At 38.6% G+C, this 66516-nt stretch overlaps 1 protein-coding gene and 1 long non-coding RNA gene across 2 annotated transcripts; one reads left to right on the forward strand and one right to left on the reverse strand.

The window, feature by feature from the left end:
• Window positions 1-8062: 8062 nt before the first annotated feature.
• Window positions 8063-46433, reverse strand: TSNAX (translin-associated factor X). The gene is made up of 6 exons (XM_011933298.1): window positions 46159-46433; window positions 45622-45726; window positions 38043-38157; window positions 32800-32930; window positions 13201-13328; window positions 8063-10045 (listed from the first exon to the last, which is right to left on the reverse strand). Exons 1-6 carry the CDS (start codon window positions 46172-46174, stop codon window positions 9668-9670), a joined length of 873 nt encoding a protein of 290 aa, XP_011788688.1. The 5' UTR covers window positions 46175-46433; the 3' UTR covers window positions 8063-9667.
• On the forward strand, window positions 46425-53889 carry LOC105505465. Its single transcript, XR_001000751.1, has 3 exons — window positions 46425-46556; window positions 48723-48800; window positions 53734-53889. It is a non-coding gene; the product is annotated as an uncharacterized LOC105505465 (long non-coding RNA).
• Window positions 53890-66516: the final 12627 nt, after the last annotated feature.

Here is a 66516-nt window from a genome sequence, read left to right on the forward strand (position 1 = left end):
CAGGAAGTGATTCCAGCAGCTATTCTCACTGTTTACTAAAGATAAAGTTTCTGGGCTGGGCGGGGTGGCTCTCGCCTATAATCCCAGCACTTTGGGAGGCCAAGGGGGTGGCTCACAAAGTCAGGAGATAGAGACCATCCTGGCTAACACGGTGAAACCTCATCTCTACTAAAAATATAAAAAATTGGCCAGGCGTGGTGACATGCACCTGAAGTCCCAGCTACTTGGGAGGCTGAGACAGGAGAATTGCTTGAACCTGGGAGGCAGAGGTTGCAGTGAGCAGAGATCCCGCCACTGCACTCCAGCGACACAGCAAGACTCCATCTAAAAAAAAAAAAAGACAAAGTTTCTGGCTTCTCTGGTCTACCTTCCACAAACCTACATCTTTTTACATCTCAAATCCTCCTCAGAAAAGATTGAAACAAGATGAATAATAATACCAATATTATCTTTGGTTTTAAGCTCTTTACATCAGAGAAAACCTAACAAATGTGCCACCTCTATTTTCAGGCTTGCTCACTGCTTCCCGTTTGAAAGAAAGGGACCCAACAAACACTATTGTCAATTTGTATGGATTTTTCTAGAGATATTCTGTGTGTTTTAACAACATACATATTTTTAATTTTTTTCACACAGTTGTGACGTACAAAATTTGATTTTTTTAGTTAAAATAGCTTGATATCTTTTCATAACCATACATGTAGAGCTGTCTCTTTTTTTTTTCTGAGATGGAGTTTTGCATTTGTTGCCCAGGCTCAAGTGTAATGGCGTGATCTCGGCTCACTGCAACCTCCACCTCCCAGGTTCAAGCGACTCTCCTGCCTCAACCACCCGAGAAGCTGGGATTACAGGCCCATGCCACCGCACCCTGCTGATTTTTATATTTTTAGTAGAGATGGGGTTTCACTATGTTGGCCAGGCTGGTCTCGAAGTCCTGACCTCAGGTGATCCACCCACCTCGGTCTCCCAAAGTGCTGGGATTACAGGCGTGAGCCACCGTGCCCGGCCTGTCTCATTCTTTTTAAAGGCTTTACAGTATTTAATTTATAGTTATGCCATAAATTATCTAACTTGTTCTCCATGGAAGGACATTTATATTTCAAACTTTCTGATACTTGAAACAATGCTGTAATGAGTATTTTTTGAATATGTAAATTCACAGATGTATGAATACACTTGGTAGATATTGCCAAAATCCCTCCATATAGGGATCAACATTGGTTTCCACTTTTCACAGCAGCGTATGAGTGGCCATTTCTCCCAGGTCAACAGAGTGTTCTTGAACTTCAAACTGTACCCCATCTGATAAAAGTGGTAAAATAGTTTAAATCTGTAATTATGAGAGAGATCAGCCATCTTTTCCTATGCTTAAGAACCCTTTGTATTTTATATCTGAAAACTCTCTCTCAGTCAGCCTTCAGTCAGGAAAACAGAAGGCACTCAAGTATTACACTCAGGAAAGGATTGAACCCAGGTGCTTCCAAAACACTGGAAGGGCTGGAGGAAGGGAAGGTCAGGGAAAGCTGCCAGTGAGTGCAGGAAATCAAGAAGTCGCAGGAATGGCAGGAAATCGCAGCTGATGATCTCAGCTGCCTGCAGCACTGAGGCAGGTGATTAACAAAATGCAGAAGGTCCTGCAGAACCTCACGTATGCGTCCGAACAAGCCTATATACGCCTGCCCGCTGGCTGAAGGCATAAAGGCTTGTTTCTCTTTTGCCTTCCAAATAGTACACGTGCCTCTCATTAGCAGAATGAAAAGAAACCCTCTTAGCAAGAACATCAAGGAAGTGTGGTTTCCAGGCTTCCAGCTCCTACAATAGAGTTTGGAAAGCAAGTCTGAAGTTGAGTATCAACGGGCAACGCCCACCACATTGGTTACTTGGTAACTTTTTGGTTACTTGGGATTCATACACATCCTGCTAGCAAGGTTTAAACTTCCAAACATCACCTAATGTGATGCAATCAGGGCATGATAACCTTTTTGCTAAAGGAGACAAAGTCCTGTCAGTTCCTATCTCCATCTCTGATATTCATTCCTTTTAATGCAATACAACTTGCCTTTGCCATATTATAACTTGAAGGCTAAATTAAAAGGTTAACCAACACTAAACACCCTATATAAAAATAACAGAGTAAAAGGGAGGGACGAAAAGACACAAATGGCCTATATATATATCAAAGCAAGGAGAAAATAAGCATTGTGACTAATGTCCTTGTTGCTGCATCTAGTCCTGAGGTGATAGTTGATATTTATGATTTCCTTCTACTACCCATCCTATGTTCCCTTTCTCTGTATTCAGAACTTCAGTTAATTGAGGGGTTTTTTTGTTTTTTTTTTTTTGTTTTTTTTTGAGACGGAGTCTCGCTCTGTCGCCCGGGCTGGAGTGCAGTGGCCGGATCTCAGCTCACTGCAAGCCCTGCCTCCCGGGTTCAGGCCATTCTCCTGCCTCAGTCTCCCGAGTAGCTGGGACTACAGGCGCCCGGCACCTCGCCCGGCTAGCTTTTTGTATTTTTTAGTAGAGACGGGGTTTCACTGTGTTAGCCAGGATGGTCTCGAACTCCTGACCTCGTGATCCGCCCGTCTCGGCCTCCCAAAGTGCTGGGATTACAGGCTTGAGCCACCGCGCCCGGCCTGTTTTTTTTTTTTTTTTTTACCTGGTGGGTGACCCAAATCTTCATTCCTGAAGAGGCAGTGCCATTAGGATTCTGCCTGTTTGGTGTTGCTAGTCTTTTACCCATTTTACCTCCATACATGGAAGTACTAAGAAGTGTCCCAGAGAAACTCCTGTGTGTGTGCATGTATGTGTGAGTTATCAGGTAGACAAAGGCAGCTTTAGAGGCTTTTGTGGGCATTATAGATATGGAAAAAAGTTTTGTATTTTGAGTTCTGTGTTTTTATGTCACCCAGATACTGTTCTGTCATGTTTCATAAAGCAACATTTAGGATTTGGAAAATGCAACTGCTTATATTATTCAAAAGATCATTGACAATGGTTACAAACAAGACCTTCCCAGAAAAAAAAGTAGACCAGTAAGGATGACTTTTATCTTAAAATCTGAAGACACAACTAAAAATTAACTATAGATATTCCTTTTATTCTGCAAAGGCAAAAAAATTTTTTTTTCTTGAGACACACAAATTATATATACATAGAAAACAATCAGAATCGGTAATCTCTGAATTAAAATCAGTGTGTCTCTACAAAAGGAGAACTTTAGTGGAACAGGGTGCACAACTATGGAACACTCATTCAAGAGAACTTCATTTAGTGTCTGCCGAGATGGGCGGATCACAAGGTCAGGAGATCGAGACCATCCTGGCTAACACGGTGAAACCCTGTCTCTACTAAAAAATACAAAAATCTAGCTGGGTGAGGTGGCGGGCGCCTGTAGCCCCAGCTACTCGGGAGGCTGAGGCAGGAGAATGGGGTAACCCAGGAGGAGGAGCTTGCAGTGAGCTATGATCTGGCCACTACACTCCAGCCTGGACGACAGAGCGAGACTCCGTCTCAAAAAAAAAAAAAACATACAAAAGAAAATCCAAATGCTACATAAATCCTGAGAACTGCTTCATCTAGTTAAAATCCTAATAGATTTGGAAAGCCTTTGATGGTGCATGGGACCTTAAGAAAACATCTATGTGATGGCTAACACTAAATGTCAACTTGATTGGATCAAAAGTTACAAAGTATTGATCTTGGGTGTGTCTGTGAGGGTGTTGCCAAAGGAGAGTAACATTTGAGTCAGTGGGTTGGGAAAGGCAGATCCACCCTTAATCCGGATGGGCACAATCTAATTAGCTGCCAGCTTGGCTAGAATATAAGCAGGCAGAAAAATGTGAAAAGAGAGACTGGCCTAGCCTCCCAGCCTACATCTTTCTGCCATACTGGATACTTCCCACCCTCAAACATTGGACTTCAAGTTATTCAGTTTTGGAACTCGGATTGGCTCTCCTTGCTCCTCAGCCTGCAGACGGTCTATTGTGCGACCTTGTGATCATGTGAATTAATACTTAATAAACTCCTCTCTCTCTCTCTCTCTCTCTCTCTCTCTCTATATATATATATATATATATATATATTCCATTAGTTCTGTCCCTCTAGAGAATCCTAATACAATCCATACCAGGTGATTCTTAGTTTTAGGTCAAAAATCCATTTGAGAAAGATATGAAAGCCATGAATGTTTCTCTCTAGAGAAACACTCTTTAATGCCAGGCATGGTTGCTCACGCCTGTAATCCCAGCACTTTGGGAGGCCGAGGTGGGTGGATCACCTGAGGTCAGGAGTTCGAGACCAGCCTGCACAACATGGTGAAACCCCACATCTACTAAAAATATAAAATTAGCTGGGCGTGGTGGTATATGCCTGCAATCCCAGCTACTTGGGAAGCTGAGGCACGAGAACGGCGTGAACCCGGGAGGCAGAGATTGCAGTGAGCTGAGACAGCGTCATTGCACTCCAGCCTGGGCGACAAGAACGAAACTCCGTCTTAAAAAAAGAAAAAAAAAAAGTAAAAAACACTAACATAATATCAGAATTTCACTCACATAATTTATATAACACAATTGAGTTCTATCCCTTCCAAATATCACCATGGAGGTGTCATGATTATCCAAGGGTACAACATGAAACATTTTTGTATTCCTCTTATGACAAGGGTTCTTAATCTGGGTTTCAGCAACATAGTTTTAGAGCATCCATAGATGAATTGCAGAGGATCTATGACTCTCCTTACATTATATGCAAAATATAATTACATATGATTATGCATTTTATATAATTGTGGATATAGTCTATCAAATGAGGTATATTCCTGGGAGGCTGAGGCAAGAGGATAACTTGAGCTTGGGGGTTTGAGACCAGCCTGGGCAAAATAGTGAGACCTTGTCTCTACAAAAAAGAAAAGAAGGCTGGGTGTGGTGGCTTATACCTGTTACCCCACCACTTTGGAAGGCCAAGACAGATGGATCAAGTGAGGTCAGGAGCTCAAGACTAGCCTGACCAATATGGTGAAAGCCCGTCTCTACTAAAAATACAAAAATTAGCAGGGTGTACTAGTGTGTGCCTGTAGTCCCAGCTACTCGGGAGGCTGAGACAGAAGAATTGCTTGAACCCAGGAGGCGGAGGTTGCAGTGAGCCCAGATCGCACCACTGCACTTTTTACTTCTGTATGGTTGGTAGTAACATTCCCTCGTTCACTCCTGATTTTAGTAATCTCAGTCTTTTTTTCTTGATCAGTTTAGCCAAAGGTTAATTTTGTTGATCTTTATGAAAAACCAACTTTTGGTTTTGTTGCTATTCTCAATTATTTATTATTATTTTTGGATGGAGTCTCGCTCTGTCACCCAGGTTGGAGTGCAGTGGTTCACTGCAACCTCTGCCTCCTGGGTTCAAGAGATTCTCCTGCCTCAGCCTCCCAAGTAGCTAGGAATACAGGCACGTGCCACCACACCCAGCTAACTTTTGTATTTTATAGTAGAGACAGGGTTTCGCTATGTTGGCCAGACTGGTCTCGAACTCCTGACCTCAGATGATCCACCTGCCTCAGCCGCCTAAAGTGCTGGGATTACAGGTGTGAGCCGCCACGCCCAGCCCTCAATTGTTTTTCTCTTCTGTATTTCACGTTTCTGCTAAAATCTTTATTACCTTTCTTCTGCTTGTTTTGTGGTTTAGTTTGCTCTTTTCTGATTTCTTAAGGTTGAAGTTTAGGTTATTAATTTGAAACCTTCTTTAAATGCAGGCATTTAAAGCTATAAAGTTCCATCTGAGCACAGCTCCACTGCATCCCATATGCTATTGTGTATCAACTTTTTCTTTCCATTCACCTCAAAGTATTTTCTAATTTCCCTGTGACTTCATCTTTGATCCACTGGTTACTTAGGAGTACACTGCTGAACTTCCACCTATTAGCAAATTATACCACTTTCCTTCTATTGATTTATAGTTTCATTCCATTGTGGTAAAAGAACACGTTTTGTATGATTTTAGTATTTTTAAATCGATTGAGACATGTTTTGTGGTCTGAAATTTTGCAAAGAATGTTTCATGTGCACTTGAGAAAAATATGTATTCTGCTGTTTGGTGGTGCATTCTGTATATATGTCTGTTCAATCCAACTGGTCTACGGAGTGGTTCAAGTTCCTTACTGATCTGTCACGGTGTCCTAGCCATTGGAAGTGGGGTACTGAAGTCTAGAATGATTACTGTTGAATTGTCTATTTCTCTCCACTTAAATTTTGCTTTATGTATTCTGGGGCTCTGTTAGAAATGTGTGTACATGTATACACACACATATATAATTGTTACGTATTCTTGATGGGTTGAGTCTTTTATTATATGTTGTTTCTAGCAAAAAAAAATTTTCTTGAAGTCTATTTTGTTGGATATTTTTCATATAGCCACGCTAGCTCTCTTGGTTATTGTTTGCATGGAATATCTTTTTCCATCCTTTTACTTTCAATCTACTTGTGTGTCTGAATCTAAAGTAAGTCTTATGTAGACAATAAAGGGATGGGATTAAATTTTAAAATCTGTTCTGCCAATCTAATTGAAATATCATCTTTCTTTGAGGCACCTTCAGAAAGCCCCAGGGCTCTCATTGTGTACTTTAAAAATCACTGATGGAGGCTGTGCACGGTGGCTCACACCTGGAATCCCAGCACTCTGGGAGGCTGAAGTGGGAGGATCACTTGAGGTCAGGTGTTTGAGAACAACCTGGCCAACATGATGAAAACCCCATCTTACTAAAAACAGAAAATTAGCCAGGCATGGTGGCACGTGCTTGTAATCCCAGCTACTCAGGAGGCTGAGGAAGGAAAATCGCTTGAATCCAGGAAGTAAGTGGAGGTTGCAGTGAGTTGAGATCACGTCACTACACTCCAGCCTGGGCAATAGAGAGCGACTCAGTCTTAAAAAAAAAAAAAAAAAAAAAAAAAATTCACTGATGTAATACGTGCCAGAAATTATTTATGAAAGAAATAACCCAATATTCTTTCAGAATTTTGTCAGCAACTTACCATATAACCTAGAACCAGTTTTTCTATTAAAGGTGAAAAATATTACCACACGATGCCATCATAGAAAGCATTTTAAAAGTGAGACACTCACAGTTGGCGTAACACCCACAGTATTAGTGTGATGGGAACTGTGGAGATGTATCAGTAGCAACGGTACCAACTCACCTGCAGTGAGCTGACTGCCTACTCAAAGTCCCCTTCTCCTCTAATAGCAAAGCCCTGAATCAGTTTATCACGTTTGCCTTTCTCCCCTAGGAAAAATCCACTGGTGTATTATTATTATATACTCTTTTTCCAAGGACTGGTTTAGAGCAATGTAAATGTTATCCAATCCGGTCAATGAAATGTGAAGAGATGTCTTCCCTGAGAGCTTTTGGAAAAGATTTTCTCTCTCTTAAAAGCACAAGAAGTCTCTACCCTCTTATGTTAAACAGTGTCAAGTCTTCATGATGCCTGGAAATGCAGCAACTATCCTGCAATCAATAATGGAGTTCATTTGAGAGCATAATGACAGAGGGCAGGAAGAAAGAATTCTGGGTCCCTGATGACGTCACTGAGCAACTGAGTCAACCCGGTTAGAAACCGTTCAAGAAAGAATCCCCAATATTCAGCTATTCTACATTAGGTTTCTTGTTTTAACCAAAAATTCTACAACAGTTTTATTAAGTATTTCTCAATATCATCAAACAATAAGCTTAATTGCTATATTGTAATATTTTATTCAAAAGACTTCCATTTTAACCACCTGTAAAACATTTAGCCATCCATTATTATTGGACTTTTAACATTATAAATTTCACTTCAAGTGGTAGAAGGAACAAAAAATATGTGATGGGACTTTCGGCAGTATATCTTAGAATAGATATTCTAATAAATATTTGTATTAAAGATGAAAAACATTACCGCACACAATGCCATCATAGTAAGCATTTTAAAGCGAGACACTTGGAGTATGTTTAGATTGTCTCCCATCCTGTAGTGAGTTGACTACAGGTGAGTTGGGAAACCAAAAAAGCCACCATCACTAACACAAACAAACAGAATTTACTAGGCATGTCTATATTTTATTTTCTTTAGGTGTTTTTCTGGAAAATTACATTTTCAAGGAATCAGCCCTTACAAACAGAGCTAATCTTTCAAAAAATAAAACCCAGTATCTAGATTCTCAAAACTTACAAAACCAACTGAAAATGTCTGGTTGTCATGCTCAAGTCAATTTCACATCACAAGTAATCATCTACAACTAATTTCAGTAGGCAAATTCCAATTCTAAATATTACTAATGATTACCATTGTTATTCTCAACTGTGTTGACAATTGTCTTATTGCTGAATTGTTCATAATACATTTTCTTTGGCAACTTTATTAACACCACGGGACAACTAAAGGTCTGGATTAACTTAGTATTTCAAAACTTCATTATAATTATTTAAATGTAAATGCTAGACTAAGATTATTTAAATTTAAATGCTAGATTTAAATTATTTAATTTTAATAAAATTTAAATTTAAATGCTAGAATAGGAAAGCCTCCAAACATGCCTAATATAACAAAAACAAAAATTGCTAAATAATCACTACTAAAAGCATTTCCATTGTATGTACAAGCATATAATTCAACTTAACTTTACCAACAAAAATATTATAATTCAGCTCCAATTCTCTATCAGACCTTCTGTGATAAAAAACAAAAAAATAAATGGAGAAAGTAACACCTGGGCACCTGTCAAATTTTTATGGAAGGTTGTTTTGTATAAATTTTAAATGGCCTAAAATCAGACAGAATGTGAATTTTTCACTATAATACTTTATAAACTTGTACTTTCTTTTTTTTGGATGGAGTCTTGCTCTGTTGCCCAGGTTGGAGTGCAGTGGCACGATTTCGGCTCACTGCAACCTCTGCCTCCCGGGTTCAAGTGATTCTCCTGCCTCAGCCTGCCAAGTAGCTGGGATTACAGGCACATGCCACCACGCCCAGCTAATTTTTGTATTTTTAGTAGAGACGGGGTTTTGCCATGTTGGTCAGGCTGGTCGTGAAATCCTGACCTCATGATCTGCCTGCCTTGGCCTCCCAAAGTGCTGGGATTATAGGCGTGAGCCACCACGCCCAGCCTAAACTTGTATTTAAATTATATATTGATAGCTTATTCATTTTTAATTCTTGTTCCATGGAATAAGCCTATTTTTGAGGCTTGGCACAATATTAACAAGAAATTTAAACAGGAAGCTCAAGACCAGAAGTTTAACTAAAAAATCTTTTCTATATATAATAAAATCACCAACTTAAATTACAAATTGCTTCCACTAAAAATTATCACTCCAAACTTCAGAAAAAGTAAATTAAGATAGGTTATGGCAAAAAGTGCACTGTGAAGCATGTTCACATTACAAAGATAAATGATAAAGGTTAACCAGCAAAAATTCAAAAAGGCATATATGCAAACATCTGTACGCAAACTTTCATGAATAAGATATAAGAAATGATTCATTTGGCTAATTTTATGTACAGCTTGTATACAATTTAAAACAAGTACAACTGGATATGTTTCTATGTAAAAGCCACAATAAAGTTAAATGAAATACTAAATAAGTCTTACAAATTGGTCTCTTGGGAGTTCTCAAAAGAATTAGTAACTGAATAATGTTATTCTAAGAAATACCCTCTTCTTGATCTATCATTTCTGTTTTAACTGAAAACACATCTGCCAACATATGTTTTGGAATTTCTGACCCTCTGACTTTCAAGGCATAACAAGCATTCTCCACTTTGGCCAAACTTTGTTTCAAGGTATACAGCTTCTTAGAGACCTCGTAAGGTCCAGTGTTGCCAATGAATGAAAACCCATCATAAACTTGACGTAAAAACTGGCTCACTTCAAAAGGGGTATCAATGTCCCCATTCCCCACACTGTTAATACACATCCGCATCAATTCTCCAGTTAAGTCAGCCACTCCCAGAAGGTAATCGACAGGTGTGACTCTCAGTCTCCAAGTACCAAGCTGCTCATCCTGTGTATCAGAGGAAGGCTGGTTTAAAAAAAAAAAAACAAGACTGTGAAAAAGAGTGAATACAACATGTATCACATTTATTATAGAAGTACAAAATCAATAGCAAATCAGTCATACTAATTTTTTCTAAATAAAATAAATCTATTTTGCTTAATAACCATTTGGGATGTTACAGGAGGAATCTGTGCCCTGGGTAGTGAATTGAACCATACGACTTCAAGATGCTTTTGAAATGTATCATTATGAAACCAACTATTTCCAACTCCACTTGACGTACAAAATAAAAATATTCTTAAATAAGGCTTAATAACTTTACTGCAGGACAATTACTTACTTAAATGGAAAATCATACGGCCCTCCAAGTGTGTGATCCATTAATGTTTTCCTAAGTTGCCCAGTCTTTTTCTGGCCTCTTATCTTTCCCTACTCAGCACTGACCATCACAATTTATTATTCTCTCACTGCATCCTCAATTCCCTTAGACTGCTGTATTTTCTACTGCACCTACCCAGCAAAAACAGAATCCTCAATCAACACTAAAATCTACTCATTAGTCCTTTATTCAGGTGGCTGAGTACCACTCACCGAGTTAAAAAATGGTAATCACAACTGCAGAGTTTGTACTGCTACAAATTACTCTCCAATCCGTTTACTTATCATTAGATGGTTCTCTCTCCACCCTCTTCAAACACGATTTCAAACCTTTCACCCTCAGTGCTCTACTCAAATCCCAAACCTCTTCACTTTCAGTAGACAAGCTTGCCCAACTTCACTGACCTGGTCTCATTTGCCAGCTTACCTAGCACAATTTCTCACAACTGCCTTTATCCCTACCAAAAAAAAAAAAATTTATATCCACACCCATCTTTACCTTCTATCCTCCAGTCTCAGATGATGGTTGTCCCTCCTCTTGTTTGAGGTTAACTCTTCCAAATGACCTTGACCCATCTCCTCCCACCTCTTCCAGGACCTTGCTTCATAAGGTGTATGCCCTTGGGCAAGTTATTTCATCTCTCTAAACCTCAGTTTCCTCATCTGTAAAATGGGATAACAGTACCTACCTCAGAGGTTTATTTAAGGATTAAATGAGATAACATTTACCAAGTTCTTGGCATAATGCCCAACACAAAGTAAATATTCAACAAATGCTAGCTGCTATCATGATTACTATCATCTCGCCACATCAATTTCCCTCCATTGAATTCTTTCTGGTAGAGACAATGCCTAAATTGCTATTAAAAGACTGTGTATAAAAGGGTAGTTGAAGTTGCAGTTACATCAAAGGACATTTTAGGTAGTGGGAACTACAAAGGTGTGCAGGTAAGATTTGTGCATTTGAGGAACTAATAATTCTTTTGATTAGAGTTTAAAGGAAGTTACATAAATGTAAGCTGAGAAGAGGGAGACAGCTTTATTAAGATCACACTCTTTGCTATGTATCTAATATATGACTCCTAACACTGAACTCTGCAGAGACCATCTGGTGCAACGTCCTCATCGTTTAGCATAAGAAATCAGGCCAGAGAAACATCACAGGTAATATGATGTTGAGCTATGGGAATATGATGTTGAGCTATGGGAATATGATAGCTAGTTAGTGGCACTATTGTTTCCGATCTATTTTTCTGCACATTTGAAATTTTTCACAAAAAGTTTTTTAAATAAAAATTAAATAGTTTTGACAACATTCTCAACAGGCAAGTCAGAGCAAAATACCTTTCCCAATCAAATTCCCAGAATTTTCAGCACCACGCATCTTTAGCACTAAAACTTATTTATGAACATAGTCTTAATTTGTAACGTGTGTATGAATATCATAGCCCCGTAATCTTAAACTAATCCAGTACCTAAGTCCTGAAAACAGTACTCTGACTCTCAATTTTCTGGCCTTTTCCCCAATATTTTCATTTTGATACAGAGAGAACTTTAAAGGAAAGTGTGGCAACTTCCCTAATATTATGTGAGAAGCAGGGTCAAATAGGCCTATTTTATTTACTTCTTTGTATAATTCAGTCTACACTATACGAATAAAAAATATGAAGAAATTTTACTTCTCAAAATGAATTTCCTCCTTAATACACTTTGTATAATTTAAAAAGTTAATACATGGCTTCCTTAAAGTAAGTTATACCTGTCATGCCAAATTAGTCTCATTTGTTTTAATATTTTAGCTGATATTCAAGAAAATATTATTTCTACAGTGTCTTCCATCTCCTGCCTACCTATCCTGAATATATGGTGTTTTTAAAAGTAATTTTAAAAAGACAAAAAAAAGAAGAAAATTTGAAAATTTTATTTAATTTGATCTTTAAGTGTACTGGTGGTATCTCTGAAAGTATCAAATAGTCAATACAGCTTACCTTATTGCCTGAATGTTATATCTTGAAACTCAGAAGGAAAAAAATAGTATTTGTTTAAAAGTCAAACTGCAAAGTTTTTTTTCTTAATTCAGAAAAACTACATAAATCTCAGATACGAGCATTATTGAGTAAATGATTAACAGCTCTCACTATATAAAAACTACTTTATAACAGGAAACTACTGAGCACTCCCGTGTCAGGTGCTATATACAATGTATATTACGTGTCAGGTGCTGCTGTATATTGCTTAATTAATAACCTTTAAGTCAAATCCTTTAAAACAACCCTTTGAGGTAGGTACCTGATGCAAGGGATCCCTGTAGCACACTGTGAGAGGTGCTGGGAGAGCAGACAAGGGCACAGGCTTGGATTCAAAACCTAACTTCAAATCTTAGCTCTGCTACACTTTTCAGTTGTGTGGCTTCTGGTAAGTTACTTAACCTCTCTAAAAGCCTGTTTCTTTCTGTGTAAAATTAGAGTAATAATGCTTACCACATACAGTTAATACAAGGATTAAATAAGATAGTGCTAAAGGGCAGGTGAAAAATAGTAAAACCAAAAGAGGACTTAGAGTAAGCACTCCATAATGCTTTAGGTAAAGAGCATTGCTTTCCCAATATGCCCAGAGTTGTTCTTGTTCTATCCACTAACTGAAATATTTAAAAAGACCATTTCCTAGTTGAGACTCTACAAAACCACACTTTAGAAAGAACATTCCCATCTCAGTCTTAGCATAAGCCAATAAATCTACTAGAATCATCATACTGTTACACAAATTATATCATAAATGTGAAATAAACTTTAAATTCTCACAGTTTTATTTTCTTTCCCATTGTCGTCAGTCGTAAATATCAATTGTTTATTAATTTCATCCATACTAATTAATGATCGTGTTTTGATGAAGTGTTGAAAAGAGACAGCTTCCACATATTCCTGTAGTCCTGAAAACACGACAAAGAAAATTAACTAAGAATAAGCACTTAATTAGTAAGAATGTAATAATAAAAAACTTCAAATTGATCATCACCTAGCTCAAAAAAAAAGCTTAATGGATGCCTACTATAATGCCAGTACTAGACTAGATACTTGGAATAGAAAGAATGGCATGGAGGCCGGGCGCGGTGGCTCACGTCCGTAATCCCAGCACTTTGAAAGGCCAAGGTGGGTGGATCACTTCAGGTCAGGAGTTCGAGACCAACCTGACCAACATAGCAAAACCCCATCTCTACTAAAAATACAAAAATTAGCTAGGTGTGGTGGCGGGCACCTGTAATCTCAGTACTAGGGAGGCTGAGGCAGGAGAATCACTTGAACCTGGGAGGCGAAGGCTGCAGGCTGCAGTGAGTGAGCTGAGATCATGCCACTGCACTCCAGTCTGGGCAATGAGAGCAAAACTCCATCTCAAAAAAAAAAAAAAAAGAATGGCACAGATGGTGGGAACTGGCACTGAACAGAGCAAACATTCCTGTGGACAGCTCATATATAAATGTATTCAGTTTCTTCTTTCTACATCATAAGTCATTAGTCTTAAAATTCTACTTTTTCCTACAGAGAGAAATATCAAAGATTTTTAGGTTTGTTTGTTTTTTTTTTTTTTGGAGACAGAGTTTTGCTCTTGTTGCCCAGGCTGGCACGATCTTGGCTGACTGCAATCTCCGCCTCCCAGGTTCAAGCAATTCTCCTGCTTCAGCCTCCGGAGAGTAGCTGGGATTACAGGTGTCCACCCCTACGCTTGGCTAATTTTTGTATTTTTCGTAGAAACAAGGTTTCACGATGTAGGCCAGGCTAGTCTTGAACTCCTGACCTCAGGTGATTCGCCCACCTCAGGCCTCCCAAAGTGCTGGGATTACAGGCATGAGCCACTGTGCCCAGCCAGAAAAAAAAATTTTTTAAGAGTTTAAGTAATAAGGATTTAAGAAAAGTCTATTCTTGCTGGGCGCGATTGGCTCACGCCTATAATTCCAGAACTTTGGGAGGCCGAGGTGGGTGGATCACCTGAGGTCAGGAGTTCGAGACCATCCTGGCCAACATGGCAAAACCTCGTCTGTAATAAAAACACACAAAAAATTAGCCAGGTGTGGTGGCAGGAGTCTGTAATCCCAGCTACAGCTACTCGGGAGGCTGAGGCAGGAGAATCGCTTGAACCTGGGAGCTGGAGCTTGCAGTGAGCCGAGATCGTGCCACTGCACTCCAGCCTGGGGTACAAGAGTGAGACTTCGTCTCAAAAAAAAAAAAAAAAAAGGCCTATTCCATAAATTTTGATAGACTTTAATAAAAATTATACAAATTAATTTTTGTTGCATTTTGCTGGTTAATGAAGCAATGATTCAAACAAATAAGACACAAAATTAAGAATCATTTGGGCCGGGCACGATGGCTCATGCCTATAATCCCAGCACTTTGGGAGACTGAGGTGGATGGATCACAAGGTCAGGAGATCGAGACCATCCTAGCTAAAACGGTGAAACCCCCGTCGCTACTAAAAATACAAAAAAATTAGCCGGGCATGGTGGCAGGCACCTGTAGTCCCAGCTATTCGGGAGGCTGAGGCAGGAGAATGGCGTGAACCCGGGAGGCGGAGCTTACAGTGAGCCAAGATAGTGCCACTGCACTCCAGCCTGGGCAACAGAGTGAGACTCTGTCTCAAAAATAAATAAATAAATAAATAAAAATTTAAAAAAAAAACAATCATTTGGATCTTTCTTAAAGTTTTAATAGGCAAAATCACTTTAAGTAATGTAGGTAAAAGTGTCAAAATACTGTTTATCTCTTAATAGTTCAAAATGGATCTAAGACTAGGTAATTCCTTTCTGCTTTGGTAGTTTAAACAAAAAAGAGCTATGCAATACAGTTTTGTACAAGATAGAAACAACTCTTGAAAAGTAAATTTTGGTAAAGATCAAAATGTAACTATAGTTTTAAAATTTTTTATATAAATGTAAAAGCCACACGTGCAATTTTGTTACATGTCTACAGTACTATACTTTTCCAAGTGTTTTAAGACAACTACATTCTATAGCCACAATTTGCAATATTATTTTATTATGTCTTAATCTGAAAGGTGATACAGGGAAAAAGCATTTCTTAATTATAATTATTGTTAGGTTAAGAAACTATGTCTTTTTAGGGGTTTGTTGTAAAAACAGCAAGAGAATACATTTCTGATTATGCAAAGAAAACTCAGAACTTAACAGGTCATAATAAAGTTCTCTAACATTTTTTATGACAGAGTCCTGCTACTTACAAATCTCCCCCATCTGACACTACACTTCTGGTCTGCCGGCAACAGTGTTGGGGAGGCTAATAGCTGTAGTATCATCACACCAAACGCCAGGCAAAGGTCAAGGATACCAGGGAAAATGGGTGGCCCTGGTTTTGGTAGCACTAAGAGGAAACTTAACTAAATGAAAATATCCTGACTCATTCTGAGCTGCAAATGATGCCCAAATATAGGTCAGAAGGGATAATTTGTTTAACAAACCATAATGTTCTGAGCAATTAAACATTAACAAGATTAAGTTTAACAAAAGAGATGATGTCATTTATATTTATAATTTAAAATATTTTTAATTAAATGTTTAATTTTTTGAATTATTAGTTTTATGAATAGGTGACACCATCCAGTTCCCCCCTCAAAGAAAATCGCTCTCATTTCCTTCTAAAGATAATTCATGCACAAAAAAGCAAACAGCAAAACGTAAAGATCAATAATCACATCTCTATGCTCTAATGTGGCTAGCCTCTTATGAGCTAAACAAGAAGACATGCACAAAGATTTACATACAAGGATGTTTGTCATTGCGACAAAAAAATTTTTTAAAGTTAGAAGACCAGTAATAGGTGTATCACTTGTCAATTTTTGTCTCTTAGTTCCATTATTTCAGAAAAAAGAGGTGGATGCTTAAAGCACGTCTCCTATGCCAGCTGGCAATATATTAAGCTTTGTTGGTACAGGGTGCTAGGTGCTCAAAGAACTGTAAAGGAAAGAGCTCTCTGCCTGGTTCTGCTGTGCCCCTCTTCACAGCCCTCTGAGTGTGGGGCAGCCAGCATTCCAAGGTGGCCAGCAGCAGGTAGTACCTGCCTGGGGACAGCTTCTTTTGTACTCCAGAGAATGCCTTTCCAATAAACTGCCTCCTTGGGCAGGGAATTCCTTTCCATGGCACTTCCCATGGACAGCTTCCCAGAGGTTCATCAGCACAACAGCCCAGCAAACGTCTCTGCCATCTGATGGGCCATGCCCACACTCTCCAGCATGGTCTGGACCTCATCCTGTGAAGGGTGAGGGTGGGGTTCTGCCAAATTTACTTCCTTGGGTGCTCTGCCTCCACCCTAGGGGTAGAGGCTGCTCACTCTATCTGAGATTCCAGTACTCTTTAGAGTTCTCTTTTATAATCCCCTATACAGTTAATAAGTCTGTATGTTGTATTTAACTTTCCCTGTTCATATTACTAATTTCTGTTTCCTGTGTGGACCCTGATGAATACAATAGGGAATTAGGAAAATAAATAATGGTATTACTTCTTCAGCCCTATTACCTATAGAAGGTGTTCCATTTTCTGTGGCCAGTCACTGTATTAGGCTCAGGATCAAGATTCAGTACCAGCTGGGAGCCTCAGATGAATTTTCCCTTTAACATACTAGGTGTTCCCACTTTATGTTCTATACTGAATGCTTATAGAAATACTGAAACATACTCAGATCTGTCCTATCCATAGACCCTATCTTTCCTCTCAACTATTGCTCCATCTCTCTCCTCCTCCTCAGAGCTAAGTTTCTTGAAGTAGCTGGCTATATCATTTCCTCAATAACTTCATCTCACACTTCTCAACCTACTTCAGTCTAGCTTGGGTACACCTCTAAACCAAAATAGTTCTTGCTAAGATGACCATAATAAATAAGACTAATGGATATTTTTTTCCATCTTAATCTCAGGAGCATTCAGCATTTTGGGCCACTTCCCCTCTTTAAACAAGTTTTCCTTTGATTCCTTTGACAGCATCATCTCCTGATTTCCCACTTTTCTATCTCTCTAGCCATGTCTTCTTAAGTCTCTGCCTCTAGTAGTCCTAGGCTCCCTCCAGTTCATCTACACTTGGTTTCAAGTAACCTTGCTGTCCTTAAACTTCACATCTCTGGCCTACAGGCACACATACCCAAATTAATATCTGACACCCTTATCAAAGATACCTCAAAATCAACACTTCCAGCAATGAACTCACTATCTTCCTTCCAAAGCTGGTTCTCTCAGTTTTGCCAATTCTAAGCATGTCCTGGTCTCTCCCCATCTATTCTTGACCTCTTCTCATCCATTCTCACACTGCAGACTGTTTGCCTTTTTAATACGTAATGATGACCACATCATTCCCCAGTTTAAAGCCCAAATAGCTTCCCATGGCGCCCAGAATACAGGGCAAAACCATTAAAGTAGCTTATAAGACCCTGCTTAATTTCACCCCCACTTACATTATCAGCCTCAATTCACGCTATAGTTAAGTCATAACTCACAAAGGCTTACATTTCCAAGATGGGTACATAAACATATGTCTGTATGCATGTTGAGCAAAAAATAGCACTGCTTTGAAAGTCAGAAACAAACACAACTGGCAAGGTGCTTGTCTCATACATGGCAATAGGTAGAGAGGGAAACAGTATAAAAACTAAGACGGTGTCCGTTGAAGGCAGTACACACATATTTTCCTGAGCCTTGAATAATATTAAATTCAACAAACGGGATAAACAGCATTACATGGGAAGGGGGCTGTCATTCTCCCCACCCTGCCCAATGTAACACTGTTTATCCTATTTGTTAAATTTAGTATTATTTCATATGTAGCTGTTGATAAGACCGCAAACACTTTAGCAACAACATACCACCAATATTCTGTATCATTCAGCAGTGCCTTGTTACAGAAGCAAGTAGCATTTCTGTTTGGCTGCCATATAGTTTTATTTCATTAAAGTACTTTTTTTTTTTTTTTTCATATTTCACTGGAAGAATAGTTCAAAATATTCCAAATTTTAAAAGTACCATAGAGATCATGGCATCTAGTACTTTTACAACTGAGGCCCAGGCCTGGAATTTAGTTGTACCTAGCTGATTTTACTAATTACAAATTATTTTTAAAAATAAATTCACTAAAACCATTTTCCATGCTTTGAATTGACTCATGGACAAAACAACTTTTTACAGCTAATGAAGGTGAATAAACTTTTTTTTCCATTGACAAATGCGTATTTTACCATATAATTGTCTCCATAATTGTCATCTTTGTTCAATAACATTCATTCAGAAGCAGCAGTTTTAAAAATACTACTTTGCTTTTTGATTGCCCATTGTTTTTCTTTCCCCTCTTCCCTTGTGGAACTACGAAATTTAAAATTATTCATCTTTTCTTATCCAAGGCTCTGTGGTTCCTCCCTTCAACTAAGCTCCATTTCTACTCTTGCATGTCCAAAAACTCCTTAAGGACTGTATTCAACAAACGGTCATCTACCGTGGGACAGTATCCTTAATTACCACAGAGAACCTAGGAAAACAGGGATTTCCGTCTTTCCTTGAGCAGGAGCAAACTCTAAGACATGCTTTTACTCCAATCATCTCTGTAAGCCAAATACTGCAATACAGCAAGCAATATTTGTTCCCAAGAAAATGAATTATGGCATCTTGCTTAAAGAGCTGAAGTGGTTAGAATTCGTTTGATTTTTTTTAAAAATAGCAGTTTCATTTTATTTTTTCTCTGGTTTTTTATTGTGGTAAAATAAACATAACATTTACTAGCTTAGCCATTTTTAAGTGTACAGTGTAGTGGTATTAAATACGTTCATAATGTACAACCATTATTACCATTCGTCTCCAGAATTCTTTTATTAATCTTTCCAAAATGAAACTCTGGACCGAGCATTTCTTAATCTAACTCCCCATCCCTCCTCCCCTCAGCTCCTGCCAACCACCATTCTACTTTCTGGTCTCTATGATTTTGACTAGTCTAGGTACCTCATGCAAGTAACAAATATGGTATTTGCCCTTTTGTGATTGGCTTATTTCACTTTGCATAATGTCTTCAAGCTTCATCCACGTTGTAACATATGTCAGAATTTCCTTCCTGTTTAAGGCTGAATTTTCTACTGTATGCATATATCACAATTTGTTTATTCACTCATCTATAGATAGACTACTGAGTCACTTCCACCTTTTGGCTTTTGTGAGTAATGCTGCTGTAAACATGACTATTCATACCTGTTCAAGTTCCCGCTTTCAATTATTTACAGGTATCACCCAGAAGCCCTCAACAAAACTTTTTAAAAATAAAACAATAATTTACTAAGTCTTGAATGTCTACTACATGTAAGAGTATGGATCTGGAACTTTACATCCATCTATTTAATGCTCACTAATGCTCACTATTGTGTGACTGTATTACTATCCTTAATGAACAAATTGGCGTACAGAGAAGTTAAGAAATTCAGCCAAGTCACACAGTAAATAGTGAGTTTCTAGAATTCAAAAGCTCACACCCTTCCCACCTTACCTACTTCTTTACAGTCATCTCCATATAAAATATACCCATTTTTCTCAACATTTTTCCCCACTAAATTCCTGGTTCAGCTTTTCTCCATGTTTTGCTTAACCTTATTCTGTAGTCTTCCAAACACACTATATACTTTCATGATTCCATGTCATTCTGTGACTATGAAGCCTTCTCTCACATCTTTCTCTACCTACAACAATAGTTTAAATGTTTTAATACACCCTAATCAAGGCGGTACTTGTCTCTTCATTCTCACAATATAAAACTTATACTTCAATTAAATGTTTCAGTCAGTTTTAGATTACAAACAGCTGTCTGATCACCTATTTTGCACCCTAGAACTCTGACGGTGGGGACAAGGCCCAGATGACTTTGCTCCTTGGCCCTCTCCCAAAGATAGCAACTCATATGTACAAGAGACTCAACTGTTTTCCGTAAATTCCTTCTAATAATCTGTTTCTCCTCACCAAAGTCTATGAAACTGTAAGTGCCTCAACAAACAAAACTATTTTAAAATTAGGTATTCAATTATTCAGTTGTACTTAATTTATAATACTTACTAACAAGATCAGAGTTCAAACTGATGAAGAGCAGAATCTGAGGTCTTGATTTATTTTTTAATAGGGAAAAGAGAATATGGAATAAGAGTCCTCAAACTTTATCTTTGGTGTCAATCTCTATTAAATGTGGGTAGGTGTCAGATATTTAATTTTCAAGTATATCTAGTCATTATTTCAAGTATATCTAGTCATTATATAAGTTGTTCTTGAAATGTGTTAACAAAAGTTACTTCAGAGATGAGGTGGCCATTTTTGCTCCAGAGAAATTAGGTTTCATGGGCCGGGTGCGGTGGCTCACACCTGTAATCCCAGCACTTTGGGAGGCCAAGGCAGGTGGATCACCTGAGGTCGGGAGTTTGAGACCAGCCTGACCAACATAGAGAAACCCCGTCTCTACTAAAAATACAAAATTAGCCGGGCGCTGTGGTGCGTGCCTGTAAATCCCAGCTACTTGGGAGACTGAGGCAGGAGAATCGCTTGAAACAGGGAGGCGGAGGTTGTGGTGAACTCTCGCCATTGCACTCCAGCCTGGGCAACAAGAGCAAAACTCCGTCTCAAAAAATAAAAAATAAAAAAGAAAGAAATTAGGTTTCATGCTATAACGTTGAGAAAGTTCAAGGACATCTGGCCCAAAACACTGAAAAGCATTTTTGGTCACATGTAGGTAAGAGGATGTTTAAACAAGTTATGTTTCAACCTGATAAAAAGGACATCCGCTATTTTCAGTGAATAATCCCCAAGGTGAAAATTTTCAACGTACTGCTCTATTCCATCAAACAATGCCTTCCCCTTCTGTCTTTGCCTTGGATAAAATCCAATTAGAATTATTTACAGAATCAGCTGCCAGTAAGAGAGAAGTCTGTACGTCGCTTTTAGGTAAATTGTTATTTTTTTCCTTGTTCTATTAGAATATGTAACGGGGAAATCCAGTTAAAGGCTTCTGATTATTTTTACATATTCCTTTAACATCTAAACAATATGCATCCAGTCCCACTCTCCACCAAAAACTATATATAAAGGCAAACAGATATGACACAGGTTTCACTATAAATTTGAACCTCACATGTCTCAACTTTGTTTCTTGGTTTTTAATGCTTTTTCAGAAATTGTTTAACATATGATTTGTCAATTCTGTTCCTAGGTATATACACCCAAAGGAGCTAAAAGCACGTATTCACACAAAGACTTGTAGGCAAATACTAAGAGCAGTTATTATTCACAAAGGCCAAAAAGTGGAAACAACCCAAAAGTCCACCAACTGATGACAGATTAACCAAATATAGTATATCCATAAAACAGACTAAAACTCAGTTATTAAAAAGGAATGAAATAGAGATACATGCTCTGACATAGATGAACTCGGAAAACATGCTCAAAGAAACCAGACACAAGAGGCCATATATGGTTTGATTCAATTTATATGAGATATCCAGAATAGACAAATCCATAGAGACAGAAAGTAGATTAGTGGTGACCCGGGGCTAACCCTGGTATTAGAAGGGGGAATGGGGAATGACTGCTAATAGGTAAGAGGTTTCTTTTGAGTGTGATGAAAATGTTCTGGTATTAGACAGTGATAAGTACATAACCTTGTGAAAATAGTAAAAACAACTAAATTATTCAATTTAAAAGGGTTAATTATGTGGTATGTAATGTCTCAATTTTTAAAAATTGCACTTGGAACTATTTCTCTGGGTACCACATGAATTTTTAAAACAAGTTAGCATCACCAAAGCAATCACTGAAATGTTAAAATGAAATCAGATTTATAATGGATTCACAGGCCACTCTGCTAAAAATCTACTTTCAAATACATGAACTGTACATTGAAAATAAATATATCTATATGCCTCAGCTTTGTAAAGTATGTGTGCTTATACTACCAACAGTAAACTCTAAATAGAATTCCACTAATTTGAATTTTGTCTGAGTAGGGTTTGTTTTGTTTTGTTTGAGACAATCTGGCTCTGTTGCCCAGGCTGGAGTGCAGTGGCACGACCTCGGCTCATTGCAACCTCCGCCACCTGGGTTCAAGCGATTCTTCTGCCTCAGCCTCCTGAGAAGCTGGGATTACAAGTGCCTGTTGCTGCACCCAGATAATCTTTGTAGACAGTTTCACCATGTTGTCTACACTTGTCTCGAACTCATGACCTCAGGTGATTCGCCCACCTCGGCCTCCCAAAGTGCTGGGATTACAGGCCTGGGCCACTGTGCTCAGAATGGGTCTTTTTTAAAAAAGAGACATGGTCTTGCTCTGTCACACAGGCTGCAGTGCAGTGACACAATTGTGGCTCACTGCAGCTTCAAACTCCTTGGCTCAAGCGATCCTCATGCCTTAGCCTCCCCAGTAACTAGGACTGCAGAGCAAGCAACCATGCCTAGCTAGGCTGCTTTTTGTTTTTTTTTGTTTTGTTTTTTTTTTTTACTTTTTTGTAGTGACAGGATTTTGCCAAGTTGCACAGACTGGTCGCAAGTGATCCTCCCATCATGACCTCCCAAAGTGCTGGGATTACAGGTATGAGCTACCACTTCCAGCCCTAAGCAGGGTTTTTACATTAGCGCTGAAGAACGGGTATTGAGCAAATTGGTGCCACTGAGTTTTTATCCAAAATGAAAATAAATGTTAAAATTTAGTACAATATTACAGATTAATTTTGCTAAATTCAAGAAGGGTTAGGAACAAATATTTGTTAATGGTTATATGTCAAACAAAGTAAGAAATGCTTTCCATAAATGTATTTTATTAAATTTCCAAAAAATCCAGGAGGTAGCTATTAATGTTCTCATGCTAAAGAAAGAAAGCTGAAATTCAAATAGGTTGTATACTTTGTTCCAAGATTACAGAGCTATGGAATATTAAAACATAAAAGCCCAGGTCTGTCTGATGGCAATGTCTATCTCTTTCTACTTCACCTCACTGAGCAAGTCTTATCTCTTATAAGGAGACCTCACAGACTAGAAAAGTTAATACCAATCTGAGGATCTTCTAAAATTGACTTTACTAATACCAAAGGACCACATTCTCTTCCTATCTTGCTTAATTCTTATAATAATCATTTAAATAACTCATCTGCACTTTCAACTACTTTGTCCCTTGGAGTCATATTCCAGGTATTTTAATAGGAATATAAAGTGCTATATAAATAAATATAAACCCCAAACTTTAAATATATTTTTATTTTCTTAATACACTAAACTATATTTATTATAGAACTGCTTACCAATTATTCCTCAAATCATTGATAATTCTCAAATCATTTCTTAATTTTTAGATGCTGTTGGAAAGGGCTTTTGATTTGACTTCCCTTTTCTGAGCCATGATTTGATATGGAGAGTGTCATCAAACTCGTCCTACGACCTCCTCCATCAAAATGACGGTTATCAGGTAACTAGGTTCCTGCCAATGGAGGGGATTCACACAGGCCTGCCCCCATTCTCAGCTTCTAATTCCCCTGACCATTCCTTTAGTCTCTGTTCCTCTCTCATCACACTCTCTCCCCCAACCAATGGGGGATGAAGGGAGTAGAAGAGGAAAACGAAGGAAGGAAGAAGAAAACAAAGAAAAGCTGTGCTCTCACTTGCTGGGATGCCTGCAGTCCTGTGATGGTTATCAATAAGGCTCCCTTCCCCCAGACTTTTTCCCTTCTGTGCAGAGACAGCCACTTCTCTTTCCACCAGGGGGCCATGCCTCAAATAAAGCAATGCTTCTGAACCCACCTGAGATTATAAATGCAGCCTGAGAGAATATGGTCTGCATGAAATATCTGTTTATATCCCTGGCTCCCAGAAGAGTTGTCAGACACTATTTGCTTTTCCCGTTAAGGCACCTCTTCTTGGGGGTTTACAAAAGAAGTCTACAGCTCAAATGCACAACACAAAACCACCCACCCCTGGCCTTAAAAGCAACTCCCCGGTCCCTCCACTCCAAAGTAACATTTGTAGCTCATCCTCTAGCTGCAGTGCACAAACCAAAAAGTATCCGTTATGGACTGAACTGAGCTGCCCCAAATATGCAGAGCATATGTTGAAGCCCTAACCTCTAGTACCTGAGAATGTGAGTGTATTTAGAGACAGGGTCTTTAAAGGGGTGATTAAGTTAAAATGAGGCCGCTGAGGTGCACCTTAATCGAACATGACTGGAGATGTAAGGAAAGATTAGGACACACAGAGACAACAGAGATGTGTGTGCATGTGTGCACAAGGCCATGTGAAGACCCAGGGAAAAGACGGCCATCTGCATGTCACGGAAAGAGGCCTCAGGGGAAATCAAACTTGCCAACACCTTGATCTCAGACTTTAGGCCTCCAGAACTGCAAGACAATAAATTTCTATTTAAGCCACCAGTCTGTGGTATTTTATTACGGCAGGCCTAGTAAACTAATATAGTATCTTGGATTCAGTGCACCTTTGGCTTCTGAGATAAACCACATGCGCTGAAATTTGTATTAATTTTACTACTCATAACAGTTGACAATATACTACTTACCAACAAGCACAGAAGTATGTATTTCTATTTTAACAACAAACATGGCCACAATAATGCATTAGGCTGCTTATCTTTTCCTACTTCTCCCACTGTCATCCTGCTGCCAAATAATGAGCACAACCCAAACCATGAATTAATCTAACTTTCTGCCTCATTCATTCCTATTGCTATACAGAAAGGATTATATTTACTGCTCAGGTAAATTTTCAAAAATGATTAACAATAACTATTAAATATTCCTGGTTAAGTACCCATCCCCATTACACTCAGAGTCATTCTTTTTTTTTTTTTTTTTTTTGGCTGGGGGCGGGGACGGAGTCTTGCTCTGTCTCCCAGGCTGGAGTGCAGTGGCGCAATCTCGGCTCACTGCAACTTCCGCCTCCTGGGTTCAAGTGATTCTCCTGCCTCAGATGCGTGCCACCATGCCCAGCTAATTTTTGTATTTTTAGTAGACACGGGGTTTCACCACGTTGGTCAGGCTGGTCTCGAACTCCTGACCTCGTGATCCGCCTGCCTCAGCCTCCCAAAGTGCTGGGATTACAGGCGTGAGCCATCAGAGTCATTCTTAAATCTCCAGTCTCCCATCAATTCCATACCATTTCCCCACCACATCCCCTTTTCTCAGCACATGACATGAAAATAAAATGGAAGTGACTGAGCAAGAATTTTCTCAATTCCCTACCTCTATACCCATCGTAACTGCCCATCTGGAAAGAGGGAGCTGTCCTGTCACATAAGGCTTAAGCTCTGGATCCCATCCGCAGGTCTTGATTACTCAGGGATATTACTCCCTTAAATATGATATTGTATTTTCTTTAGTTAAGGTTCCAAGCCTTTGGTTTTATTCTCACTCTACACTCTCCTTAGACAATCTTATCCATGTCTTTAAAATTAACTACAATTTATGAGCTCGTAACTCCAAGGCTGTAACTACAGATGCATCCTGAGTTCCCTAGACCTACAGATCAAATTGCCTCCTAGGCAGCAATCTGTACATCCTAAGATTTCCAATTAATTTTATCCAAAACCCATTCCACCTTCCTGTTTTCTCCACTTAATAACATTCCTATTCATCCAGTTGGCCAAACCAGAAACCTAAAGGCATCCCCAGACTATTCCCTTTATGCTTTTTAAAAATAAACTGTCTTTTAAACACATGCCCCTTCCTCTCTATTCCCACTGCTAACACTAAACTTGAGGCCCTATTCATTTCACACCAAGAAGGACCACTACAGCTGCCTCACCTCTCTGCCTCTAGCTTCCCACTGAATAAAATATGGTAACAGCAAAACAGAAAGCAGAGACTTGAAGTGAGGATGTCCTAGGTTCTAAAGCTAATTCAGTCTCTTGTGAGCAGTGTGAACTGAGATAAGTTTACTCATTTTACTGTGCTCCAATTTTCTCATCTGTCAAGTGCATCCATCTGTTTACATAGCAGAGTTTATGTAGAATAACGTATCAGTGTCTAGTATAAGGGCCCTGTGTATCTGTTTACTAAACTATGAGAAGAATAAAAGAATTACTGCCATTAATTTTTGTTAGATAATATTTTATAATGTCTTTTTGTTCCTTCGATTTGTTTTCCCTTTTATTAGCTTACAATTAAAAGGGGATGTTATTCTTCTAAAATGTTATCCTAAATCAATATGTACTACGATTCTTAAATACTTTTTGGTTTGCTAAGAAGTAATAGCAAATTGGCTGGGCACAGTGGCTCACGCCTGTAATCCCAGCACTTTGGGAGGCCAATGTGGGTGGATCAGTTGAAGCCGGGAGTTTGCGACCAGCCTGGTGAACGTGGTGAAACCCCATGTCTACTAAAAATATAAAAATTAGCTGGGCATGGTGGCGTTTGCCTGTAATCCCAGCTACCTGGAAGTCTGAGGCACAAGAATCACTTGAACCTGGGAGATGGAGGTTGCAGTGAGCCCAGATCACGCCTCTGCACTCCAGCCCGGGTGACAGAGAGAGAGACTAAAAAAAAAAAGAAGTACTAGCAAACTATATTAGCAGAACATTATTTGTATCCTACGAAGCCATAATAAATTAAGATAGAGTATGTCAAGGAACAAGGATCTCTCTGACTTGGTGCAGTATGTCCAAAACTGAGTAAGACACTGTTTCTTCTTCTCCATGTTGCCTATTTAGCCCTATCCTTATCAACTGGCAGACAGACCTCAGGTCAAAAGAATAACCTTCTGAAACAAGATTTCAGAAAAGGAATGGGAATGCTCAGAGATGAAAAGAGAAATTAGACTAAAAGACCATCATACATTTGGGACAGTCCAAGTAGTGTGTACCAGACATTTATCTAGAAAGAATATTTACAAACCAAGTTTTCATAACCCGGAAAATGCCTATACACAGATTTTCTCGTGGTCATAGTAGTCATCACAAAAGCTCACAGTGTGAAATATACACTTACTAAATTGTGATTGAAACAAGTCACCAAAAAATGCCTAACGAGTCATCTGACATTTACATGCAACCCTAAACTGTTTCTATTTTACATAATTACATTACATAAATTACGTAATTTGGCTCACTGCAGTGGCTCACGCCTGTAATCCCAGCACTTTGGGAGATCAAGGTGGGTGGATCATAAGGTCAGCAGTTCAAGACCAGCCTGGCCAAGATGGTGAAACCCCATTTCTCCTAAAAATACAAAAATGAGCAGGGCATGGTGGTATATGCCTGTAATCCCAGCTACTCGGGAAGCTGAAGCAGAGAATTGCTTGAACCTGGGAGGCGGAGGTTGCAGTGAGCCTAGATTGCACCACTGCACTCTAGCCTGGACAACAGAGTGAGACTCTGTCTCAAAAAAAAATGCATAATTTATGTAATTACATATATGGGTAAAATTAAGGATGATGAGAGTCTTTAACAAGATGCAGAATCTTCAAGAAAAAGCCTTTGACTTTAGATAAAACTGTTTAAAGCACTAGATACTAGCTATCAGAGATGGATGATAGTCAGAGATGGATGGATAGATACTCAGAAAGTCTATCAGAGTAGATAAAACAAGTCAGATTCCAATTTCAATGCTATCACTCACCTTATTTACAAAATTAGGTAGTACAACTAGAAGTCTTCTCACCAGTTATAATATCACTTTCAAACAGACAAATGAATGCTTTCAAACAAAAGAAAAATCTATTCAGAAAAAATTTTTAAATCAATCAACAGGCATATACCTGAATTTTCTATTACACCAAAAGAACATCAAATTACCATATCAGGTAGAGAAAAAGTAACTATTCATCAAACATATTTTGTTTTCCTTGGCATGCACAGAGACCATATTTCCCATTCTTCCTTAGAGCTGGTGTGGCCACGTGACTAGCCAACAAAATGTAGGCAGAAGTGCTCTATGCCACTTTCAGGGCTCGTGCATAAAATCCTCAGGCACCATCCCCAACTCCTCCCTTTTCTACAATCTGTCAGCTATATGTTGATGCCGTGGCTGATCTTGGAAATCATGTACCGGTAACAGCAGAGCCCCACAGAGCATGGATCTGTGAATAACTAAGTGGGCAGAGCACAGTCACACCACCACCATAAAGCCTGGTCTTCAAGAGAGAAAGATACAATTTCTATTTTGTTAAGTCACTGCAACGTCACAGTTTATTAATCTGCTTCTGCACTTAGCTTTACCGTAACTAACCAACATCTCTGGTACTTCTCTCTTAATCTCACGCATTAACAGACAAATTCAATTTTTAGCTATATTATTCCATCCACTACACTCTTCCTACTGTTACTCCAAAAGCTTACAGAGATTTGTATCATAGTTCATTTTTCCAGTGAGCACTCAACATTTTGCCAACATGCTGAACCTACATCTAATTTCTCTGTACTGCTATAGCTTTGGAACTTCCCTAAACATTAATATTGATCCTATTCCTGCTAGTATGTCTAAGAAATAGCTCCTGGAAACATGCTTTCTTTTGGAAGAAACAAAAAACAGTAAAAATGTAAACTCATGAAAGCAAATCATCAGATAAAGCATATGGCTGGGGAAAAAAAGCCTTTTAAATTTGGTTTTGTTCTTCATTCTTTCAACATTTATATTTACGGATACTTGTTAGGTGTCTGGGATATATAAAGTGAAAAACAGGAATGAAATCTTTGTAGAGATTTACAGAGTCTACATTCTAGTAAGGGAAAGAGAGATAATGAAGAAATATATAAGGAGATTACACGTTAGAAGTTGAGAAGCGCTATGAAAAAAAGGGCCACAGTGTGTGCTGGGTGTATGAGGAAAACCTCAGTATTTGGGGTAAGCAAAGTAAAGCCTTCACTAGGAGTTAGGTTGTAAAGTCAAGAGGTAAATGAAATCCATCTAGGAAGAAACCAATGGTACTACCACAGGCTAGCTTATGACCCTGAGCATAACTTGTGAGCCTCAATCTCCCCACTTGTGAAGCGGTAAAAATATCTATGATTTAGAGGTATTGCAAAAACCTATGAGATTGTGAATATAAAGAATAGTGGCTAAAAACATATCTTAACTGGCCCTAAACATCCACTTTACCCATCACTCACATTCTTGGATAAAAGAATTAAAATATTAATTAGGATATAAACTTAGTTTGGTGTAACGAAATGTCTCAAAAAATGACAATTCTTATCATTATCAGTGATATAAACTAAAGAAAAAAACAGTATTTTTTCTCTGAAATGGAGGACATTTCCCCCACAACTGTTAATTTTTCAACAAGAGGGGAAAAAAAAATGGCAGGACACAAATTTTTTTAAGTGACTTATTTCAAGCAACTAATTATTTGTTCATTTGTTTAACCATCCCTTGGGACAATCTGTAATCTACTCTGATAAGAAATGTGTAGAAAACAGACCTGACGTTGTGTTGTTGTTCAATTATTAAGATACTCAAAGTTTGAGCTCACACAAGTATCCCTTAGGGAAATGCTCTGCGTGCCATTAGCACTATTCTTAATGAGGAAAAGCACAGAACTCCTTTAGTTCATTGCCAGAATTGTTTTATCTTCAAGTCAAAAGAACAACTATTTGGAGTAATACCAAAACAAGCATTTAACAATTACAAGCAGCAAGCTATTCATAAGCATCATATTGTTAATGCTAATCCAATTATAAATAACCTTATTTTATCAAATAAAGTATCTGTCGGCAAAATTTTCAGTCCTAGACACCTCTTTACTTGACCACTTTATTTCTTAACTTTAACAAAAAACATCTTTATTGCTTCAATTCAAAGAATCTCATTTTAAAGACTTTTTACAGAAAAGATATAGAAAATCCTTCATTATTTTAATCCACGAGTAAGTTATCTTCAAAGAAAACTTACAAATCATAAACGAAGGCCTAAAAGAGACCACTGGGCTTATAATAATCCTCAATGATACAGTGAAGTAGGAAAATCTGAAGATGGATCATTCCCATTTTATTAATGTCCTATCTTTCCAAGAGTACAGCACTTCCTTCCTGAATTAGGAAATACTCTACTGAATATTTCCCTCTCTGCTTTTTCTCTCCATTTCTCTGTTCTGTAAGACAATGTATAGCTTTCTAGGTTGCTTCTGGTATCATTATGTATATGGTCTTCGCCCTTATTTAAACTCTTTATCTTTATACTTCACTGATGCATGAGGATATACAAAATAGAACTATGGGCCAAGTACAGCAAATCTGCAATGCCCAATTATGTCCCACAGATATTTGGGGAACTTGATGTTGCCACAATTAGTAGAGCCTAATCATGCACTAATAAGGAACTGAGAAGTTTAAACATGAAAAACATCATTTTTCACATGAGGACCAACATTGTGGGGAAAATATATGAATTTTTATTAAAATACAAGTTTTACGCAGATTGAAGTCCAAAGTGAGAACAATGGTGATCAGCTTTTATTATATTTATTAACTGTCACGAATTTTTGCAAGATAGGCATACTACATGATGATGTGATAGAAAAAATGATAAAGATTATGGAAGTTATTCACACTCTTGCCTTCAGTCAAGCAGGTTAATAGGATACTTAGGAAAAGCTGTAGAATTGGATTTCTGTTTAATACAGACTTTAGACTATACTGCTGCTTCAGTTCAAGCACTTTCCAGAAACTAAGGGACCTAACTTGGTCCCCCACCACCACCAACACTGCCACTCAGTAGCCCTCAAGATTACACACGCATACCTATGTATAGCAGAACTACTCTGTCTGAAATATTTTCCTGCTATGAATCTATCTGTAGTATCGTCACAGCTACTATTATAAAGATATTCTCGTGTTTTCTGCTAAGCTTGATTTACCTTTTACTTCACCCTTCTTCCCACCAATACTTCTGATCTTCTCTCCCACTGCAGCCAAATCTGTCACACTTTACAGGCTGTGTCACTTTACAACAAACTAAATTCATGAAGTCATCTTTATTATGTGTGCTATTATTAAAAAAATCAAATAAACTCCTGATATTAATAAATTATGATGGCAGATTGTATTTCACTTGGTAATGTTATAATGACTCCTCACAGACTGTTTTACACTTCAGTTTCCAACAATGCACCCTCGGTTTTAACTAACGTATGCTGGTACTTTCTCTTACCCATATTAGAAGACATTTCAACATTTCTGAAAAAACAAGTGCTGAAATTATAAACGTTTAGGCTAAAACTGGATATACATATTAAGCACATACCAAATAAACTCATTTCCCAGTCTTCCTGCAAATCTTAGGGTACTGATACTGAGCATTCCTAATCCAAAAATCCTAAATCCGAAATGATCCAAAATCCAAAACGTTTTGAGTGCTGCCACGATGCTCAAAGGTCATGCTCAAAAGAAATGCTCATTGGAGCATTTCAGACTTCTGGATTAGAGATGCTCAAGCAATAAACTGTGAATATTCGAACACTCAAAATCTGAAACACTTCTGTTCCCAAGCATTTTGGATAAGGGATACCCAACCTGTATCTGAATTATCTAGTATCTGTCCTATCAATGAACCCACATTAGAAAAAGAAGGAAGAGGAAGGAACCAAGCACTTTATACATTTATTCAATTTATTTGAAAATAATGATAACTACCAAGATCTAGTATACCCTCAAATTTTTCTTTTTTTTTGAGATGGAGTCTTGTGCTGACATCCAGGCTGCAGTGCAGTGGTGCAATCTCAGCTCACTGCAACCTCCACCTCCCGGGTTCAAGTAACTCTCCTGCCTCAGCCTTCCGAGTAGCTGGGATTATAGGCGTCCGCCACCGCACCTGGCTAAGTTTTGTATTTTTTAGTTGCATTGGGGTTTCACCATCTTGGCCAAGATGGTCTCGATCTCCCGACCTCGTGATCCATCGCCTTGGCCTCCCAAAGTGCTGGGATTACAGGTGTGAGCCACCACGCCCGGCCTACCCTCAAATTTTTTTAAATGAATATAAAACACCCAGATATGGAGTCACATTATGAGATATTTGGGTTCATCTGGCAACATTTTCTTTCAAGAACCTATTTGAAATGGAAACTTAGAGCCACCGGTACAAGAGCCACTAAGTACAAGATTGACTTGTACTTAGAAATGAGATGTGCCCTGTCTGAACACATCCTACATGCTCAAGAATAAAGTTCATCCTATTAAATCTGTGTTCTTACTTCATTAAAATCAATCAATGACTATTACTACACTGTTAAAAAAAAATAAAGCCAACTTGCCTTTGGATTACTTCTATATTACTACAAAGTTGCAGTTCTTTAAAACTAGTATTATTATTTCATCAGGTGTCACTTAAAATTCATTTAACTCACATGTTAATCATGTAGCACACTATTTAAAATATTTATTACCCCTGAAACAAACCTAGACTTACCTGTAGTAATGGCTCGATGGAATTGATGCATATCTTCCCCTGATAGCTCTTGGGCTACCTGGAATATCTTTTGTCTGACACCATCCAATTTAATTTCTGATTCAGTCAATATATCTTCCATATCAGGAGCACTATGATCAAGATATTGGGAACTTTTAGAACATCAGATGCTTTAATAGTGAAAAAGTAAAATAATCTAATTATCAACATAGGGCTAAATATTGTATGCATTCAGATACTTCTAACTCAAAACTATTAATAGTATGGAAAACATAAAAACGCTATTAACACACTGTTAAGTAAAAAAGTACACAAAAAATTATACGTGTAATATAATTAAGAAAAATTTTGTTCATAAAAATATGACATATGGATAGACGTCTGCTTTCAGTAAAGGGCAGAGTAACATGGACTGGATTTATCCTCCCACCTTAAACAACTAAAAAGAAAAAATAAATACAGAAAACAATGGTTACAGACACTGGACTACAGGCAGCCTGGAGCAGTGATCCCTGGGGAAAGGGAGGAGCACAGCATATACCCTCTGACTGCCTCATCTTATTGCCTGGAAAGCTTCCAAGTGACAGTACAGAGACAGGAAACTTAGGTGGAGCCTGGGAGTCAGTCTGAGTAGAAAAGGAGTTGGGAGTTATGGGGGATCAAGACAGCTAAAATTTGCAGAGCAGAGTAACAATGAGGAGAAAGCTGTATAAACAGAGAGCTTCAGAGATTTATAGAAGCAACCTTCTCAAGTCTTCAGCTGAGTACTGATCAGTGCAGGCATGCGAAGAAACTACCTAAGGCTGGAAAAAGAATTGCCCAAAGTGAGCAGGCGAAACAATCCCCTTAGTTCACAGAGCCAGAAAGAATTGATTCATCATCAGCAGACTGACACTACAAAAAATATTAAAGGAAGTTCTTTAGGCGAAAGGAAAATGATACCAGATAAAAATCTGAATCTATACACAAAGGAATGAATATTTACCAAAAATGGTAAATGTGGATAAACAAATATTTTTCTTATTTTTAAATCATGCTGTTTAAAGTAAAAATCAGTGGAAACAACAAAAGTAGAAATAACATGAATCATAACAGTAGCATAAAAGGCCAAGCAAGTAGAGGGGAAATGGAAAAGTATAAGATTCTTATACCATATGCGAAGTGATAAGTAAATAGTCCTTACTTTGCATGGTACTGTGTTGACTGAAACTTAGGCACATACATCAACACTGTGACCTTTATCGGCAAAGTAACTGTTACCAAAAAATCATGCAAAGTGAAAAGATTCTTATATGCATAAATTTTAGTAAACACAGTATTGTACAAAGTGAGAATGGTTGACAATAAGATGTATATTATAAACCATAAAACAATCACTACAAAAAATTTTTAAAAGGCATAGCTAATAAGCCTACAAATAAGATAAAATGGGATCATAAAAAATTATCCAAAATAAGGCAGGAAGGAGAGAATAGATGGTAGATTTAATTATAATCATACCAATAACTACATTAAATGTAAACGATCTAAACACCTGCACTAACAAGCAGAGATTTTCAGAATGGATTTTTAAAAAGCAAGAAACAAGAAATCCATGTTAAATATAAATAGATTAAAAATAAAAGGATGAAAAAATACACATTCTGATAACAATCAAAAGAAAACAGGAGTAGCTACATTAACACCAAACTTTGGGCAAAGCCTATTTCCAGAGATACCATCATAATGATAAAGGGTCAATTCATTAAATGCATAACAATCCTAAATATTAATGTATCAAATAAAAGAGCTTCAAGATACTTGAAGAAAAAACTGATAGGACTTCAAGGAGAAAGCCAAATCTACAATTATCGTCAAGAGATGCCACCCTCTTTCTCTCTCTCAATAACTGACAGAGCAAGTATACAGAAAATCATAAGGAAATAAGTGACGCAAACAACACTATCAACCAATCTGACTTAATTACACCTAACAATAGCAGAATACACACTTTTCAAGTGTACACACAACATTTACCAGACAGACCATATCCTGGGTCAAAATTAAGGCTCCATAAATTTAAAAGGATTCAAATTATAGAAAACATATTCTCTGACCATATGAAATTAAATTAGAAATCAGTATCAGAAAGTTGTCTGGAAAACTCCCAAAATATTTGGACACAAAATAAGATACTTAAATTACTCTTGGGTCAAAGGTGAAATGAAAATGAAAATTAGCATCAATAAATTTCAAAACTTAAGAGGAAATGGCAAATTCTTTAAAGACACAAACTACTGAAGCTCACTGAAGAAGAGTTATCTTATGTCTATTAAAATAGTTTTGTAGTTAAAATACATGAGGTCTTCTCATTAACAGTTTTTCAGATGTACTGTGACTGGCTCATTTCTTTCAAAAAGTTGTTTTTTTTTTTTTTTGAGACAGAGTCCCATTCTGTCACCCAGGCTGGAGTGTCATGGCACAATTCTGAGTTCAAGCAATCTCCACCTCCTGAGTTCAAGAAATTCTCCTGCCTCAGCCTCCCAAGTAGCTGGGACGCCACCACGCCTGGCTGATTTTTATATTTTTACTAGAGATGGGGTTTCACCATGTTGGCCAGGCTGGTCTCAAACTCCTGACCTCAAGTGATCCGCCTGCCTTGGCCTCCCAAAGTGCTGGGATTACAGGAGTGAACCTCCACACCCAGCCTCTTTCATAAAGTATTTTTACTTTCCTCAAGTTTCTAATGTTTCTAAAGTTTCTAATTTTTCTGAAGTTTCCTATTTTTCTGAAGTCTATTATTTTCTCAGTTTACTAGTCAAAACTGTATGAACAATATGATCTCAACTATGGTAAAAAATAGTGCACAAAATAAGAAACCTGCTAGCTGATAAAGGCTATATCTTTGGGTATTACAGACTGATTCGTCTCATTATCTTTTCTGTCATTTGTAATTTTTCTAAAGCCTACCATTTTCTAAGTTTACTATAATGAGCATTTATTTTTTTTTGGTGGAAAAACATTTAAAAGTGGACTTCACACAGTAATGTAGATTTTTCTAAAATATTAAGGTCTCCTGTCATATTCCTATTACAGGTTGAGCATCCCTAATCTGAAAACCCAAAATCCAAAATGCTCCAAAATCCAAAACTTTCTTAGCAACACCAAGACACTCAAAGGAAATGCTCACAACAGCACTTCAGATTTCAGATGTCCAGATTAGGGATGTTCAGCCCATACATTATCTGCAAATATTCCAAAATCCGAAATCCAAAACACTTCTAGTCCCAAGCATTCAGGATACTCAATCTGTATGTTTTTCTTTATATTATTGCTTTTATTATTTATATTACTGCTGAATATTGATGGCAATTGTTTTAGAATTGCAATAGGTACTAAAAAAAAAAGTATCCATAATTAATCAGAACAGTATTGCTTCTTTCGATAATACAAGCCTTACTATGTACAAGCTATCTAAGAACGATGTAAGAAAACAAGCAAAAACTAATTTTACAGAGTCAGGTAAGAAAATGTTAACAGTGCCATATTTCAATAAATCTACGTATGGCAAATTAGATTCCATTTAATGAAATAAAAACTAAAACGTCAGAATTATCTTAAAAGTTTCATGTTACTGAATGGAATACTTCAGTATCTTTTTTTTTTTTTTTTGAGACAGGGTCTCATTCTGTTGCGCACGCCGGGGTACAGTGGCAAAGTCATGACTCACTGCCACCTTGACCACCTGGGCTCAATCAATCCTCCTGCCTCAGCCTCGTGAGCAGCTGGGACTACAGGTGCATACCACCTTCCCCAGCTAGTTTTTTGTATTTTTTGTAGAGATGGGGTTTCATCATGTTGCCCATACAGGCGTGAGCCACCATGCCCAGCCAATAACATCTTCAATAATGAAAAGCTAATAAATTCTATTTGGTTTTCCCTACATTCTCTCTCTGATATATAGTATAAAGCCAACCACAGCTACCCTTCTGGAGACATCTGGAATTTGTAACAACAATCCATCTTCAGAAGCTGGGGAGTTGTAGGGTAGATACTATTCTACCTCTAGTGAAACAGAAAGGCAAAGGAATCAGGTCAAATGAATTATGAAGCAAACAAAGAAGCAAAGATGGAAGATGGAGATACTCAGCTGCTCATAAGATAGTGCTGAATCTTGAGAAGTTCTAATTTTTCTGAAGTCTACTATTTTCTCAGTTTACTAGTCAAAACTGTATGAACAATATGATCACAACTATAATAAAAAATACTGCATAAAATAAAAAATCTGCTAGTTGATAATGGCTTTTTATAATTAATTTCCCTGCTCTGCTTAAACTAGTTTAAGTTAGTTTCTTTTACTTGCAATCACGAAGTCTATCAAATATACAAAGCCTGCGTAGAAAAATAAAGTCCTAGAGAAAAAGTTAAACAAAAGTCACAAAACTGAAAGAAGAGGAACTTTCAAAAAAGAATTAAGTAGTCAACAGTATCATATGCTACAAAAATGTAAAATAAGAAAACAGACTTAATAATATGAAGGTAACAAGGGCGTTTCAATGATTGAGGCAGAAACCCAGATTGCAATGAGTTCAAAAATGAATGAGAAAATACGTTATGCAGATTTTAACATTTATGTAATATTAAAATTTTCATGTATATCATCCAAATAAAGTTTAATGTGACAGGTTCTAACAATCAAAATATTTAATATATTTTCACAGATAATAGTTATATTTTAAATAATCTTAACAGAACACAAAATCCTTAGCTGCTCTGAAAGTAAGAATTTTTCTTTCCTATTTTTAAGTCCACCCAACCTCTATAGACTTTTTTTTCTTTTAGACAGGGTCTGGCTCAGTCGTCCAGGCTGGAGTGCGGTGGTGCGATCTCAGCACACTGCAGCCTCTGCCTCCCAAGCTCAAGCAAGCCTTCCACCTCAGCCTCCCAAGCAGCTGGGACCATAGGTATGCATCACCAATCCTGCCTAATTTTTGTATTTTTAGTAGAGACAACGTTTCACCATGTCGCCCAGGCTGGTCTCAACCTCCTGAGCTTAATTAAGCGATCTGCCCATCTTGGCCTCCCAAGGTGCTGAGATTACAGGCGTGAGCCACCACACCCAGCTGAGACCTATTTTTATTAAAATATTAACTCTTAAGTTGTACCTGCTGCTGATGTCTTCTAATCCTCACATTCAAAGTCACAGAATATTCTAATCTAGAGCTAGTATCAAACTACAATAAATTTTAAAGATGCTTACTCACCTTGTAATCCTATGGAGGAGAAAAATCGTCCTTTTACTTTCAACAGTTATATCCCGACTAAGTTTCACAAGTCTCTCATATTTGTCATGCCTTGCATCAAGTTCCTGCTGAAATGCTAAAAACACATTATTATGATCATAAGTATGTATATTCTATACTCAAAGCCTACCAAACAATATTTTTAAGATGTATGTCACATACGCTGGGCATGGTGGCTCACGCCTATAATCCCAGCACTTTGGGAAGCTGCGGTGGGTGGATCACGAGATCAAGAGATCAAGACCATCCTGGCCTATGCAGTGAAACCCTGTCTCTACTAAAAATAAAACAATTAGCTGGGCATGGTGGCACGTGCCTGTAGTCCCAGCTACTCAGGAGGCTGAGGCAGGAGAATTGCTTGAACCCCGGAGACAGAGGTTGCAGTGAGCGGAGATCGAGTCACTGCACTCCAGCCTGGCAACAGAGTGAGACTCCACCTCAAAAAAAGAAAAAAAAAGAAAAAAAAAAGATGTCACAATGTATTTGCACATGACTGCAGTCACCTGACTTCATTCAGAAGTAGAACACGATGGTAATGACACTAATTCTCAAAACACAAAAAGGTGAATATTATAAACAATCTCTCCACCTACTTACTCTAGTGTTAATTGTCAAATATCCTAGGTATATATCACTAACAGTGCTAAAGTACCTCAAGAGGTCCACATAATGTTCCCAGATTTCTAAACCTGTAAAACGATCTACTAATAATTTCTGTAAATGCCAACAACACACAGCAGCTCACAAACTCCTGAATCCTTGAAGATTTTCTAAAAATCTGTCAATTGTAATAAGGTAGCACATGTATATTAAAATGAACATGAAACAAATTTCTTAAAAGTGAATGCCACAGTATGTGAATTATATCTTAATTTTTTAAAAAGCTACCAAATTATGAACATCACACTTAAATATTAAGTAAAAATCTAGTTAGCCCATTTATTTTAGAAAGTACATAGTCTCAAATTTACTTTGTTTTACCACATAGTAATATTGCATACATAAGCATATACTTGAGAAATATTTTCAGAAAGATTAGTAAAGAGGAAAAAAAGGAAAAATGACTAAAAATAGACAATCACTGAGTGAGTTCGTTTTGTTATAACTAGATTATAAAGTAGTTCTGCAATCAACAGAAAGCTGTGGCAGAGTTCATCTGAAAATGATCAGTAAGAAATATCTAAATGTAATTAGGCTGGAAAAAAGCTGAAAATGGAGTTAGCATGTTAGAAATCTAGGAAAAGAACTGAAAGTAGGAGAAAATGAAGAAGAGTTCCTGAGATCAATGAAAGGCTGAATATAGGCTGTGGTGTCCAATTCTTATATACTACCTTTGAAGACTCAACACTTCCACATAGAAATTAATCTTCAACCTGTCCAATTGTTATGGACACAAATCTCCCATAACATAATATTACATGAAGAAAAGATTTCCTCCCTACTTTCATACATCCTTTTCCTTACAGAACAAAACATTTTCACAATTCTAACATGTCTTGCCTTCAGGAAATTTTTCACACGTTTGCCTCCTTAAATGTCAGCACTTTGATTCCTTATACTGATTTCTCCTTACCCGTATTCTATCAGCACTTAATGCTGAACTGAATACTTTTATCTATATCTATTACATATAATTGCCAATCTGCTTACTTTTATGCTAACTTAAGTTTCATCTATTCTGCTTAATTTTAGTCTTGAATATTGAGACTCAGATAATTTTACCTCGGTAAACTTTTTACAGAAAGCCTAACTTGAGACTGCCAAACAAATACAATGTTTTAAGTTTTTTAAAATAACAAAAAGCTTTCATCATACCACTATCAGATGTTACAGCCTCAAAATTTTTTCCTTATTAAAATTCTTAACAATTAACAAAATACTTTATTATTGTTTAAAAGACTACACCTAAGTTTTGTGAATAATATACTTAGAGCAAAAGGTATTAAATAAATTTAACTGAAGGAAAACTGTTCACCTTTTCTAGAACACAAAGCTATATGTACAGAACGTTTTATATACCTAACATTTAATAAAACAGTACAACAACTTGGAGTCTACATAAAGATTACATTACCTATGGGAAAAATAACCTACAGAATCTAGAATCTTTTCATAAATTCATGCCTCTAACACATTAAACTGCCTCATGTCCCGCCCTTAGCTCGTGAGCCAGCCAGACTATGTCTTCTTGCTGGTCCTGATTCTCTAAGCTTGCACCTTTCTTGATGCCTCTATTTTTGCTACTGCCTCTCTAGAACACTATTCCCTCTCATCATCTCACATTTCACTTTCATCATTCAGATTTCATTCTGCTCAAGGACTGCTTAAGAATCACCTGTCTCCCTCCTCCCTTACTCTCCATTCCTTACCACGCTTCACTGATTTACATTTATCCTTTGCTAGCTAAAATTATATTGTTATTTATTTGTAAATGTGCTTGTTTCACCACTGTATCAGAGCACAGATCCGTGTCTAGCAGCATATGTTCACAAAACATTTCCTAATTGAACTGCTTGTTGAAGTCATAAGCAGTATAACATACTGGGTAAGAGCATGTGTTGTAGTTTGAGATAAACATACCAAGGGTATGCAATCTCCTGGGAACTAAGAAATTGTTGAACAGGAAGTGCAAATCCATGTGCCCAATAAGCACTGCCCCTAACATGGAATAATGTCTTATTATTTTGCTGCTTAGCTAGTACTTTTTCAAATGTATGCTAATGCAGTTGGAATAAAATATAAATTACTCATAATAGTAATATAATTTTATAAAGCACTGTTGAATCTGTCTTATTAGCTTCATTACTGTCATCCAAATCTAAGTCACCTTATTATTACCTCTAAGTTACCTTACAAACACCTTACTATACCCGAACTACAAAATAGTCTCTTGTCTGGTCTGCCTCTGCCCACCTTGCCTTTCTATAGCTGCCAGAGTGACATTTCCCAAAAATTTACTTTAGTTTTTAAGACTCTCTAATGACTCCGCATTACATTTTACAAACTCCAAACTCCTTATGAAGCCTTACATTACTTGGTCCCTTGCAATACCCCCCAAAAGAACAAATCATCATTTATGTAGTATTCCAGCCAGGGATGCATAATCTGAATCTAATCATGAGAAAATATTAATCAAATCCAAGTTGAGGAATGTTCTATTAAATGAGACCTATATTCTTCAATCAATATCATTGTCATGAAAGACAAAGAAAGACTGAGAAACTGTTCCAGATCAAAGAAAACTAAAAAGAGACATTACAGTGTAATGTGATCCTGTTCTAGATTACTAGACTAGAGAGAAAAAGAGCTAGAAGGAACCTTATTGAGACAATTGTCAAAATAAGCACTGTAGATTAAAGTACTGTGACAGTGTTAAATCTCCTGAAATTAGTAACAATACTATAGTTATACGTGAGAATAGTCTTCCTAGGAAACATATTCTGAAGTATTAACAAGTAAAGGGGTACGATGAATGCAACTTGTTCTTAAATACTTCAGAATAAATGTATGTTTAGACGTACAAATTTATATATAGAGAGAGAATAATAAAGCGAAAGTGGCAAAATATTAAAAATTGGTCAGTCTAAGTCAAGGCTATATAGAAGTTCTTTGTATTATTTTTCCAACTGTATAAGTCTTCCAATTTTTTAAATAAATTTGAGATTACTTCAAAATAAATTTAAAAAGAGACAGTATTTCTTTACTCAGATGATTCAACAACAGAATATTCATCTGATAACTCCTTTTAATGCAATTAGCTCAAACTTTGAGAGCAAAGTGGTTGCTCGGACATTAAAGATCCTGGATTTAAGTTTGAGTTGAACAAACTATACTATCTCATGAAATTTTCTCTGGAAGCTAGTGATTCTCTAAGACTTTCTGGGCTGAGTGCAATGGCTCACGCCTATAATCCCAGCACTTTGGGAGGCTGAGGTGGGTGGATCACTTGAGGTCAAGAGCTCGAGAACAGCCTAGCCAATATATAGTGAAACCCCATGTCTACTAAAAATACAAAAATTAGCCAGGCATGGTGGCACAGGCCTGTAGTCCCAGCTACTTGGGAGGCTGAGGCAAGAGAATCACTTGAACCTGGGAGGCGGAGGCTGCAGTGAGCTGAGACGGCACCACTGCATGCCAGCCTGGGCGACAGAGTGAGAGTCCATTTAAAATCTCCTCTGACAGAACTGGAGGCTTTTATGTTAAACTTTTCCAAAACATTTGGTAACTCTTATGAAAGGAAAAAAAAGGGAAATGATTTTAATTTTCTTAGAATACAAATGGCTAGAAAGCAAAAACAGTCTGTACCTAAAAGTACTGTCTTTATATGTAAGAAAGCAACTATTATTCAGTTTATAAAAACGAAGAGAATAAAATCATCTTATTTATTTCTAAATTACGTGAAAATCAAAAAGACTATAATAATTAAAATATTTTCTCCTTTAAATATAGGTATGCCTTAACTTGGTTTTACCACTCAGTCTCACAATGGGAATACTGTACAAGTTATAAAAAATGAACTGAGTAAACAAAAGATTATCACAAAATGACACATAACAAAAATTACTTTTATGTAACAAAAAGTTACATAAAGTTTTAAAAATTATTTTAACCACATACATTAATAATATAAACATCTCCAAAAAAAGAAACTTGGACCTTTTTTTTCAAGTTTATTAAAATTTTTTTTCCCTGCTCTGTCTTCCTGCTTTTCCACCTTTACTGGGGTATAACTGACCATTAAAAATTATAGGACCGGGTTATTACGGGTTGATTATGCCCATAATCCCAGCACTTTGGGAGGCCAAGGGGATGAGATCACTTGAGCCCAGGAGTTCGAGACCAGCAGGGGCAACATAGTGAGACCCTGCCTCAACAAAAAAATCTAAAAACTAGCCACACGTGGTGGCACATGCCTGTAGTCCCAGCTACTTGGGAGGCTGAGGTGGGAGGATCACTTGAGCTCAAGAGGCTACGCTTGCAGTGAGCGAAGATCACACCAGTGCACTTCAGCCTGGGCCAGGGTGAGGCGCTATCTCCGAAAAAAAAAACACAACTGCGTGTGGAGAGCGATATACAGATATATATGTAGTATGTGACACTTTGATCTAAACTGTGAAATGATTACCACTATCAAGCTAATTAAAATAGCTATCACATCACACAGTTAGCTTTTTTTTCCTTTTGAGTCAGGGTCTCCATTGTCCAGGCTAGAGTGCAGTGGCCCTAATCACAGCTCACTGCAGCCTCAAACTTCTGAGTTCAAGCAGTCCTCCTGCCCCAGCCCCTCCAGAGTAGCTAGGACTAAAAGCACACTACAGGTGCATGCCATCATGCCCAGTTAATTGTGGTAAAAACATTTAATCTACTTACTTGGCAAATTTCAAGTATAAACTTTCTGAATTTATCAAGCTCTATACATTGAAATACCCTTAAACCACTTAACTCTCTTAATAACGCCTTTATTTCCAAAGTCTTTTCACTGCACTGCCCCACGTTGCCTGGCCTATAGGAAACACTCAATCATGTATACTGCATGAACTGAAAAAAAGAGAACTTAAACTATTAACTAAATTAGTAGCTGACAAGGACTTAAATATATCTAGTCTTTTATTACTAAGATAATAATTAGGCCAAGGTTAAGATAATCAATATGTATTATTATGGCTACATTAATGACCACTGTAAGTCAGATACTATGAATATAAAGTTAGATAAGGTACAGTTCCTCTCCTCAAGGAGCTCAGTCCTATATAAGGGACAGAGATGTAAACAAATAAAACGTAATCATGCTATAACAAATATATGTAAAAACCGCAGGAAAGCAGAAACCATGTTTCTTGTTCACTACTAATACATGCTACAACATAGCAGATACTCAATATTTCATGTTGGTCACCAAGTCGGCTTTAGAGAAAAATCAGAACGCGTTCACAGGAAAGAAGCTACTTGACCTAGGTCTTAAAGAAAATTGTAGTTCAGGCCAGGTGCAGTGGCTCATGCCTGTAATCCCAGCACTTTGGGAGGCCGAGGCAGGCAGACTGCTTGAGCTCAGGAGTTCAAGACCAGCCTAAGCAACATGGCAAAACCTTGTCTCTACAAAAAAAATTTTTTTTAATTAGCCAGGCATGAGACTCTGTCTCAAAAAAAAAAAAAGAAAAGAAAATTCTAGTTCAGCAGACAGGTAATGAGGACACCACCTTAGAAGCAACTCCACCTTCTTTTTCTTTTTTTTGAGATGGAGTCTCACTCTCTCGCCGGGTCTGTAGTGCAATGGCGCGATCTTGGCTCACTGCAACCTTGGTGTTTCCAGTTCAAGCGGTTCAACCACGCCCGACTAATTTTTTGTATTTTTAGTAGAGACACGGTTTCACCGTGTAGTTTCAGTAGAGACGGGGGTTTCACCATGTTGTCCAGGCTGGTCTCAAACTCATGACCTCGTGATTCACCTGCCTTGGCCTCCCAAAGTGCTGGGATTACAGGCGTGAGCCACCACGCCCAGCCGCAACTCCACCTTCTGTATCCGCATGCTCTTTATTCAATTACAGCCAGCTGTCTTAAACTTCTGAAGATCACAGTAGATACTGTGGTGGTTTTAAAATATATCCACAAAACACTCGAAACTCCTTCCTCCAAAGGGGAGGATATAATTTCCTTCCCCTTCAATGTGAGACAGTTTTTAAAACTGCCTCCCTTCTAATAAATAAAATGTGACAAAAATGACAGTGTCTGATGTTTAAGATTAGGACATAAGGAGATTGTGGTTTCCTCCTTGCACTCTCTCTGAAGGAGACCAGATGCCACACCAAAGGACAGCCAAGCAGCACAAGTTCATGTGGACAGGAACAGAGAGCTGGTTGCAGGCAAAAGGCCTGAACTGTCAACAGCTGTGGATCCTTCAGCCCCAATCAAGGTTTCAGGTGATTGCAAATTGGAATCAACCAGCTAAGCCCTTCCCAGATTCCTTAATCACAGAAATGTAAGGTACAGGATAGTGGATAAGAGGGGGACAAAAGGAAGAGAACTTTGTTTTACGTTTGTTTTGAAATGAGGAATAACTTGTCCAAGTTAATATGCTGAGAAAAGGGGACTGTGAAAATTTGTGTATACAGATACACAAGATTTACTAATAGATACAAGCTCCTATTCTGTGCATAGTCTTACAGTTAAAACAAAGACACCATCCCTGTCTTCAAGCCTAGCAGAGGATACACACTAAACGAAAATATATTTTAGCATATAACAGATGAATAAATATTATCAGGTACACAATTCTTGAGTATGTGACATGTCTAATATTAATTAGCTAATGTTCACTGTTTCTTGTGTTTGTTTACCTGATTACTAATATTAATATTTCTCTTAATGGGACATAAAAGTAAAGGCCTTTGTAATCCAGACTTTCAGGGTAGTTCTAGTACCATCACAAAACTTTCAGCTAAAGTTTCACATCTAAATTCTTAGGGACTGTTTTCTTGCGCATAACCATGGCTAAATAATTTTGTTCTCTCCCCTTCATCAACTTACATTGCAGAGAACTTACATTTAAAGGCCAACATCACAGGTGAAGATGAATTAACATCCTTCCCTTCTCTTCTTTGGTTATGCGGGAAATTGTCATGCTTCCTTTTCCTGAACCCTCCTGATCCTTATATAGAGAAAAAAAAAAGTTAGAGAGGGATCTTCCATCACCAAGAGTTTGCAAAACAGAACATAGGCAAACCTCCTCCTTGCTTTAAAACCAGACACGCACAGGGCCCTCGTCTTAGAGGCTTTCTCTGCAGACTGACAGAGACGCTGCCCAGGCCTTTCCACGCAAACCATCCAAGCTTCCACCAACTGGTGCTATGATCTGACATTACAGTAATTACTCAACTAGGATAAAATCACACCTCAAAGATTTAATAAAAAAGGAGGTGTAAACAGGGCCAATCTGGCCGGGGAGAGAACCAGAGTTGCCGCCTCCGAGTCTGCAAGGCACGAAGGCATCCTTCAAGAGTGAAAAGGGGAAAACTGCATAGAAAGACTGGAGAACCTCCCCCTCTGAATACATAACGCCCCGTGTTGTTGAGGATGCCACCTTCTTTGCTGCTCATGTCGTCACAGCCTACGATGAGACGAGCGGAGACTGAAGGACCAGGAGCCAGAGGAGTGTGCGAGGTATAGGCCAAACGAGCCTGGGAAAACAGCCGGCGGAAGAACGCTCTGCAGCCGGCCGACTACAACGCAGTGGCCGGAAGTCTCCCGTCACGTACTTCCGGCCTGCGTCCGGTGGGGGCGAAGGGAGACCGCTGCTGCTGGCCCCGCGCCCCGCGTGGTCCAGGGACGCCCGCGACTGTGTATTATTGCGGCCGCCCTCTGCTATGCCTGAAGACAAAAACTACTCTACAGGACTCACAGCATGTACTGTTAATAAAAAGACGATGCGTCCTCCTGGAACTGAGATCTGTGTGATCGTGGGAAAGCGACGTAAAAAAAGTACGTAATTTTTTTATGAAGGCACCTTCGGGACACCTTACCCTTCCCTCAGCGGGGGCCCAGCTCTCCGCGCGGTGCATCGTGGGGGTTGTAGTTCGTCCGCGGGAGCAGGCCCTCTAGTGCCCCGGGCCAGGGTTGGAGAAAGAAGGGAGGCCTCCCTGGAGCTCCTCGGAGTACGTGGGAAGGTTTTTTTCAGGATCCAGGCAAAACCTTACAAAGCTAGGAGTTTTTTAACTTTCCATTCCTGGCAGTGAGGCCAGGAGCTTTAAGTGATGGAAATATGAGAATCGATCAGTGGATGGTGTTGGTACTGTTTTCATGAAGATCAAGCCTGCCCTTCGGGTCTCCCTCCTGCCCATTGGCTCTCAGGAGCCAGACAGCCTATGTTCAGTTTGCCTCACGGAGTGGTTGTGTGACCTTGATGAAGCATGCAATTTCTCTGCCTCAGTTTCCTTATCTGTAACATAGGGATAGAATAATACCTGCCTTGTAGGGTTATTTGAGGATGAAAGGAGTTAAGGCTCACGAAGATGCTCTTTCACATATAACTGCTCAATTAAATATTAAATACCATACTCCTTTCCCACACAAACAAAATGAAAAGATAATAGCAGGTGTATTCCACTAAACTGTGGGCCATTATGGGCAGGTACTGCCATAGCTAGACTTTGTTCCCCTGCTAGCCCCAGTGCTTTATCAGCGCCGTGGTCCGGCCCCATGTAAGCCTCCATCAACGTTTGTTGAAGAATCACGTTCCTGGTGTGTCCAGAATTGGTGGGTTCTCGGTCTCACTGACTTCAAGAATGAAGCCGCAGACCATTGTGGTGAGTGTTACAGTTCTTAAAGATGGTGTGTCTCAAGCTTGTTCCTTCAGACATTCAGATGGGTCTGGAGCTTCTTCCTTCTGGTGGGTTCGTGGTCTCACTGACTTCAGGAGTGAAGCTGCAGACCTTAGTTCGTGGTGAGTGTTACAGCTTATGAGGCAGCATGAATCCAAAAAGCAACAACAAGATTTCGTTGACAAAGAGAGAAAGAACAAAGCTTCCACAATATAGAAGAGAACCCTACCGGGCAGCCTGCTTTTATTCCCTTATCTGACCCCACCCACATCCTGCTGATTGGTCCATTTTACAGAGAGCTGATTGGCCCATTTTGACAGAGTGCTGATTGGTGCATTTACAATCCTCTAGCTAGACAGAAAAGTTCTCCAAGTCCCCACTAGGTTAGTTAGATACAGAGTACCAATTGGTGTATTTACAAACCTTGAGGTAGACACAGAGTACTGATTGGTGTATTTACAAACCCTGAGCTAAGAGGCAGAGTGCTGATTGGTGTGTTTACGATCCCTCAGCTAGACATAAAAAGTTCCCCAAGTCCCCACCAGCCCAGCTGACCTCACCCAGTGGATCCTGCACCAGGGTTGCAGGGGGAGCTGCCCGCCAGTCATGAGCAACACCTGCACTCCTCAGCCCTTGGGCAGTCGATGGGGCTGGACGCCATGGAGCAGAGGGTGGTGCCCATCGGGGAGGCTCGGGCCCCACAGGAGACTGCGGCGGAGGGGAAGCTTGGGCATGGCGGGCTGCAGGTCCTGAGCCCTGCCCCGCAGGGAGGCAGCTGAGCCCCGCTGAGAATTTGAGCACAGCGCCAGGGGTGCTGGGAGACCAGGCACAACCTCCGCAGCTGCTGGTCTGGGTGCTAAGCCCTTCACTGCCCTGGGCCAGCGGCGCCTGTTGGCCGCTTAGCAGGCCAGCCAAGCCCGCGCCCACCAGAACTTCCGCTGGCCTGTGAGCAGCCCCGGTTCCTGCCCGCGCCTCTCCACATCTCCCGCAAGCAGAGGGAGCCGGCTCCCCCCTCTGCTAGCCCAGAGAGGAGGTCCCACAATGCAGTGGCAGGTTGAAGGGCTTCTCAAGCACCACCAGAGTGGATGCCGAGACCGAGAAGGTGCCAAGAGCGAGGGCTGCTAGCATGTTGTCACCTCTCACTGGCGTCAGGATGGGTAACTAGATGGCAACTCACCACCATCTAGAGAGAAACTTAGGCTAAGGCTTGGTAAGTGGGATGCCCTAGGCCTAGTAGAGAAAACACAAGTACGTTTTAAGCTTTCTCTAAATAACCTCTATATTGTAGTCATGTGTTGTATACAGTCTTTTCTCCTTGTTAATTTAGGAACAAAGGAACAGTAAATGAAATAACTTGGCTAGAATATGGCAGTAACTACAAGGCACGTTCTGCTCTGGCAGGAAGGTAACCACCACTCATACCTCTGCAGCTCTGGGAATACGTGAATTAACTAAGCAGATTCCTTGAGGATAAAGTAGGCTCCTGGGGACCTTGCTTGTTGGGCTACTTGCTTTGTGGATGTTGAACAAATAATTGTCATGAATTTGAGTGACGTCTCATCTACCAGTGTTCCCCCTACTCTGATTAGAAATGACTTGATCATGCCAAAAAGAAAAAAAGACAGCTCTGACACAAATCTAGCCATTTTAATATGACTCCCTCTAGATCCAAGGAAGCCAGTACTTATGAATATTTTCAGAGTCAATACTTACTTTACCATACCATAGTTGAGGAAAAGGGTATTTTTCCTAACTCTCCTGGAATAGCACATCCCAAGATCTCAACTTTCCAAAGCCTGGATCAACTATATTTCTTTTCTTTCTCCAGCCACTACTGCCCTGGCCTGTTCAACTACAGCTATGTTACCTGAACTGCTTTCCACTGTTTCCCATAAATATGATGATTAGAACACTAAGTTTCATAACCTATAATGACTTCTGAAAGTATTTAAGGGAGGTGAATCCCAGGAGCACTTTCCCAGCACTTATTTGCATATGCATTTACCCCAGGCTTCCCCAGGTGTCCCAACTTGTAGCTACTCCTTTGTCAGGAAATAGATTTCAATGTCTGTAACAACCTGCATCCCTACCCTGTCTCCTTGTTTTATTGCTTCAGATGTAAACACATAGTTTTGGTACTTGGCAAAACAGTTTTTTGTTTGTTTTTTAAAGGAAGACTACCACTCCAAGTCAGGGAGAGGAAGGTAAAGATTTTTAGTAAGATCTTATCTCTGATGTTGATTTTACTTGCTTTTTTTTTTTTTTAAACACAGTTTCACTCTGTCACCCAGGCTGCAGTCCACGGCTCACTCACTGCAACCTCGACCTCCTGGGGCTCCAGTGATCCTCCCACCTCAGCCTCGCAGGTTGTTGGGACTACAGGCGCATGCTACTATGCATGGCTAATTTTTTTTTCTCTATTTTGTGGAGACAGGGTTTCGCCATGTTGCCCAGGCTGGTCTCAAACTCCTGGGCTCAAGTGATCCACCTGCCTAGGCCTCCCAAAGTGCTGGGATTCCAGTGAGCCACTGTGCCTGGCCTCCAGTTGCATTCTAATTGCCTATATTTGACTCTGAATGAAGCTCTAAGCCTTTCAATTGCATGGTTGTTATTCAGTTCATAAATCCTCTCATTGTTCACCGTTAGATTAAGAGAAAAATTGCATATCAAAACTGGTTTGGGAGGCCAAGGCAGGTGGATCATTTGAGGCCAGGAGTTCGAGACCAGCCTGCCAACATGGTGAAACACTCTCCTAAAAAATACAAAAATTATTTGGGTGTGGTGGCATGTGCCTGTAATCCCCAGAGGCTGAGGCAGGAGAATCACTAGAACCCAGTGGGTGGAGGTTGCAGTAAACCCAGATAGCACCACTGACTTCCAGCCTGGGCCACAGAGCAAGACTTCACCTCAAAAAAAAAAAAAAAAATTGGTTTTGGATATTGAAAGAAAATCATATAATCGAGTAAAGAGAAAAAGATAATTAAGAGATTATCTGTTTCAGCATTTCCCTTATTTAGTTATTACATAAATAACTAAATCCTGGGGTAGAAGAGATCATGGGGAATTGTAAGAATCTGGAGTTTCTGTTTTTTAAAAGAGAACCATAATATTTAAAAGATATCTATGGGATCCAGAGTGGTATTGTGAAGTGTACACATTATGGTGAATAAATTCAAAGATTTATTTTTCAAGCAATGCTAGGATATAGTAGGAGAAAATGATGTTCCGGTTTTATAACACAAGAGAGAGAAGCTGATATTAAAGAAGAGTGATGGGTAAAACCACAATGAGATATCACTTCAAATCCACTAGGATGACTATATTTAAAAAGAAGAGAGAAAATAATAATTGGTGAATATATGAAGAATTGGAACCCTGATCAATTGCTGGTAGGAATGTAAAATGGTACAGTCACTATAGAATACAATTTGGCAGTTCCTCAAAGAGTTGGACGTAGAATTACCATATGACCCAGCAATTCCACTGTTAAATATTTACCTTGAACACAAATGTTCATAGCAGCACTACTCACAATAACCAAAAACTAGAAATAACCCAAATGTCTATCAGTAGATAAATGGATAAATAAAATGATATATCATTTGGCAATAAAAAGGAATGAAATAGTATTTATGCTGCAACGTGGATGAAACTTGAAAACATTATGCAGAGTGAAAGGAGACAGTCACAAAAGACCACTTATTATATGATTCCATTTAATACAAAGTGTCCAAAATAGGCAAATCTATAGATAGAAAGTAGATTCAACTAGTAGTTGCCTAGGGCTAGGGGTCATGGAACAGTGAGGTAGAGGGGTGATAGCTAAAGGATGTGGGGTTTCTTTGTGAGGAGATGGAAATGTTCTAAAATTGACTAGGGTGATGGTTTCACCTATTTGTGAATATACTAAAAAGTATTGAATCAGTTAGTTTAAATGATGAGTTACATGTGAATTATATTTCAGTGAAGCTATTAGAACAAATTTTTTAAAGTGTTGGGAAACATTCCTTTCAAGTCTTGTAAATATATTGTAAATATATGTAAAGTTACTATATACATGTAAATATATAGATAATTCAATGTTATTAAGGAAAAGCATTAAACAATATGGCTTTTTATTTTTATTTTTATTTTTGTATTTATTTTGAGATGGAGTCTCGCTCTGTTGCCCAGGCTGGAGTGCAATGGCACCATCTTGGCTCACTGCAACCTCTGCTTCCTGGGTTCAAGCAATTCTTCTGCCTCAGCCTCCTGAGTAGCTGGGATTACAGGCATGTGCCACCATGCCCAGCTACTTTTGTGTGTGTGTGTATTTTTAGTAGAGATGGCGTTTCACCATGTTGGTCAGGCTGGTCTCGAACTCCTGACCTTGTGATCCACCCACCTTGGCCTCCCAAAGTGCTGGGATTACAGGCATGAGCTACCGCGCCTGGCCAGCTTGTTTATTTTTAATACTCCATAATAAAAAAGTATGTAAGTACTTTATAGGTTTAACAATATTTCAACAAATATTTCTGTGCCTGGTTTATGCCTGACAATGTGATTGGTGCCATACAGGATGCAAACATTGACTATCTCTACTTCTCCCATTCTTCTTGATCTATCTCTAATCAAGCTTTCACCCCATCGCTTCTCAGAAACTGCTCTTGTCAAAATCTAGGGATTTTGCAATGACTTCCGCATTGCTAAATCTGATTGTCAATTCTTACTCCTCATCTCACTTGACCCTGAAGCAGCATTTAAAACAGCTGTCATTCCCTGTGTCTAGAAACCACATTCTCTTGACTCTCCTTCTATAATACCGCAGTAGCCACTTCTTCCCAGTCTTTTATGGTTTCTCTTCACCTCCCCAAACACTGAATTGCTCCAGAAGTCCTCCTCTCTTCTCTGTTACACTTATACTGCCTTGTTGATCCCATTCTTATGGTTTTAAATGCCATCTATAATTTGACAATTCCCCCACTTTATATCTTCGGTTCAGGGAACTCATATATCCAGTCCAAACTCATATCAAATTACCTATTTACTATATTCTCTTTTTTTTTTTTGAGACGGAGTCTCACTCTGTCGCCCAGGCTGGAGTGCAGTGGCGTGATCTCGGCTCACCTCCCAAGTTCACACCATTCTCCTGCCTCAGCCTCCTGAGTAGCTGGGACTACAGGTGCCCGCCACCATGCCGGGCTAATTTTTTTGTATTTTTTAGTAGAGACAGGGTTTCACCGTGTTAGCCAGGATGGTCTCGATCTCCTCACCTCGTGATCCACCCACCTTGGCCTCCCAAAGTGCTGGGATTACAGGTGTGTGCCACCGCACCTGGCCTACTATATTCTCTTGAGTGTCTAACATGCTTCTCAAAATTAACATGTCTAAAACTGAACATAACCATCCTCCAATACCTACTTCTTCAGCAGTGTTCCCTATTTCAGTTAATTTCTATTCTTCCAGCAAATCAGACTAAACACTAGAGTCATCTTTGACTCCTCTCTTTCCTATTCCATATCCTATTTTCTATGGACTGAATTGTGACCACCCTCCCCCACAAATTCATGTTGAAGCCTAACCCTTAGTGTGACTATATTTGGAGACAGGGCTTTTAGGAGATAAGTAAGGTTAAATGAGGTCATAAGAGTAGTGTTTTGATCCATTAGGATTGGATTGGTGGCGTTATAAGAAAAGATCTCTTTCTCTGTCCATGCACCAAGGAAAGGTTTGATCCATTAGGATTGGTGGCCTCATAAGAAAAGATCTCTTTCTCTCTCCATACACCAAGGAAAGGCTATTTGAAGACAGAGCAAGAAGGTGGTTATCTACAAGCCAGGAAGAGAATCCTCACCAAAACACAACCATGCTGGTACCCTGATCTTCAACTTCCAGTCTTGAGCTGTTGAGAAAATAAACGTTTATTGTTTAAGCCACCCAGTCTATGGTATTTTGTTATGGCAGCCTGAGCAGACTAAGATACTTTTTATTACCAAAATCCTTATGGATCTACCTTAAAAACATATTCATATTAGAACCAGTCTCCCCAAATTCTGTTAGTACCTTAACTCAAGTTACTATCATCTCTCACTTGAAATAGAGCAATAGCCTCCTAACTATATACAGATGTCAATCCTCCTCATTGAGATGCAGTCCATTTCCTCCCTTGAAACTGGGCTGGCCTTTTGACTTGCTTTGACCAATAGAATTTGAAGAAATGATTCTGAGCCAGTTCCAGGCCTACCCCTTAAGGAGACTTGACATTTTCTACTTTAGCTCTCTTGGAACTTTGAGCCACCACATGAGGAGTCTGATTACCCATTCACAAGTGAAGCCTAAACAGCCCCTGTTCCTTCCAGACAACCCACCTGAGGCACCAGACACATGAGTGAAGCCATCTTGGACATCCCAGTCACAGCCAAACTCACTCCTGAGTGCATCTGCATGATGAACCCAGCAATCCCCACCATGGAGCAAAGGATCCATCTAGCCAACCCAAAGAATCATGAAAAATAATAAATTGTTTTAAAGTTCTTCAGTTTTGGGATGGCTTGTTATGCAATAATACATAATTGATACACTGGTCTCCCACTTTCAAGTTTGATTAACTTTCAGCTATTTTTCCACATAGCAGGCAGAGTGATTCCATTAAAACATACATCAGATAATGTCACTGCACTAAGTAAACTCTACAAGGACTCTCATCTCCCTCAGAGTAAAGGTCACAGTTGTTACAAGCCCCTACGTAATGTGGCCCTCACCACCACTCCATTACCTTTTTCTTATCTACTATTTGCTAACTTTGCTTTGTCGTCTTTTCTGTTCTGAAACAGGCTAGGCATGGTCCTGCCTCAAGGCCTTTGCACCATCTACTCTGTCTGCGTGGATTGTTCTTCCCACAGATTTCTTGCTCCCTTCTTCCTTCATGAAGAAATGTCATGAAATGTCCTTCCTTCATGAAATGTCACCTTCTCATTGAGGCCTTCTGTAGTACCCCAAATAATGGCCCCCAAAGATGTCCACATCCTTATCCCCAGAACCTGTGAATGTGTTATCTTAATGGCAAAAGTGACTTTGCAAATGTGATTATATTTAAGGATCTTAAGGTGGAGATTATCCTGGATTATCCAGGAGGGCCCAATGTAATCACAAGGCTCCTTACAAGTGAAAGGGGGAGGCAAGAGAGAGAAGGAAATGTCATAATGAAAACAGATCCAAGTGATGAGATTGCTGGCTGGGGTGGAGGTGGAGGGGGTACAATCCAAGGAATGCAAGAAGCCTCTAAAAGCTAGGAAATGTCAGGACACAGCTCCTCCCCTAGAACCTCAGGAAGAAACCCAGGTTTACAGACACCGATTTTAACCCAATAAGTCCCTTTTCTGACTGCTGACCTCCAAAATTATAAGATAATAAATTTGTGTTACTTTAAGCCAACTGAGTTTGTGATAATTTGTTATGGCAGCAATAGAAAACTAGCACACCTTCCTAGCCATCCTATCTAAAATGGCAACCCATGTCCTTCCTGGCACTTCCTATCTGCCTTCCATATTTTCTTTTAAATCATATATACAGTATATTTTATTATTTTACTTACTGCCTTTTCCACCAGAAAGTAAACTCCATGTAAATAGGGATTTTTCAGTTTTTTTCTTTGCAATATCTCCACTGCCTAGGATAGCATCTGTACATACTGCACACTCAGTACACACTTGTCGAATGAGGACGGGCGTGATGGTTCACACCTGTAATCCCAGCACTTTGGGAGGTCAAGGCAGGTAGATCACCTGAGGTTAGGAGTTCGAGACCATCCTGGCCAACATGGTGAGACCACATCTCTACTAAAAATACAAAAATTAGTTGGGCATGGTGGAATGTGCCTATAATCCTAGCTACTTGGGAGACTGTGGCAGGTAAATCGCTTGAACCTGGGAGGTGGAGGTTGCAGTGAGCCAAGATTGTGCCATCCACTCCAGCCTAGGCAACAGAGTGAGACTCTGGTTCAAAAAAAAAAGAAAAAGAAAAAAACCCACATATTTGTTGAAAGAATAAATGAATAAACAAATGATATGCAAATATATTATCCCTATCTGTTCCTTGCCTTTTAATTTTATTATAGTAACTTTGGTTGAAAGGAAGTTTTAAAATTTTTAATATAATCAAATGTATCAATCTTTTCAACTTGTATATTTTATGCCTTGTTTTTTTTTTGTTTTTTTTTTTGAGACAGAGTCTCGCTCTGTTGCCCAAGGTGGAGTGCAGTGGCATGATCTTGGCTCACTGCAAGCTTCGCCTCCAGGGTTCACGCCATTCTCCTGCCTCAGCCTCCCGAGTAGCTGGGACTACAGGCACCCGCCACCACACCTGGCTAATTTTTGTATTTTTAGTAGAGACAGGCTTTCACTGTGTTAGACAGGATGGTCTCAATCTCCTGACCTCATAATCCACCCGCCTCAGCCTCCCAAAGTGCTGGGATTACAGGCATGAGCCACCACACCTGGCCAATTTTATGCCTTATTTAATCAACTCTGTCTTATATCAAAATTATAATAGTATTACCCTGTATTTTCTCATAAAACTTTTAAATCTTTTCTTTTTCCACTTAGATCATGAATCCACTTGGAATTGGTGTTATATACTGGTAAATGATTGTCCCAAGACCACATATTGAATATTTTATCATTTCTCCACTGATTTGTAACAACAGAGTGGTTATATATCCTGTTTATACATGGGTCTGTCTCTAGGTTTCCTGTTCTGTTCCAGTGGTCTGTTTGCTTACCCTTCTACAAACAACACATTGGCCTAATTACTATAACTTTATAATATGGCTCAATCTCTGGAAAGTCACATACCCCTCCCCTCCTCTTTCTACAATATTCTTATATTTTGCAACTGGCCTTTACTGTTTTATATTAGTTTTAACAATAACTTATATGCCCACATATATTAGATGCTCTTAGCATCACTATTTATAGCATCTAAAAATTGGAAATTATTTAAATGTCCACCAATACATTAAGTAAATTTGGTTATACTCACACAGTGGAATACAATACTGGTTTTCAAAAGAATGAGGTGAATTTATGTATTTACATTAAAAGGTATTCAAGATATCTCATCAGAAAAAAGGGCAAGTTGCAACAGAATATTTAGAATAAGGAGTTATTCATGAATTTTTTTAATTGTAATTTGGGTTACATGTAGAAAAAAATATGGGCAAGAATACACCAAAATGTTAACAGTGGTTATATCTGGGGATCAGGAATAGGAAGAACATTCACTTTCTAAGGTATGTATTCCTATAATTCTTGGATATGACAGTAACCAAGTATTACTTTTACAATAGAATATAGAGGTTTTAACTTTGGTTAAAGCAAATATATCTTTTTTTTTTTTGAGACGGAGTCTCGCTCTGTCGCCCAGGCTGGAGTGCAGTGGCTGATCTCAGCTCACTGCAAGCTCTCCCTCTCGGGTTCACACCATTCTCCTGCCTCAGCCTCCTGAGTAGCTGGGACTACAGGCACCCACCACCATGCCCGGCTAATTTTTTGTAGTTTTTAGTAGAGACAGGGTTTCACCGTGTTAACCAGGATGGTCTTGATCCCCTGACCTTGTGATCCACCTGCCTCGGCCTCCCAAAGTGCTGGGATTACAGGCGTGAGCCACTGCGCCTGGCCGCAATATATCTTAATGTTAAATGTGTATTTTTCTGATGATAAAATTATGAGAAATGTTATTTTCATTTTTGTTTTCCAAATTGTTTACAATAAGTATACATTATAAAGGTGGAAGCATTATTTAGAAAAATATTAACAATGTTTTTTAATATTGGGTTATGGTGATTTTTTTCCTTCCTCTCCCTAGAGCTCGAGTTTTCCATGACAAGTGTATTGCTTAATATGCAATTCTGCTTAGCATCCCTTCCTTGAATGAATCACCCCTTCATACTCTCCTGGTAAATTGCCCTTTCAGTAGTCCTGGTATGACTGCAATTTGAAGGATCTTTACCATTCCAAGCATAGGCTTTCCTGGTGAAGAAGTGATAGAACAGGGAAGAAGAGCATTCATGAAGTAACACTGACTTGAGACCCTCATTTGTCCCTTTAGGGCTCTTCAAACCACTAACCCAGTGGTTCTCAGCAAAAGGTGATTTTCCTCTCAGAAGATGTTTGGCAATGTCTGGGGACCTTTTTAGTGTCACAACTGGGGAGTGGGAATACGGTCGCTACTAATATCTGGTGAATAAAAGCCAAGGATACATTTTACAATGCACAGGACAACCTCCCACACACAAGAAAGAATTTTTCAATCCAAACTGTCAATGGCATAGCAGCTATGAAACTAAGAAACCCTGTGCAGGGCTGGGGGGGCTTCACAGCAGGCAGACACCTGCTAACTGACCTTGGCTACCAAAAGGAAAGGAAACAGGATCACTGTTTCACAATAGAAGCTGGGAGAAGTAGAACTGGATCACAAGAGATCCCCAGGGGTCCTTTGTTGTATACGTGGTGAAAATTATCAGCTGACTATAGCAACCCATCACAGGCAGAACCACTAAGGATTCAAGCCCCCAAGAAATAAAGGTGTGCATTGCCCCATCAAGCAAAGAACTTCAACCAGCTTTAGTGTGAGTCAAAGATAGGCAAAACATGGAATAGGTGGTAGGAGAGGAAAATACCAGTTATAGCCTCAAGATCAGCTGTACAAAGAACTATAGGCTCTACCTCTATTTCTTTGCCTGCTGCATCTTACATTAACATTTTTTTTCCTTTTCTTTACCGTGCAATTGTATCTGTGGTATAATGGTGGTTGTTGTATTTGCTGTTTGTCCATAACTATGGAGAAAATATTGACTGTGAACTAGGGTAGAAATATACTAAAAGGATCTTGAACTCAGGGAACAGTGGTTTGTGGTATCATTTGTGATATTTTTATTTCTGTTTCCATTGAGTGGTATAAAAATTCCTTTCAAAAGAGGAATTTTCCAAGAAATTGAACCTCTCCAGGTGCCCAAGAATAGATATCACAAACTTTGGATTGAAAAGAAGACAAAAAAAAAAAAGATATCTGCATGTAGGTAACTGATAGACACAGAGAATTAAGGACCTCACTGATGACTTTCATACAATTTTTTAAATGCTAAGGTAGGAGGATGTTAGCCTTTAAGGAAATTAGCAATGAGGAATGGACTTTACTTCATAAATTTGTTTTGCCATTTTTGGGGGAGAGGGGAAGCTAACAACTGCATTTTCAGAATATTCTCTATGTATAAAGTCACATGAGTAGATTTCAAGAGTTGTAGTTGGGTAAACAGCATCTTCCTCTTATCAAAATTACTTTTTCCATTTAGATCAGCTCAAATCCCTGAATAAATTCCTTTTCTGATAAACTAGTTATCAGATAAAAAGTTATCAGTTAAAAGGAGTGCATAGTTGCAATGAAAAACTGTTAATTGGTATAGAAAGTGTTATGAAGAAGAGTTTCAGGGCACAGATCCTCAAGGAAGTGATTATTGAGCTTAGTTGGATCTGAAGACACTGAGGATTCAAAGAGAGTGTTTCTCAGGTAGATTATAGCATATAGAGGCAAAAGAGTTATTGTTATTTCCTATGCCAACTGTAATGAAGTCCCCATTGAAGGAAGGTTTTGGGGGACACATGGCATGGTTCCTTAAGTGCTGCTGAACTTTAAAGAAAGATAATGACAAGCTTAAGATAAAAATTGTTGGCTCCAAACAGAAAACTAAGGGCTGGCTTTAACTGCTAAGAGATCATTTAGGTTACTAGCCTCAGAACTGAAGTGACAAAATCAAACTCAAAATTTGAACCTATGGACTATAATATTGCAGAGTAAGTTGTATTTACAGCATTACCAGATCTCGTGCAAAATTAGTGCAGTGATTGGGATAGAGTGGAAGACCCTGATAATTGAAATGAGGAAAGAGAGGAGAATTTGGGTGACTTAGGTTACTCCAAACTCCACTGCGCATTCCTTGCAAGCTGGAATTTGCCAACCCACACATCTAGTGAGGCTATTTTTGTTTTGCTTGAAGATCTTATCACGACCTTGCTTCAGACACGTACCTTGTAGGGGGTGGCCAAATTGTCTCATGACCCATTTCTATCGCTACTAATTTGCCTTTGTATCTACAATTAGGGCCAATTGCATCAAGCACATGAAGGCCAATTATAAAGTCAAACTCTAAAGAAGAAGGCTCATAAAACAAAACAATTTTGTTTATTTATATGGCAAGAACCTGAAGAATATCAAGGATAATGCATTCTTAGAGTGTTAGACGAGGCAAAGAGGAATAATTTAAGATCGAACACCTTTGCTGAAAGGTGTTCAAGCAGATGTGAGTGACTCTGGTAGTTTATGTATTCGATTATCTAAAAACAGGACTCAATAGTAGCCAAAAACAAAATGCAATAATGTTGCAAGAAATTTTTTTCTACTAAACACAGGAGAGAATATGGGAATGTTAGAATGGATTTATCAAATCTGTCTACTCAGCCATCATTAACTATGTCCAATAAGAGGACTCTTTTTAGTAGTCTGGGGATACAGATAGTTGATTCTGCCATTGAAATGGGCTTTTTGGTTTCAGTGAGGTTTATGGGATAATAATTTAAAAAGCAAGGTGGGCATGGTTATTATAATAGCAGGGTAAGAGTAATAATCAGAATGGTTCTAGATTACATAGACCCTAGGACCAAACTGCCCACTAAGTTCCTAGCAGATAGAGCCTCATGTGAGCCTCCTTGGTTGAACAACACTGTCATCTAATTCTCCTCCTGAATAAATTCAGGACTTAGAGGTCTTTGAAGAAAAGCATGGTAAGATATTTTTGAAGAAGACACCAGCAATAACATCACTAGTGCATTCTTTAAATTATCCTCCTAGGCTTCCACTTAGGGATTTGTGTTCATTTACCAAGGTTATTATGGCACAGACTACCTGGGATCCAGGAAGCTACTATGGTCAACTGGTGAGTGTGGGAGTTTATTGGGATTAGGTGATGAACAAGGTTGTTGTTTTGTTTTTTGTATGCCTCATGGTGCACTCAATGGGACTCTTAGCCCATTCTATTGTCACTTCCTAAATAAATAAATATATAGTTGGAATACAAGTCCTCAACAATTGGCAGAATTTTCACTTTGACCTTCTGATCTCTGAAATATATACTATAATTGTAGGAAGGACCAAGTGGAAATCTTTGAAGCTCTTCCTATCAAAAGGCAAAGCCAAAGCAATACTACATTCCTAGAGAAATCTGAGGCTATTACCATCATCAAAGACTTGCAAGAAACAGGAACGACTATTCTTAGCACATCCCTGTTTAACTTCCTTCTTTGGCCAGTGCAAAATGAGTCTTGGACAGTGAGAGTGTTAATTAGGCAGTGATTCCAATTGCAGGTATTCTAGTAGAGTCTCCTTTCTCAAGTAAATCAACACAGCCCCCAGCATCTGAAATTATAGCCATTGATCTGACTGGTTCATTTTTCTTTCCACAAATAAGAAAAGAACATCAGAAGTAGTTTACTTTTACCTCACAGGGACACCAGAACATACTTCTTAAGTCAAGGCTGTCAGCTCAACAGCTTTGTGCAAGAATTCAGTCTGCAGAGATGTTGTTCATAATCACTATCCTCTAGGACATTGCTTTGGTCCACTTATCAAGAGAATCATGCTAACTTTAACATTTTTAAATGTCTTCAGATGTTCAGACTTCCATCATTTGTAACAACAAATCAAGAAATTGTCTAAATATCACTAAGGGCATGAACAAAATCATGGTCTACCTATGTGGTATAATATGAAAAAAAATTACCAACAACTTGAAACATATTGGCAAATTTTTATATTACTATACTAAGTGAATAAATGAGACAGTATAATCATACTTATGTTTTTAGCTATGCACAGAAAATGATATTAACAGTATAATCTGCTGGGTGCAGTAGCTCACACCTGTTATTTCAGCACGTTGGGAGGCTGATGCAGGAGGCTAGCTTGAGCCCAGGAGTTCAAGACCAGCCTGAGCAACATACTGAGACCCTGTCTCTACAAATAATTTAAAAATGGGTGGGGTGGTTGAGCTACTGGGGAGGCTGAGGTGAGAGGATTGCTTGAGCATTGGAGGTTGAGGCTGCAGTGAGCCGAGATCACGCCACTGCACTCCAGCCTGGGTGACAGAGCGAGACTTTATCTCAAAAAAAAAAAAAAGAAAGAAAAAGAAAACAGTAAAATCAATGATAAGGGTTCAAGCAATACATGCACATATTTTGGTGAATGGAATCCAAATTCTACAACCATTTTGCAAAGTAATTTATAGATATATGTCAAGAGCCTTAAAAAATTCCTATATAGAACTACCATTTGACCTAGCAATCCCACTACCGAGCATCTACCCAAAGGAAAAGAAATCGTTACATTAAAAAAGACCTGCACTCGTATGTTTATTGCGGCACTATTCATGATAGCAAAGTCACCGAATCAACTTAAGTGTCCATCAGTGGTTGATTGGATAAATGAAGTGTGGTACATACACACCATGGAATACTATAGAGCCATAAAAAAGCATAAAATCATGTCCTTTTTTAGCAACATGGATGCAGCTGAAGGCCATCATCCTAAGTGAAATAACTCAGAAACAGAAAATCAAATACTGTATGTTCTTAAAAGTGGGAGCTACACAATGGGTACACATGGTCATAATGATGGAAGTAATAGAAACTGGGGACCCCAAAGGTAGAAGGGTAGAAGGAGAGTGAGAGTTAAAAAAAATTACCTATTAGATACAATGTTCTCTGTTTGGGTGACGGGTACACTAGAAGCCCAAACTTCACCATTACCCAATATATCCATGTGACAAATCTGCACATATACCCCTGAATCTAAAAGTTTTAAAAGTTTGTTTTAATGTAATAAACCTACATGTTCTGCACAGTATTTAAAAAAAAAGTTTGTTTTAATGTTCTTATTATTTGTTCCAACCATTTCACTCCCAGGAATCTCCCCTAAAATTATTAAGAGATGCAAATAAAGCTTTAGATACAGAAATATTCAATGCAGGATTACTTCTATTAATCATACTTGAGAATAACTTAAAACTCTCAAATGTGGGAATAATTATATTAACTCATGACACCTGTATGAAATGAAATATTAATACATGGTTCATGAGTTAATATAATTATTCAGATTTTGATAACATTTGAAAAGCTTGTGATATGCAAACTTATAAAGCAAGATATAAGTTCACTTATGCTATGATATCAATCTATTAAATATGTGCATTTTTATGGAAATACTGATTCAGAAACACAAGTCAGCATAATATATGGCCAAGGATTTTTTACTGAAATAGGAATAGTGAAAAACCTGAAACAAATGTCCATCAGTAGGATTAGTTCAGCAAATGATGGTGTATTCATTCAATAGGATAATACAGGGCTGTTAAAAGAATGAGGTTAGAACTATATGTATTAACATGGAGATGTTTTCAAGATAAGAGAGTTCAGTGGCATAAAAGTAAGATAGTATTTAATGTAAGAAAAATAGAGTCCAATTTTCATTAAAATAGTAATAATATATGCATACAAGTAAAGGACGGAAAAAAATAAACTTTTAACAGTGATTCTTTCTGGGAGTCAGAATTATAGATATTTGCTTCATATTTTATGTATTTCTGTAGTGTAACCCAGCATGTATTGTGTTTGTGATTAGAAAAATTTTTTTTTAATTTAATTCATTTTGAAAAATTTTTTGTGGAGATAGGGACTCGTTATATTGCCCAGGCTGGTCCCAAACTCCTTGCCTCAAGTGATCCTCCCACCTAGGCCACCCAGTATTGGGATTACAGGTGCGAGCCACCGCACCTAGCCAGAAAAAAAAATTTTAACTTTAAGTTTTTTTGTTTGTTTGTTTTGTTTTGCTTTGTTTTTGTTTTTGTTTTTTTTGAGACAGAGTTTTGCTCTTCTTGCCCAGGCTGGAGTGCAACGGCACGATCTTGGCTCACTGCAACCTCCACCTTCTGGGTTCAAGCAATTCTGCCTCAGCCTCCCAAGTAGCTGGGATTACAGGCATGTGCCATCACGCCCAGCTAATGTTTGCATTTTTAGTAGAGACAGCGTTTCACCACGTTGGCCAGGCTGGTCTCGAACTCCTGACCTCAGGTGATCCACCTGACTTGGCCTCCCAAAGTGCTGGGATTACAGGCGTGAGCCACTGTGCCTGGCCGACTTTAAGATCTTTAATGAAGGCATGAATACCACCAAAACGTAAAGATTGTTTATATCTACATATTTATTGGCTTTTTCAATTTTCTGTATACATTTGAATTGTTCCAAATTGTCTATGGCAGCTTTCCTAATCTATTGATGAAAACATTATTTAGAAAAATAATAACAGTGAATATCTTTTGTTAGTGGGACATAGTAGGCTCCTATCCTCCCCATTTTCTGGATTTTTTTATTTTTCCAAAAGTACTTATATTAGAATGTATTGTTAGATGTTCTTATATTATTATATTATGTAATATGTTGTTTTGCCATGCTCAATATCCTTTCCTTTAGGCACTTGTTCTTCTCTATGCCATATAATCCTAAATCAATCTATTATCTCTTATGGAATTTGACTTTGAAACAGACACACCCTGGGAGGAAAAATGATTGTAGCTGAGTCATTTGCTTGACTTCCCAAGGATAAAATCCCTAAAACTGCACTGGTTCCTGTTCTCCCCAAGGACTCATTGTTCATCATTAATTTTGATGCTGGCTGCTCGTCAGAACCTCAGATAAATTCTTCTTATTATCTAAGTTAGAGTCCATTTCTATTGCTTGCCACACAAGAACTTCAACTGATTCAGAAATTGTAACCACAAAGTGAATCACAGGGAACTGTAGAGAACACAGAGTTGGTCATGAGGAAAAGATGAAAGCAAAAGAGAGTCCTGTTTTACATTCCTAGATGAGAAGATAGCAGCCCACACACAGTACACAATGGTAAAATGTCGTTACCTGTGACCATCTAGGCCCATGTGCCCTCTGCAAGTGAGGTTCAATCACTTTGTAAGACATTTTGTCATTATTTGTTGAAGTTGAACCTGTGCATATCTCCTGACCTAGCAGTTTCACTCTTGGTACATTCACCCACCAAGAGTCTCATAAAAGAACATTCATTCACAGCAACAGTACTTGGAGTAGCCAGGGACTAAAGAAAACTGAAATTTCCATTAACAATTTAAATATTTTTGTTTCTGTTTGTGAAATAGTTGCAAAAATCCTAAAGAAAAACAACAGCAAAGCAAATACAGCTTTGTCTAAAAGGATAATGAGTGCCTATAAATTTCTGTTTATTTCTGTAGTGAAAGCTTGGTTTAACATTTGCTGTACTAAACATCAAGACTTACTATAAAGTTAAAGTAATTTAAACAGTACAGGCTATAGACATACAATTCATGACAAGTCTTGATTTTTGCATTTGTCTTTACAAAAGAGAGTGTCAGCGGGCGCGGTGGCTAACACCTATAATCCCAGCACTTTGGGAGCCAAAGCGGGTAGAATACTTGAGCTCAGGAGTTCAAGATCAGCTTGGGCAACATGGCAAAGCCTTGTTTCCACAAAAAATACAAAAATTAGCTGCGTGGTGGCTTGGGCCTATAGTTCCACTTCCTGAGAAGCTGAGGTGGGAGGATGGCTTGAGCCAGGGAGGTTGAGGCTGCAGTGAGCCAAGATCATGCCACTGCACTCCAGCCTGGGTGACAGAAATGAAACCCTATCTCCAAAAAAAAAAGTGTCCTTTAATTTTTCTTTGTTCTCTCTCTTTTTTGGGGGGGCGGATTTCTTTTTTCGAGTTTGGGTATCAAGGCAACGCTGGCTTCATAAGACAAATTGGGGAGTGGTTCTTCTTTCCATATTTTATTTCTCTGGATAAATTTGTGTAAAACTAACATCATTTCTTCCTGAAATGTTGGTGGAATTTATCATCAAAATAATTAGCCCATGAGGTGTGTGTATATTGCTGTTAAACTGAACTGTTTTTCCTTTAACCATGAACTTCTTTTTCTTTAGTAACAGTTTTCACTTCATTATTTTTAAAATTTTTGTTTTATTGATTGATTGATTGATTTTGAGAAAGGGTCTCACTCTGTCAGCCAGGCAAGGGATCCACCCATCTCGGCCTCCCAAAGTGCTGGGATTACAGGTATGAGCAATGCACTCAGCTAGTACTGTCTTTTTATATTTCATTGGTTGGATCAAATTTTCTTTCTTATATTTCATTGGTTGGATCAAATTTTCTCCTGTTGGTTTAAGTGTTATCCTTTTGTTACTTTTTGTCTTATGATGATTGTCCTTTTCTTAACCCAACTGAATTGATTTCTTAGGCTTATCCGCATCTATATCTTCCGCTCAGACAAGCATTTTAGCTTCTCACATTTCTTATACAATTTTAGTTGTGAGGTTTTAAAAATGTTTTTCAAAACATTTTTGCCCTTCCTCTTTTATCAGATTATCAATTCATTCTCTATATTTTCGATCTATTGCAGCATTCCCTTGAGTTTTTCTCATTTGACTGCTTCTCTAGTAATTTTTTTTTTTTTTTTTTTTTTGAGGCGGAGTCTCACTCTGTCGCCAGCCTGGAGTGCAGTAGCTGATCTTGCCTCACTGCAAGCTCCGCCTCCCTAGCTCAAGCGATTCTCCTGCCTCAGCCTCCTGAGTAGGTGGTATTACAGGCGCCCGCCACCACGCCCAGCTAATTTTTGTATTTTTTAGTAGAGACGGGGTTTCACCATATTGGCCAGCTTGGTCATGATCTCCTGACCTCGTGATCTGCCTGCCTCGGCCTCCCAAAGTACTGGGATTACAGGCGTGAGCCACCGTGCCTTGCCTCCAGTAATATTTTTTAAATAACTTTTTGTGTGACAAACCTGTTGTATGCCTGAGACTATCTTTAATATTATTATTACACACATTTAAATGAGAGTTTGGCTGAATATAAAATTCTAGGTACAAAATGCTTCTTCAGCACTTCTATTCCTTCATTACCTTCCTGTGTCCAACATTCCGATAAAATATGTGTCAATCTAATTCTTGTTTCTTTGAAAAACAAGGTTTTAAACGTTGTATTCATCTTTTTTT

This window comes from Colobus angolensis, unplaced genomic scaffold (assembly GCF_000951035.1).
Source record: "Colobus angolensis palliatus isolate OR3802 unplaced genomic scaffold, Cang.pa_1.0 Scaffold126, whole genome shotgun sequence".
In the NCBI taxonomy this organism is placed as follows: domain Eukaryota; kingdom Metazoa; phylum Chordata; class Mammalia; order Primates; family Cercopithecidae; genus Colobus; species Colobus angolensis.

Bases quoted from the DNA above. Each gene is read 5' to 3' on its own strand.
- TSNAX (XM_011933298.1), bottom strand. The intron at 38,158-45,621 runs GTAAGTTCTCTG...ATGTGTTTTTAG, and splicing joins TGTGATGTTGGCCTTTAAAT to CATTTCAGCAGGAACTTGAT. The intron at 10,046-13,200 runs GTGAGAATTTAA...TTTTTAAACCAG, and splicing joins ATGGGAAAGAAAATAAAACT to CCTTCCTCTGATACACAGGA.